Raw genomic sequence first — 58,639 nt, forward strand, 5'->3', positions numbered from 1 at the left:
AGGGAGACGCTGTACTAGGGCTGGGGAGGGCAGGGGGCAGCAGGGCAGGGAGGGGGCGGGGAGGGGCTGGGGTGCCCGCTGGCCTCCGCCTCCACCCCGCCCCCCGGAGCTGGAATGAGGGTCCGGCCCGAGGCCCGCGCAGGGGCGCTGAGGCCTGGGACCTGGCACCCACACCCAGGGACCCCATTTCTTCCAGCGGCTCCTCTCTTGCCGCCCCCTCCCCCGCCCTCCTCATCTCCCCCTTCTGGCCTCTTTCAAAGCCACATTGTCCCTCTCCCAGGCCCAAAGAGAGCCTTTAACGAGGAGACATTGGCGTTGGGTGGAAGAGTCTTATTTGCAGAGTAACGGAGGCTTGGAGAGCAGAGGTGAAAGGGCTGGGCTGGGGCTGGGCCCTGGGGAGGCTGGGACCCCAAGATGGGCACTGGGAGATGCCAGGCTGGCAGGAGGTCTATGTCCCCCCCCACACACACACACCTCTGGTCCAGCTCTGGAGCCAGTCAGCCCCAGGGGCAGTGGGCACCCAGGGACCCCACCTCTCCCTGGTGATTCCTGCAGACCTTGGATCTTGTTGCCTAATGGAGAGTCAAGGTCAGCCTGGCCTTGTGGCTGCTCTGCTCCACACTCCCCCTCCTCCTCCTCCTCCTCCTCCTCCTCCCCAAGGGGGCAGCCAGGCTCTGCAGGGACAATGCATGCCAGTCCTCCGTCCCGGCCTCCCGCCCCTGCCCAGTGGGCCCAGGACAGGACAGGGACATGCTCTCTCTCCAGCTGTGCAGGTGAGCCCCGCGGGCCAGTGCAGAGGTGGCGGGGAGCTGACGTTCTCTGGCAGCTGCAGGTGAGGGGGAAGAAGGTGCAGGGCCAGGCAGCCAGGCAGAGGCCCAGACGTCTGTCACTGCCAGCAGACGGCGGCCCCAGCCCCAGGCTCCTGGTACCCTGCACAGCCGGCACCTCCTAGGCCTGTAGGGGCCGGTCTCCAAACAGAACCAGACAGCCTGGCCCCGAGAAGGTCCCCAAGTCAGGGCCAGCGGGGCTCTGCGGGAGCGGTCCGATACCGGGCAGGGCCTCAAGGGGCAGGAAGGACCCAAAAAGCAGGAGGCCAGACTTTTATCGTCATTTCCCCCTAGGCAGGGGCCCATTTGCCCAGAGGGAGACAGGGAGACCGCCTGCGTAAGCAGCGCAGACTCAGGACCTCATCCCAGCCTGAGCTCCCGGCCTCAGTCTCCCCGCCCACAAACACGGCGAGCAGGACGCCAAAGTAGCCACGGTCGCTTCAGACCTGGCCCTCTTCTGTGCGTTGGTGGGCGACTCGAACCCCACAAAGTCCTCCTCTGAGCTACAGGCCCCTCCAGGAGCAGGGCCGGGGGGCGGGGGGGGGGGGTCAGGCCCACAAGCTGGTCCTGGGCCAAGGCTGGATGCCACTGTCCCCAAGGACGCAGCCTGGAATGGACAGAGAGGCGGTTCTCTGATGCAGGGCAGAGCGGACACATGGTGGGGACAGCCCGCCACCCCAGACCCTCCTGGACGCAGCCAGGGTGCGCCTGCTGCTGTCACCCCCAAACCCACGTGACTGTCCTCGTCTCTGTGGCCCTGTCTGCCCACTGATGTAGGTAGGGACGTGGCCAAGTGCCGTGTCCAGCTTCCTTATTCCACGTCAGCGTTGTCACAGTGTCCCTCGCGAAGCCAGCCCCACAGGTCCCCTGTGACGTGTCAGTAACCCTGTCATTTCACACTCCCACCACCACATACGGCCATCAAGAGGACCCCTGGGTCTCAATAAAGAAGACGGTGGACCCCGTGACCTGCTCCAGCGCCAAGAAGCCGGGGGCCTGCGTGTACCTGTCCGTTTGTCCCTTCAGCGCATAGTCACTGGCGTCCCCTGCGATGACACTTGCACCTTCAGAGCCGGGGTCACCTGCGCAGCTCAGCAGCTCTTCCTCTGAGCGGCAGGTGCCCCGGCCACAGTCAGCTGACATGACACGCAGCCAGCACCACGCGCAGAGCTCCACGCCCAGGCTGCCCTGTGCCCGGAGCCTGCACTGCGGTTTCCAGCCAGGCAGGTGACAGAGGTGGCATCCCGCGGCATCTCTCCGCCTGGCTGGACCGTGAGCTGCTCGCAAGGTGCCTCCCCGCTCCGTGCCTGCTGTCCACGTGCCTGCAGTCCATGTGCCCCTCCTGCTCCTGACTCTTCGGGGGGTGAGCTCAGCCTCCGGGCCGGGAAAGCCTTGGCCCTGGCAAGCGGAGTGGGAGCCAGGCTGAGGCTGGGGCCCGGCTGCAGGGGGCCCCCGACCCAGCGCCCCCGCCTGTCCAGCTTGATGTGTACACATTACCTGTCGAGATAAAACCTTTGTCTTTCATTGTAAAAGCGATTTCATTTTCTTGTGAAAATTTGAATAATACGGAACAGCGCGTGGTGCAGAGTGAGGTCTCCGCGGGTCCCACCCAGGGACAACCGCGCTGGCAGGTGGGCCTGCCGCTGCTGTGGGACAGACACAGCAGTTCCCGACTGCCGCGCACATACGCACACACACGCACAGAGACACACATGAATGCACAGGCACACACAAGCATACACACAGATCCTCCTGTATGCCTGCGTGTATGCACACATGCACAGAGACATGCACACACATGCAGGCGCCCACGTGTGTGCCATGCAGACCCATGCACACAGACACATGGCTGGGGCATGTCGGTGTGCACAATGTTTGTTCCCCTTTGTGTGCACACTTGCCAAGCCATCTATCTAGACACAGAATTAAATTTCTGACATTCATAAGCTTCCAGAACCAAACTGGCCCACCCTGTGCAGTCTCAAGGATCCCGTCCTCAGAGTGTCCAAGCGGAGGAGGGGCCAAGTCTCTGCAGGCCTCAGCTGTGCCCAAGGGAGCGCGGGGACAGGACGCCATGCAGGGCATGGAGCCTTCAGCTCAGCAAGGAGCAGAGTCCCCCCACCTGGAGCCTAGATCAGCCGGTGGCTGTAATCCGGGGAGACTGCTTGGAGGAAGGCGCCATGGGGCAGCCTTGGCCTTGCTCCCCGAGAGCCCCTGAGAGGGTGGACGTTCCCGTAGACAGAGTTACCTGAGCCTGAACAGTGCCAGACCCTGCTGTGCTAGGACTGCGGTGAGCAGGCTGGGGCCCTGGGGCTGTCATGGGGTGTGCGGGGACAAAGGGGGTCAGGAGAAAAGACACGGGTGTGAGGCAGTCAGGGTGAGAACAGAGGGAGCGGCGGGAGGTCACGCTTCCCTCGGCTGACAGCTGTGAGGCCAAAGCAGGACCGACTCGCGGGAGGCAGGTGGGCCTGCTGGACCTCAGCGCCTGGCAGGACGACGCGGCTCCTCTGGGGGCATGTGGGCAGGAAGCGGCATCTCAGGCCGCCGAGAGCCACCCCCACCCTGTCCAGGAGTCGGCCCAGCCCCGCGCACGGGACCCTGGCATCCGCAGAGCACTGGGCTCGTGGCCAGACTGCCAGCTGCCTGTCCACATCCATCACCGCCCCTGGGCCCCGCGTACCCGGAGCCACGTAATCGTTTCTCCGTCCCGGCAGTCGGGCTCCAGCAAGTGTCCCCATCGTCCATCTACATTAGAAAGTGACACTTCCAGTGGGGCCACCAAGCAGTGAGCTTCCTGACCACAGAGCATGGGAGAGGGGGACCTGTCCCATCTGACGGCATCGACCCCAGCCTACCAGAGGGGACCCCGGAGTTGGGCACCCCCTCCAGGTCCCTGGCACCAACGAGCTCTCCCCTACCCGGCCACAGTCCCCTGGGGCCTCCGCACCCGTCCCCTGGCTCACTCTGCCGGTCTGCGCTTGTCTGCCTCACTCAGCTCACTGAGTGAGCGCCTCCTGCGTGGACCAAGCCAGGAGGAAGCAGCACACGAGGGTCCGGTCCAGCCCCTCCCCTCAAACATCGGACCCCTATGTCCAGACCCCCGGAAGGGAGCCTGGGAGGCTGCATTTACCCAGTGGTTCTGGGGCCCTGAATGGACTGGTCCCACCAGGAGATGCCCCCCTGCCCCCCGTTGTCCTCAGTTTACAAATACGGGAGGGGCCCAGGCAGGCCAGTGTCCCCATGCTTGTATGGGAATCCAGTCTCAGTGGGGGCCAGTAGAAAATGAATTTTAAGGCTCAACTTCCCCCCTGGGGTCCTGACCCCCTTTGCATAGCCAGAGCGGCCTAAGCCTTGCCCACGCAGAGCACCAAGAAGCATGAGAGGCAGGTTCTTCCATGGCCAGGCAGCACCTGTCCCTCTGGGTCACCTCACAAGGGTGACCTCAATGGACCCTAGGTGTCCCATCCCTGCTGCTCCCCAAACCTGCCACAGTACCCTCCCCCGTCCCACCCCCTCGGAGTGGCACCCCCGATCGGCAGCCCCACTGTGCCCAACTTCCCCTTCCCTGCGCACTGGGGTTTAGCCCGCGGCCCCACGCACTGACCGCAGCGACGGCGGCCAAGAGCCGCATTTCGGGAGCACGCCCTCCCTGCTCACCGGCCTCCTGCAATCCCGTCCTGGGGCCGCACGAGAAGGGAGCTGTGCACACGGCCAGCTCACAGGGAACAAGGCCCCAGGGCGTCAGGCAGCCTGACCAGGACCTCCCTGCGCCCGGGGCCCACCCCTGAGTGCTCAGTGCCGGTGGACGCCTCGCTGCTGGCCCTGGACAGGGGGACAGACACTGGAAAAGGAATGAGTTGTCCCCGGCACAGAGAGAACGCGGCTCCCTCCCTTTGGCTTTAGCATCTACTTTAGCGAGCATGTAATTGCACAGATTCCCTCAAAGGAGAACAGTGTGTTCCCTGGAGAGGTGTATAAATCTTTTCAAAAGTTAAATAAGCTTCTTGGCAGCTTACAACCCCGACCGGCTCTCTCAAGGACTGGGCGCCGTCTGCGGGTGTCACCCTCAGGAAGGGGGGTGTCCTGTCCCGGCCCAACATCCCAGGGGACCTCGCCCCAAACTACCTCCTGCTTAACCTTTGGATAAAGTCGCTCAGCTGACACAGACGGTCCGCCCACGCGTGTGCGCCGAGGTGCCGGCCGGCCTCCCACGGGAGCAGGTGCTGTCGCCCGCCTGGGCGGCCGGTGCACACGGCTGTGTCTTCCTCCGCCTTTGGTGCTCTGTGGGGCGCCGGCGTGCCTGTCGCGTCCGGCCGAATGCTCACCCGACAATAACTCCTTCCTTTCTCCCCTGCCCTGCGGACAGCCTTTGCCGTTCTGCGTTACAGTTCCCCAGCACCCCAGCCTGGCCTTCTGTGGGGCCCACCGTGTGCTGGGTGCTCTGTCACCAGCTTGCTTTCCCGTCTGAAGCTGCTAAATCAACTGTTCGCGGCTTTCCCAGCGGCACCTGCTCAGAGGAGAGCCCACGCGCCGCTGAGGGAGGGCACACGCGCACCTGAGAGGCTGTCACTCCTGAAAAGGAAAGCAAACCCCGCTCCATCCCGCCGCCCCCGAGGGTGCTGGCAGGTGCCTATGTCCAGAACTCAGGGAGCAATGGCCAGGCTGAGCTCAGGGTGCTTGAAAGGCGCTCGCCCCTGGGGGCCTTTAAATGACTTTCCATTCATCACTTACCAGGCAGCCCAAAATAGCTTCCCAGTCTGCAAGGCTGTGTGGGTCCTGACGCTGGCTTGATTCCAAACCTTGTCTTTTCGTTTTCTGCGTTTTGAAAATGTATCATTTTCTAATATATGCAGTTTTCAAATAAGTGACACGTACAGATGGCCCAACACGAAGGACAGGTGGCGCTGATGCCGGAACGTCAGTCCCCCCCACCGCTCAGGTCCTCCCCGGAGGCAGCCCCGGGCGGCCGTCCTGTCCTGGGGAGGGGCAGACCACAAGCACAGGGACCAACGTGGATGGCAGGCCCCCCGCCGGCCCCAGCCCTCGGTCAGCCTCCAGCGGCAGCTCTGGGCCCTTCCGGTCAGACCCGCCGAGCTGCCTGCTCTCCGGGAGGCGGCTTGGGGTCTGTGGAGGCGATGTCCTTGCCCTGATCCCTGGGGCTTGGGGCCCGTGACTTGTTATGTGAAGGGCAAAGGGACAGTGGCCGTGTGACTAAGGCCACAAGCATTAAGGTAGGAAGGGTGTCCTGATTACCAGGTGGGCCCCACGAAGTCCCATGAGCAGTTAAAAGCAGAGAAATTTCTCCAGCATCTCCGGGGCTGCGGGTGGGGAGGAGCCAGAGAGACTCTGGTGTGAGAGGGACCGCACCTGCCCTCACGGGCCTGGAGGATGCAGGAGGGGCCATGCAGAGCGGGGAGGTGCGGGCAGGGCTTCTTCAGGGGCTCACAGACGACACCTCCATATCCAGGTGGGACTCCGAGCCCTCCCCTCCCCCCTCCTGATGCACAGTGACCCTGTAGGCGTCTGGGGTTTGAGATTGCTACCTTTGTGGCTATTCACGGGCGGCAGCGGGAAATCCCACTGTTGTTCTGAGACTCTCCTGCCCGCTGCCCCAGGCATGCAGACCCACCGGCTTCTCAGTCTTCTGTCATTAAGAAAGCTTTGCAAAATGACGACAAACTCACAACTATCAACAACTGAATCTAAAACAAACTAACTAAGCAAACCAGAACAGGAACAGAATCATAGGTGTGGGGATCATTGGGAGGGTTATCAGCTGGGAGGGGGGAGGGGGAGAAATGGGGAAATGGTGCAGGGACTGAGAAGCATAATCAGTTGGTACGAAATAGACGGGGAAGTTAAGGATAATACAGGAAAGGGTGAAGCCAGAGAACTTACATGCACGACCCATGGACATGAACTAAGGGGGTGGGATTGCTGTAGGAAAGGGGGTACTGGGCAGAGGGGAGCAAAGGGAAAAATGATTGGGACTATGTACTGTAACACCGTAATCAATAAAATATACTTAAAAAGAAACAAAAGCAAGCAAGCTTTGCGCTGCTCTCCCCGCATGTGTGTCTGTACATATGTGCAGAGAAGGACAAACCAGCTATGATCCCTGACTTCAGCCCCTTTCATGGCCCAGTGGCACTCGGTCCCCATCCACGAGATGGGGGGCTGGCTCAGCCAATGCCAGGAACACCCAGGCTCACCTGCAGGTGCCACTTGATGCCACCGTCGCCTGCTTCATCCCAAGAGGCTACATCCTGGCTCTGACGGGAGGCCGCCATGCAGCCTGCAGGGAGCCGGCAGCTCTGGGCTCCTGAGCCGCCCAGCCCTGCCCAGCGCGGGTCGTGTCAAAGTGCAGAGGAAGTAGTGGGGCCGATGCCCTGCTGGGGCCTGTGTGTCCCCCAGGCTGGAGGTCAGAGCCCCTCCCCACACCCAGTCAGGTCTCCTGGGCTCAGCGCCCACGGCCACTCTCAGTCCCCTGCCCTCAGCAGAGCCCCTGACCCCGCGGAGGCAGCGGCGGAGGTGGGACAGGGAAGGCTGTGGGGAAACCAGGTGGCAGTTCCTACAGGAAAGTTCTCAATGGCTGAGAGCGGGTGGTTGAGGAAACCGTGACGCACAGACGGAGGAGCATAGGCACCGTTCGCCGAGACGCTGTGGGGCGGGGAGCAGATGGGGTCGCCCAGGCAATACAGTTCTGCCGGAGAGGCAGCTCCCCGGCACGCAGAGGCGCGGGAGCAGCAGCAGACGCAGAAAGCCCGGTGAGTGCCTTGCGGCCCAGCTGTGCATGGTGGCTTCTGTGGACGGGCCCCACCCGCTCGGCCTGTCTGCTCTTGCTTTGTCCACTTGTCACTTGTGTCCCTCCCTCAAACAGGAACTACCGTGCTGTGTTCACCCCTTGGTGCCGGCACATGGGAGTGGGAGCCCAGCAAACATCTGTAGGCTGGAGAGATGGATGGAGGGGTGGGTGGGTGGAGGGAGGGAGGAAGGGAGGGATGGAGGGTGGGCAGTGAAGGAGACGCACGGTGCCCTGCGGAGGGCACAGAGGCTGGCCCAGGGGACGTGCAGGGCAGGACGAATTTCATTTCAGGGTGACGTCTCCTGCCTGCAGAGAGAATGACTGCCCTTTACAAAGACAGGACTCACTGTTCTCCACACCGATCCAAAGAACCACTTCCTTTTGTTGTAAGTGCACAAGAAAGCGGAGCTGGCCTTTAGAAGCTGAATTAATGGGGAAAGATTCCATCTTTTAAAAATAAATTCAGCCCTTGTTAGTCCCCTTGAAACTGACTTGAGAGCTGAAATGATTGGTAACCCAGCCATGGCCTCCTGCGCATTTTACAATGGTCACATCCCTGTCCTGTGGCATTTTGAAGTCGCAATTGTCCCAGGGAGATGCAAACACCGTAGGGAACTTGCGTGACACCCCGCTGCCCTGCCCCCGCCATCAGGGTGTGGAAAGCCCTCATCCTTTAAAAACAGGATGGATGGGGTACAGGGTGAGTGGGGGTGAGCATCTGTGGGCAGGGGCCTTGCTGGGGTTGGCTCTGAGTCATCTTGGGAGACGGGGGTGTCCAAAGCCAGTATCAACAAAACACCAGCCTCTGGAGACCGAGGGTCTTCTCCTTGCCCTTGGGGCCAGGCCACATAGAGCCAAGAAGCTGAGACTAAGTCCCAATCATTGTGACCACATGGCCTGCCTGCGTGGCCACACTGGAGAGCTGCGCTCCCACTGAGGACAGAGCCTCCTGCCTTCAGTGGGGCCCGCGCGTCAGGCAGTCTCCTGCACCTCAGCCCCAGTAGGGACACCCCTGCTGGAGGAAGGGCTCCCAGCAAACTGGCCCACAGGCTCCCTGGGGACCGCGGGAGGGAAGAGAGGAGGGGCTCGGTCAGTCAGAAAAATGAGTGGTTCCTGTGGGACCCCCCTCTCAGGGAAGGTGACAGAGCAGGGCAGTTACCTGGGTAGAGTGCAAAGCCTGGTGCCCCACAAGCACAGTGGACCAGAGACCTGCCAGCATTCCTGAGCCTCGGTTTCCCTAACACAAGGGGACATAGTAACGGCCGTTGGCACAGAACAACCAGGAGACCCTCCTCTCGGCTTGGTCCCTTCGGTCACAGGTGAGGCCATCAGCTCTCACAGTCACCTTTTGCCAGCTGGACAAAGGTCCTTCCAGCAGGGTCTGGCCCTAATTACAAAGGCCACACATCCCACAACAGGCTGGTCTCCCCCAAGAAACGGAAAATAAAAAGATGATAAAAAGCAGCTCAGCCTGGCCCCCCCCAGCCCACTGGGAGACAACCTGAGAACCACCTTGGAGGCGGCTGGGCAGCATCTCCCACTGTGCCCCACCCCCTGCCTGAAGAGGGACTCAGCACAGCAGGAGCTGCGTATGTGTGCTGACACACATGTGCACGTGCACATGTGCCCTAGCTGATGCTAGGCCTGCTGGTGAGGCTGGCTGCATGACCTCAGAGAAGCCCAGGCCTGCCAGAGCCTGCACCCCAACTCCTCTCGGCCTACCCCACACCCCTAGGACACGCGGTACGCATGCGGGCAGGATCCCAGCACAGCGTGGCTTCTCATGGCAGAAGTGCACAAGACTGTTCACTGAAGCACCAGAGGGGGAAGTCAATTCTTGTGCACCCTTGCCTGGGGGTCCTCTGCACCCACAGCATCAGCCCAGGAGAGCCAGGGTCTGAAACCTCCCCTTGGCTATCATGGCTGAGTCTCTCACTCCCTCCACAAGCCCCGAGTGCCCAGGCTGCCCTGTCCCTCACTCCAGCGAGAGGCAGGCGCGACGCTATGAACCTGGCAGCTCCTGTGTCTCAGGACAAACCTAGCTGCTGACCAAAAGATAATTCTGGCAAATTTAGGAGTAGGGTCGTCAGATACAAGACAGGGCGCCCAGTTAAATCTGAATCGTAAAGAATGAGTAATTTTTGTTATAAGCATACCCTATGATGTACTTGGGACACAACAGTGCAAAATTATTCACCGTTTATCTGAAATTCAGAGTTAACTGATGTGAAAGCTGGCAGCCCCAAAAGAAGCCAAGCCCCCACACCAGCCAGGAGTGACCAGCAGCTGAGCCCAGCATCTCGGGGCCCCCACCTCCCCTGGGCCCGCTGAGCCTTGCAGGTGCTGTGGTGACAGGGTGCTGTGAGGATCAATGGAGCGGACCGCAGAGCTGCACTCCCCCGCGGGACAGACGTCCGCAGGGTCATCACAGCGATTCCTCATATGTCCCTTCGGAAGAGCCGCACTTCCTTTTCAAGACGCCACCACTGGCAACCTCTGGGCGGGCCAGGTTGCCAGGGAACAAGCCTTCCTCTGGTTCTGCCTGCCTGGTTCTGAGCAGCCCCAGTTTGGGTCCAAACAGTGGGTGCGGGTCGCCCCCTGGAGGTGGGATGTGTGGACTGCAAGTCGCAGCTGGCGCCGGCGCGGAAATCTTGCCGCCCGGGCTGGGGTGCATGCAGGGTCCCCAGGCACCCGGGAGGGCAGGTTCTTCGTTGGAAAAAGGCAAGGACGGGGTGGAAGCGGCCGAGGAGCAGGGACCCCAAGGTGTCCAGGGCGCAGTAAGGAGATTAACAATGGAGAGGGCCGCCCTCTGCAGAGCACTGACTGCGTACCGAGCCTGCGTTCAGGCGCAGAGCTTCATTCCGGCCTTGCAGCCTCCGCGGAGCCAAGTCCCGCTCTGGGTCGGGGCAGAGCACAGGCCCATCAGGACGCGCAGCCACCTCGGGCTCAATGACAGCTGGTGGCTCTGGGCCACCTGTCCCCCTGGAATTGGGGGCTCTGGCATCACTGGCAGCCCCCCCCACAGATGGGAAGCCGAGATGCCGGCCCCAGCCGGCTGACCCCGCTTTGAGCGCACCGGGCCGTCCCAGCAGGAGAGGCTGACCGGAGCCTGCACTGGCCAGGGGCCAGCGCTCAGCAGGGTGGTTCCGGCTGGAGCGCCGCTGTGTTCGGGGCCCCGAGCAGGCGCTGGCAGGACTTCCCACCCTCACAATGCGCCCTGGGTGGGCTCGTGCACGGAGGCGGCAACCGAGGCCTACGGAGGCTCCGCGCCGTGCACGACTCACGCGGCTTTTGGGCCGCCGAGGAGGGGACCCGGAGCCCGACCCGAGAGCCTACACCCGGTGGCAGGCGGAGAACGTGCTGCCAGCCCGGCCCGGGACGGGGATCCGCGGGGGGCGTGGCCCTGCGGGAAGGGGGCGGGGACGCGCGGGACGGGGCGGAGCCCGAGGTCCGGGCGGCCTTGATTGGGTCCTGCTCTGAGCTCGTCGCTGGGCTGCCTCGCAGTCGCCTTGGCCCCGCCCTTGGGCGAGACTCCACCCGGGCTCCCGGCCGGGCTGCTGCCCTGGAGCCGAGCGGCGGAGCACCTCCTCGTGGCCCCCACGTGAGGAGGACCAGCAGTTAAACTGCTCCGGGCCCTGTGCCCGCCCCAGCCCGGCCTAACCTCCCGGGCTCAGGGCCCGCGGTCCCGGCGTCTGGGCCCGGGCCCCTCCCCGGCGCGCAGGGTCCTCGCTGTGCAGCGCTCAAGCCAGGTGTCAGCCAGAGGCCGACGAAGCGCTTTAAAGCCACACTCGCAGGACCGACTGCGGCTTGTTCTTCCTGCACCCGACCGCGTTATCGAAGTGTCATTTGCACTTCCGCCATTTACAGTCAACGGGCTTTACCCAGCGTCGTGCAGCGATCGCCGCAACCTAATTTAGGACGTTTCCACCCCCCTCCCCAAATCCGCTCCGTTTCCGGAGGTCCGCGGGGTCGGGCCGCGCTGCGCTGCGAAGCGGACCGCCAGGGGGCGCTGCGGGCGCGCGCCGGGACCGACCCCCAGCGCGCCTGCGCCGAAGCCGCGCGCAAACCCGAGAGCAAGCCCGCCGAGCGCGCGCCCCGCGAGTGCGCCTGCGCGGAGCCCGGGGCCCCGCCGCTCCCGCTGGGGGCTCGTCGCCGGGCGGTGGGCCATGGGGGAGGCCGAGGTGGGCGGCGGGGGCGCGGCGGGCGACAAGGGCCCGGGGGAGGCGGCCACCAGCCCAGCCGAGGAGACGGTGGTGTGGAGCCCCGAGGTGGAGGTGTGCCTGTTCCACGCCATGCTGGGCCACAAGCCCGTCGGTGAGCGGAGTGCCGCGGACCCGCGTGGGGGCGGGGCGGGGCGGGCGGGCAACGGCCGGGGGCGCGCGGCCGGGCGGGGCCTCCTGCAGCCACCCCGCCCCCCTGCACCCGCGCCTGCTGCACCCCCACCTCTGCCCCCTCTTTACCCCGGACGCACGGACACCTCCCATCTCCCCGCGCCCCTGGACCCCAGCTGAGCCCTTGCTCCCGCAGGTGTGAACCGGCACTTCCACATGATCTGTATCAGGGACAAGTTCAGCCAGAACATCGGCAGGCAGGTGCCCTCCAAAGTCATCTGGGACCACCTGAGCACCATGTACGACATGCAGGCGCTGGTGAGCAGGGCCCCGCCCTCCGCAGCCACCCCACCTCCCCGCCCGTGGGCGGGTCCTGGCCTCGGAGAGCCCGCCGGCCCCGTGGGGACCAGTCATTACGCGAGGCAGCGCCCGGGGCTGCAGAAAGCACAGACCCAGGGGTGGCGGCTGGTCCCCGGGGCCAAACCCGCGTTAGGCTGGTGGTCCGTGACGGTCTTTCCGGGGAGATGACCCGGGAGCGCAGCGGAGGGCAGTGCAGGGGAGGCCCCAGGATGCCGTGGGCAGGCGGGTGCCCGTCAGGTTAAAGTGAGGGTGATGGCTCCTGCTGGAACCGGGTGGGCAAGGCCCCAGGCCCCGCTGGCCTGCCAGCCACCCTGCCAGTGTCCTCGGCGGCTGGGCTGTCGCTGCTCTCTGAGTGCGTGATGGCCGCTGCGGCCGCTTCTGCGCCTGCAGGCACGTGCCACCGACCCAGTGTTCCTCCCCGGCGGGCACCGCAGTGGCGCCCTCCCTGGGTCTGTCTGCTGTTCGAGAAGGGGGACAAGCCACCCTCCCTGCTTTGCACCCAGCCAGGCAGCCGCCAGGATCGCTTAGTGCGCTCCTTTGGGTGCTCCTGAGTTGGCTCTTACAGTAGTTCGTTACTTGCTAAAATCATGGTGTCTTTTTTTGTTTCTTAAACCAATGAAACCCTCTATTTGCCATCAGCATGAGTCTGAGATTCTTCCGTTCCCGAACCCAGAAAGGAACTTCGTCCTTCCGGAAGAAATCATTCAAGAAGTCCGCGAAGGTGAGACTCGGGCGAGGCCCGGTTTGGGGGTTAGGAAAGGCAGAGGGTGTCCCGGGGAGGCCATGAGTGTTGGGGGGAGCGGTGAGGGGGCCTGTGACGCTTGGCCCACCTGGACGGGGGACACATGCTCAGTAGCAGCAGGCGGCTTGCATGGCCGGGTACCGCGCGTGCTGGCAACATGGGAGCAGCCCCTGCTGGAGCCACCCACCGGCGTGGGCCTCTGGTGAAGGGCCGCTGTGCTCCCCACAGGGAAAGTGGTCATTGAGGAGGAAATGAAGGAGGAGGTGAAGGAAGACACGGACCCCCACAACGGGGCCGACGACGGTAAGCGTGCAGCCCGCCCCGTCCCTCTGCTGGGGCCCCAGGGACACGGCACCCATCCCTGGCAGGGCCCCCACAGGGCGCAGCGCAGGGCCCGGCCTGTATCTAGTCCGGTGCAGCCACAGCTGCTCTGTCTGGTCCAGCAGCTGAGAGGCAGCTTCCCTCTGCTCGGGCAGGAGCCTCACCGGGCCTGGACGTCGTGCGCGCGGCCAACACCACGAACGAACCTCGGGGCGGCCTCGGGCGCCGGGCGGGCCCCGTCAGGTGGACTCGGTGTGCGGTGCCGGCGATCTCAGTCCAGCACAAACCCTGAGTAGCAAAGCCGGCTCTACCGTGCGGGACAGGCGTGAGTGGCGGCCGGGGCGGGTCCTGCAGCCGAGAGCGCGGCGCCCGACGCCCCGACGGCGGGCACCTGCTCAGGAGGACCCGGCGCCCTGCGGGCCGGGCGGGCGCCCCCAGCGCAGGAGAAGCTTGTGGGTTCAGAGCGTCCTACGTGTAGATACGGATTTTTAACTGAACAGGAAGATGAAATAAAATTCTGGGTATTCTGTTTTCAGCCCAATGATTTTGTCTCCCAGTTTTTTCATCTTCAGGAAGCTTGGGGAAAGCAACTGAAAAGTCCGGCAAAGACAGAGACAAGAGCTCCGCGGACTTGGGGGCCAAGGAAGGGGCGGACAAGCGCAAGCGCAGCCGGGTCGCCGACAAGGTGCTGACCGCCAACAGCAACCCCTCCAGCCCCAGTGCCGCCAAGCGGCGCCGCACGTAGATGCCCCAGGCAGGGGGCAGGCAGCCATGGTCACCGGGCTGCCCGGGGTCGGGTGCCCGGCCCCTGCGGTCTGCCGGGATCCCGGGGACTCTGCTGCGCCCACTCACCACCTGGAGCCTGGACAACCCAAAAAGCCGGGGTCGCCGGCCTGGCTTGACTCTCAGTGCGCTTTGCTGTCAGTTCAGCGGCACCCAAGCTGCCGCCCGCGTGGCAGAGACCTGGCGTAAGGAGCCATTAAGCCCATTGTCCCCCCTCTCCAAGGAGCACCTGTCTTCCCGTTGGTCCACCTGTCAGTCCACCACCGCTCCTTGCTCAAACGACTGTGATCTCGGGAGAGAGGCCATCGCACCGCACACGGGGGCCCCTCCGTCACCACCTGAAAAACTGAGAACTGGATATTTGGCCCCATTCATTTGTACTGTAACGATGTATATAATTTGGTTGATATTTCACTATTTAATTTCTAAGAAGCCTATTTTACTAGCGTTTTATATGAAAAAAGTACTGCAGAAGTTAAAAACCTGTGTTGTATTTTTTCCGAAATACTTTGTTTTAAGGTAATGACCACTGAGATACTTTCTGCTCAGCTTTTATATGCCAGACACAGAGTCTGTGGTTATTTTTGTATTGCCGAGGGACTGGCAGACAGACCAGACGCGTGTGTGGAGGGGCGGCCGGACGGGGCTGAGCCCCCCGCGAACATTAAAGCGCAGAAAAGCAACCTGGACTCGTGTGGTGTTCGTGCCAAAGTCAGTTACCTTTTGCTGCAGCGGGAAGTGTTTATTTTTCAAGATTGATAACTGAAGCCTACACTTGTAGGTGTACTTGACTTGATACAATGTGGGCACAAACTAACGGACCAGTGGTGACCTGTGAACACAACAGGCCCTTGGATACGTGTTGGGGAGCACGTGAGGCAGAGCTGGCACCTCCTTCCCACCGGACAGCCACGTGCGCCTGGGCCTGCGACGCAGCCAAGGTCCGCCCAGTGACAGAGGCAGGCACCCTCCCTCCTGGCCCGCCGCCACGCCCGACTTGCTCACCCCGACAAACACTAGGACACGGGATTCCTGCCCCCTGCCCAGCTTCCCGTCCAAGGCTGGCCTGCACCAGCCCAGTCCCTTCGAGGCCTCGAAGACGTCGCTGGCGGCCCGCTTCCCCAGCAGGCCGATGGCGCTTGGCACAGGGTGTCTTGTGCTGGGGTCTGCTGACCTCGAGCAGCGGGTCCCAGCATCCGCCCTACGTGGGAACCTGCAGCAGAAGCTTGCACTTGCAGGCTTTGGGGCCCCGCGGGGCGCGTCTCCCCCAGAAGACCCACAGCCCGGTCACAGCACCCTGCTACTTGGAGCAGGAATCTAGATAGCCGGGGTGGAGCCGGGGGCTGCCGCTCGGGGCACACATGCTGCTGACGTTTCCCGTGTGAGATGAGGTGCCTCCCGTGCGGCCTGCGTCCAAGCGCTGTACGCACCACACACACCCCAGCAGCCCAGGTGCATGGGCTCTGTCACCTTGCCTTGAAGCAGAGCAGCAGTGACTTCAAGGGAAGAGAGCAGAGGCCTGTCTTAGAGAGTTCTAGAACCAACTGGGGGAGGCCACGCCCCCACCCCCTTGCTGTGTCCACCGCCTGCACTCGGTGTTCACTCTGCCCGGCCCTGGCCCTGGGGGAGACTGTCCACATGCAGACAGCCCCGGGGTGGCACATGCAGCAGGAAACGCCCACCTGAAACACATCTTCAGGGACCTCGGAATGTGCTGGAAAAGCCTAGTCAATAAACCAAACCTGCCTCTTTGGATTACTTAGCATTTTACGGTACTTGGAGAAGTCCCCACACTGCCCAGCACCCCTGCCCTGGGCAGACCCAGCTGCCCCCGGCCCCCTGTGGTCCGTGCAGATCACACTCCCAGGCACCTGTGGCATTCGATGTCTCCCAGCCCAGGGGCCCGATCTGTGACACGGGGTCCAACAGATGCCCACTGTGTAACGGGGACCCTGCACCCGAACACGGAAGCAGAGCGAGTGTGGGGCTGACGTGAGGCGGGGGCCGCAGAGAAACGCCAACGCCTGAGCCCACGGAACGAACAAGGGAACACGGTCCACGTGCAGGGCGGCGCTGAGCTCAGACAAGGAACCGGCAGCGGGCAGCCCCGCGTGCAAGGACGCCGCGGGTGGGGACCAGGTGGGTGTGGCCTCGGCACTCCCGGCCCCGGTCCAGCTCCCCATGGGGGATCCGGAGGGACAGCAGGCCCCCCAGAATTGTCGAACACATACTGCGCGGCAGCAGGGTGCCTCCCCCCGTGGCTGGCTGAGTGGAGGTGGGCGGACTTGGCCCAAATAGCACGGCCACAGCTGTTTGTGCCCGAGGAAAGCGTCCGAGCAGGTCTAGCCCGAGCCTGGCTCCCTCAGCCCGGCCCCAGCAGGGCCCTGGCAGGAGCCTCGCCGCCTCTGGGCGCACGTGGCCTGCAGCCCTGAGCCCACAGCGGGCGTCCCCGGGGCCCCAGCCTGTGCCCGCAGCAGAATCTGGAGGCGGGATTACCAACCCCTGGCCACCCCAGGGCGAGCTCGGTGCAAACCACACAAACGCGCCTCAAGGGGCAACTGGCTGCGGCCGTTACTCCCAGAGCAGCAGCTGGGCAACGTCTTCAGAGCAAGCGTGGCCCCGGCTGCTGGTCCGGCAGCTGGTCTGTCCTCCCGCACGCTCTGGGCGGAGCAGGGGCAGAGCCTGCCGACCCAGGAGCTCCCAGACCGGCCCCGGCACCCCACAGCTCCCTCAGGGGCTCCCCGCCTGCCCAGGGTCTTTGAAGGCAGCGAGGTCAGGCCTTGGGCTGGGCGCCCCCTCCCCGCCCCAGAAAATCTGCCATGGCCATTTCTGGTGGACGACTTGCAGAAACGCCCAGAGCCCCATGCCTTTGGGGGCGTCCCCACTGTCCTTGTGGAGAGTGGGGGGGCTGTGCCCGGGCCCCAGCCAGGAGGGACAAGGCCCAGAGAGCCCCCGTCGGCACTGCACCGAGGCCGGCCGCCCACCGGGCTCCGTCCTGCTCCCGGCTGTCACCAGCTGCCAGTACAAGGAGTGTCCCCGTCCCCGGGCCCAGCAGCCTGGCCCCTGTCGCCGGCTCGCAGGGCAGGCGCCCGGATCTAAAGCCAGACTGGGGTTCCAGCTCCCGTTTGCAAGAACGCGGAGGAACAGCGGTCACAGCCGCACCCAGGGTTCATTTCGAAGGCTGAGTCGCCCCCTTTGCTGAAGCTCTGCCCCCCAGCAGAGGCCAGAGGCAGAGCTTAGGTGAGGGGCCAGCGTCCCTGGGGAACCCGGAGCTGCAGGTCACTTTCGGCCGTCGGAAAGCGGCCCCTCCCGGCCCCCAAGGGGGCGCGTCATGGCGCGGCCTGTGCTGAACATCCCCAGGGGACCCCCGGCCGCCTGTGCCCCGAGGTCGCGGCCGCGCGGACTCTCAGCTCCTGCAGACACTTCCGCGGCCCGAGGAGGCAGCGGCCGCTGGGAAGGGCGGTGGCGGGGCCGCGGCCGTGTCCGTCCTGCCGCCCCGAGATGAGTTCCGTCCGGCGTCGGAGGGGGCCGCAGCCTCTGATGGGCCAGGTGGCACCGGGGGGCCTCCTGAGGGGACCCTTCTAGGGGGGAGTCACCTCCGGGGGGATGTTCACGGGGGGGCAACCTGCAGGCGGCACCCTCCTGGGGCGCCCTCCGAGGACATCCTCTGGGGGACATTCTCGGAGGGGAGAGCCTGGGGGGCCCTCGGCGGGGGCCCTGGGGGCGGTCCCTGGGACCAGCTCCCCGCGAGGACTCCCGGGGCGGTGCCGGCGGTGGGGGACCGTCCCCCAGGGGGCCGTTCCGGGCGCGGGAAGACGGACGCCCGCGCGGGGGCGGCCGCGCGCACGTCCTTCCGGGGCGGGGCCCCGCCCCGCCCCGCCCCGCCCCGCCCCCGCGCTTCCTTCCGGGCTCCCTCCCGCTTCCGGCGGAGCGCGGGTCCCGCCGCCGCCGCCGCCGAGCATGGACGACTCCGACTGCGACTCGACCTGGGAGGACGACGAGGAGGGCGGCGAGGGCCCGAGCGCCGGGGGCGGCGACGACGGCGAGGCGGGGGCCCCGGGGGACGCGGAGGACGAGGACCCGGAGGACGAGGGGGAGGAAGAGGCGCGGCCCCGCGCGCTGCAGGTGCAGCCCCCGCCGCGAGCCCGCGGTCCGCACCCCGTCATCCCCGCACCCCGCGCCCGGGGGAGGCCTGCCCGGCCGCCGCGGACTGGGGCGAGGGCCCTGCTCCGGGGAAAACCGTCTCCTTCCCCGGAGCCGGGGGCGCAGGCCCCTCTGGGACACCCGGCTGGGTCCCTTTCCCGACCCCTGGCCCCCTGGAGCGCCCCTCATTCTCCGCTGGACACCCTGAGAGCGGCCCGTGCGGGGCGCCCCCACCCCGTGGGGATCCGGCGCCGCCCTAGGACCGGCGCCCCGGGACTGGATGTGCGCGGTGGGGACATCTCCTCGAAGGGAGGCCCCGCACATCCTAGACCCCCTGTCCGTGCTCTGGGGTCCCCTCCGTGCGGGCCCCCTCCAGGGTGCTGCCGGCCTCGCAGCCTCTTGGCGCCCCCCGGAGAGCTCCGCGCCCTGCTCCCCGAGCTCCAGGACTGCCCCTTCCTCCAGGCGGCCAGCCCTCCCGGTTGCCGCACCTCTGCTGCTCCCCACGGAAGGGGGCGGGGGCGGCCTTCCGCCCTGGGCTCGGAGGCCGGGTTCACGGGACCTGCCTGAGCCGGGGCCGCTGGCCCGCCCCTGCCTGCTTGTCCTTAGCGGACTGGCTCGCTAGGTCGCCCTCACTGGGCTGCGGTTGCCATTGTTCCGGCTGGGGTCCTGGGAGTTTCGGGGGGCGGGTGCTCCGAACGGTGGCCGTCACCCTGTGTCCCAGCCGTGTTTGGGTCCGGGCGCCTTGGCACTGTGTCTAGACTCCTGAACGCACCTGCGTGGTCTCTTGGGTGGGTTCTCCCAGAGCAGATGGCAGCGCTGGTTTCCAGGTTCCTCGCAGTGTCTTGAGGGGACAGGGAGAGGGACCTGGGCTGTCCCCAAGGCCAGGGGCCTCGGCACAGCCAGTGTTTCGCGACGGGTTCCTTGGGGAGGCAGGCGGGGCCGTGCTCAGGTCCCAGCGTGGAGTCGCAGCGGGAATCTGGTTCTGCCCCCCAGCAGGTGCCGGCAGGCGGGGCGAGGCTGAGGTGAGGGGACGCTTCCCGCCCACAGGCCCACGGGCACGTGCACCTGTCGTCCTGTGAGGTGCCCCTACCCTGGGACCCCTGCCTGGCTCTCCCTTCTCGGCCCCCAGGCCCGAGCTGCTCCCAGCTGCCCTGCCTGCCTCTGGCCCAGGGGCAGGAGAAACAGAAACCTACAGAGAACTTCGGCTGCGTTTCGGTTTTGTTCCCTGGGCCTTGGCCAGGAGAAGAGTCGCCTGCTGGCCCTGGTGCAGAAGTCGGGCAGAGAGGCAGCTCCAGACCCTGGCTGCAGTGCAGACATTGAGGGGTCTGGGAGGTTGGGGGCGGGGTCGAGCCAGGGCACACAGCGGTGGGCCTGGCTTCCTGACCCCTCCAGCAGTTTGCTCCTCTCAGCTGTCCCCTCCTGTCGCACCCAGGAGCTGTCTGTCCTGGCCCCCCACCCTCAGTCAGGCAGCTGGGTCAGCCCCACCCACCCTGCGCCCCCTGCCCTTGTAACAAAGGGTGTCGGCCTGTGTTTACCTGGCATCCTGCTCACCAATCACCTCCCATCTTCCCAGGACCCCAGAGTGCTTGGCCTGTCGAGACAGGGCTATGGGGGCTGAGAGGGCTGCGAGGGCAGCGAGGAGCCTCTGGCTTATGGCAGGGAAGCCCCCAGCCGCACCTCCAAAGGGGCTGGTGGCCCAGAGACATGGGGTCTGGTCACTGAGCAGTGGGCTTGGGCTGGATGGGACTGGCTCCCTGGACCTTGGACCGTCATTCCTTCATCAGACCTTGCGACAGGCATTGGGGGCCCCTATAAGTGGGGACCTAGCCTAGTGACAGCTTAGAGTACAGCACAAGGAGGAAGTGCTAAGAAAGACGGGTTTCCTAGGAGACGGGGCTGCGGCCGGCCAGAGGCCAGCGGGGTAGCCAGCTGGTTAGCAGGGCTGGAGCTCGGAGGGCGGCACCCCCAGGGTGTCCACGTGGGCTGGGGGGTCCAGAGGGCTGAGCAGGGGGCAAGCCGCCAGCTGCTGAGGGCCCCTCTGCTCCTGTTGACACGTGGCGCAGGTCTTGCTGTCCCCTCCAGGATGGGGACTCACGGGGTGGGTCCTGCTTGCGGGCCTCCAGGGGGTCTCATCCCCTCTCTTCTCTCCCCAGTCTAGGACGACAGGGTCCCGAAACTGGCGAGCCGTGCTGGACACACGCAGGTACCGCCACCACTACCCGGTACGTGGCTGCCCGGCACCCCTGCGCCCCTGCAGCCCGCCTGCCCGCCACCCCTGCGCCCCTGCAGCCCGCCTGCCCGCCACCCCTGCGCCCCTGCAGCCCGCCTGCCCGCCACCCCTGCGCCCCTGCAGCCCGCCTGCCCGCCACCCCTGCGCCCCTGCAGCCCGCCTGCCCGCCACCCCTGCGCCCCTGCAGCCCGCCTGCCCGCCACCCCTGCGCCCCTGCAGCCCGCCACCCCTGCGCCCCTGCAGCCAGCCTGCCCGCCACCCCTGCGCCCCTGCAGCCCGCCTGGGCCAGAGCCCTCTCGCCTTCCCCCAGACAAGGCCAGCGGGGCCGTGTCCCTGGGCGCCCTGCCACTCTGTGCTCAGCGTCCTCGCCTTCACAGGCGGTCCTAGTGCCAGCTCTCGGCACCCCCCCCCCCCCACAGGGGTCTCCTCTCGGGCTCAGCCCTGGCCCTCTGCCCCCCTGCCCCCATGAGTCTCAGGCAACCCTGGGGCTACCTCTGGGTGCAGAGGAGGGGACGCACTAGCACCAGCTCACACTGGTGAGGAGGGGAGCCGGGGTTAGAGGTGGGCGCTGCCCCCAGGGGTGAGGGGCTGGGCTTGGGCACATGGGGGCCTGGAGGTTTTCTGGCCGAGAGCAGACAAGGGGCCGTGAGGTCCCTGGCCCTCCGCCAGGAACACTGTAGTCGGGGGGGGTGGGGGGCGTAGGGAGGCAGCCCGTTTCTGCTGGTGTCCCGACCGCGGCTCTCTCTGGCTCTCCAGGACTTGACAGAACGGGACAGCAACGGTGACATGCCGAACCTGAGCTTCTACAGGAACGAGATCCCGTTCCAGCCCCATGGTGCGTGCCTGCTGCTCCGTTCTGCGGGGGCCTGGGCTGGGCCCGGGGCTCCCAGGTAGCCCCACAGCAACCCCTGGAGGCTGCTGCGGGGACACCAGCCCCCCACCCCCTACCACTTGGACCCACAGGCAAACTCTCTGTGATGGGCCAGGCAGGAAATACGTGGCTTTGCAGGCCCCATGGTCTCACGTCACAACTGCTTGGCTCTTCTGCGGTAGCGGGAAAGCCACACTGTCCACTCACAAGTGTCGTTTTTACATTTTTAAATGGTTGGAGAAAACTTAAGGGTATTTTATGACTTGAAAACGATAGAAACTTCAGATTTCAGTGTCCACGAGTGAGGTTTATTGGAGCCCACGGGCTGCGGCTGTTTCCCTGGGCGGGAGCCGCGGAGCCCACGCGTCCGCTCGGCCTCCAGTATTCATGCCTGGCCCTTGGCAGAAACGGGGTGCGTGGGGGAGACCAGGCGGCAGGGGGTGCTCCGCTGAAGGTTCTGTGTGAGGACAGCCCTGCTAACCAGCCACAGTTTAGGGGGCAGTGGGGACCCCTCCTGCAGAGACAGGGGCAAGACTGGGAACACTCGCCCCACCCCAGGCATAGCGTCCCTGGGGTCTGCCCTCGGCCGGCACTGAGCGCGTTCCCAGACCGCTAGGGGCTGAGGGTCCCGGTCAGGAGCGCACAGCTCCGCTGTGCAGTCCGGGGCCTCGGAAAGGGTGAGGGGACAGGGCTTCGGGTGGCTGCACACTGACTTGTGCCCACGGGGCCGCCAGGCTGCTTCATTGAGGACATTCTCCAGAACTGGAAGGACGACTATGAGCTCCTGGAGAACAATCACTCCTACATCCAGTGGTGAGCGGCGGGCGCGGCCTGAGGCCCGGGCTGGGGCGGCGACGGGTGCCCCCGCCGCAGGCACACGGGGTGCTTCCCAGAGCCGCACTGGGTGCTTGCCGTGGGCACTGCGGGCTCTGTGGCCGAGGGAAGAGCTGCCCGCCCCGCAGGCTTGGGTCCTTAGTCCTGACCAGCCTCTGGGGCGGGAGGGCGGTGGCCGCGGGTGTGCCCACAGGGCCGGGAGCCCGAGTCTGCCCCTGACGGGCCTGTGCCTACCCTCCCACAGGCTGTTCCCTCTGCGGGAGCCGGGGGTGAACTGGCACGCCAAGCCCCTCACGCAGCGGGAGATCAAGGTGAGCTGGGCCTCTGGGCGCCCCTGGGGAGCCTCCTGCAGCGCAGGAGCCAGAAGACCCCGCCCCCCAGTGATCGTCCCTCCAAAGGGGTCCTCACCTCTGCCCCAGGCGCTCCGCACAGGCTGCAGGGAGTCCAGGGCAGGAGCGGGACCCCGCTGGGGGGATCAGCAGCGGGGAGCTGGCGGCATCTCAGGAGTGAAGAGACGGGAACCCCTCTCAGGGCTAAAGCAGCACTTCGGGCCCTGGTGACTGTAGCAGCTCAGAGCAGAGACAGCTACGCCAGCGGGCCCCTTCGCCCTGAGATCCTGAGTCCGGTCGCAGGGAGGCCCTGGCCCGCCTGTCATCTGCGCCGGGGAAGCCCTGACTGCTCCCGGGGCTGCTTTCAGGAGTTCAGAGGCTCCGCCGAGGCCAGGGAGCGGCTCGTGCAGGCCTACGAGCTCATGCTGGGCTTCTACGGGATCGAGCTGGAGGACCGGCCCAGCGGCCGGGTGTGCCGAGCACCGAACTACCAGGAGCGCTTCCAGAACCTCAACTGGTGAGGGCCCCCCACCCCCAGCCGGCTGGCCGCAGTTAAGGAGGAAGGAGCTGTGCTGGGTTGCAGGCAGGGGTCCCAGGAGCACTTCTGGGGGACGGGGCAGAGGACTGAGGCTCTGTGCGCCTCTTCCTTGCTTGCAGGGTGGGGGTGGTCCCTACTGATAGGGTGAAGGCCTAAAGAGATTCTCACTGGTCAGTGGCCTCGGCTGTGCCCCACCCCCCACTGGGCGCGTCCGCTTCACAAGCACAGCCCCTCGCGCCCGCTGAGCAGCACGGGGTCGGGTGGGGGCGCAAGGGGTGAGCCTGCCCTTGGCACAAGTTAGAGGGGCCCCTTCAGACCCTCCTCTGGCCGTGCAGGGGGAGGGGGTGTTCCATGGGGCCGAGGGCCAGCCCCCTCCTCCAGGACAGAGGGCACGTCACAACCCCTGCCTGCCCCGGGCTCCTGGAGGTGGGCTGGGGAGAGGAGGGCGGGCCTCGGCTGAGAGCCACCCACCGGCGCCCTCTGCGCCCCCGCCCCGCAGGCGCAGCCACAACAACCTCCGCATCACCCGCATCCTCAAGTCGCTGGGCGAGCTGGGCCTGGAGCGCTTCCAGGCGCCGCTGGTGCGCTTCTTCCTGGAGGAGACGCTGGCGCGCGGGGAGCTGCCGGGCGTGCGGCAGAGCGCGCTGGACTACTTCGTGTTCACCGTGCGCTGCCCGCGCCAGCGGCGGGCGCTGCTGCGCTTCGCCTGGGAGCATTTCCGGCCGCGGCGCGAGTTCGTCTGGGCGCCCCACCACAAGCTGCGGAGGCTCAGGCTGCACTCTCCGCCCCGGCCGCCCCCGCCTGCCGCCCCCAGCGAGGCCGAGGGCAGGGAGAGCCCCGGGGACCCCGTCCTTGAGGCCGGTGCCTGCGGACCCGGGAGGGGCGAGGTCAGGGACAGTGTGGCCGCTGCCGGCCCCCAGCTGCCAAGCACTGAGCCCCAGGAGGAGGGAGTGCAGGAGAGGGACGGGGGAGAGGAGGCGCAGAGCCCAGGGGAGGAGGGGCCACAGCCGTGGAGCCCCACGGAGAGCAAGAAGAGGAAGCTGGAGGTAAACCGGCAGGAGCAGGCCGCGGGGGACGAGGCCCCGGGGGACCCGGGCCCCCAGAGTGCCTCAGAGGTGGAGAAGATTGCCCAGAACCTGCAGGGCTGCGCGCTCAGCCAGGGCAGCCTCGGGACGGAGACCCAGGAGACAGGCAGCCAGGAACCTGGGGAGACTGAGCAGCCCTGCCCCCCGCCCCCAGGGTCCAAGGAGGCTGACGAGGAGGTGAGGAAGCGGAGAAAGGTGGACCAGGCTCTGGCCCCCGCCCAGTCCCCTTCCCGGCCAGGGAGCCCCGAGGCCGGAGTGGGCGAGAGCGGGGTGGAGGACGGGTTGGAGGGCCAGGGGGAGCCGGAGGAGGGTGCCCCTGAGAGCTCTGCCACCCGAGTACCTGCCTCAGACCAGAAGGTGGGGTCTGTGCAGGCGGGGCTGCCTGCCCAGCCCCAGACGCCGTAGGCGAGGGGCTCTGGTGGGCGTGTCGGCCCGGTCCGCCCTGGGGAGCCACGTTGCCAGCTGTGCCCAGCGCCCAGCACCGGCCTCTCTCCCCGGCTGTCTCCGCAGCTGCGGGAAGCACAGAACTCCAGAATCCGGACCTCGACCTCACCGCTGCCTCCCTCCCCGGTGCCACTGACCCTGGCTTTGTTAATTGGTCCCTACGGGTCTGGGGGTGGGAGAGGGGCTCATTTTCTTAAGTCTGGTGCCGAGGCCTTTTCTGAATAAACTCATTTGACTTAGAGCGCCTGGCGTGGGCAGTGCCCTGTGGGTGACCGGGATGAGCTGGGGGCTGTTTTCACGAGCCCTCCGCCCTCAGGACTGGCCGACACCTCTGCCCACCATCACTCATGTGGGCACATGCACCCCACCTAACGCATCCCGACCACACACACCCCCAGGGCCCCTGGGCTGTCTTGTTGCCAGGTCAGGAGTAAGTTGGGGGGCTCAGCACCCTCCCTCTGAGTGGGTGAGGGGAAGGGCAGTGCTGGGGGTTCCCAGGGTCTGGACCACGGCCTTTGCCTACCCTGATTTGGGGTACATTTTTGTGCCTTGGGAGCAAACTCAGCAGTGTTCTCTGGCCCTGGCCCTACCAGCACCCCCCCCCCCCCCCCCAGTTGACCCTCCACACCAAGGCACAGCCTTCCAGTCTGCTATGGGCACAGCGCGTCCTGCAGCAGCTTTGCCCCCCTGGGCTGGGATCCTCCCCTCCCAGACCCTGGTGTGAGGGGACTTTGCAGAGGGCCACACACTGGCCTTCGCACCAATCAAGTGACGAAGTGAGGTGGGGGAAGGGGGCCTGTGATCTGGGTTCTCCCCATGAAAAGCACGGTTGATTTTGATTCAGTCCTGCTCTGGGAGGGGTCAGGCGGGGTGCAGGGTGTGCCTCGCAGAGGAAGCCATTTGGAGGGGAGAGACCCTGAGTTAAAGGCCACCCGTGTTGGGGTGGGGCAGGGGCTTGTCCTCGGTTCCTGCTGCGGAGAAACAGCAGCTCTGTGGGCGTGAGGCGCGGCTCGGGTTCGGGTGGAGAAGCTTGAAGCCAGAGGAGACCCCACTGGAGCCGCCCTAGGGACAGGCAGATGGCTCCAGTCCGGTGGCGCCGCGCCCGCAGCCTAGGCTGCTGCAGCGGTGGGGCTGGGGGGCCCGGGCAGCTCCCCTGCGGGGAGGGCCTTTCCCGGCAGCAGGGTGCGGGGGGCTGCTGGGGCTGCGGAGCAGGAGGCCAGGTGCCGGGCGGCTCCCCTGGCGGAGGTGAAGGCTTCCTCCGGGGCCGTGTGCCAGGAGGGAGGGGCTGAGAGCGTGGGCTGGGGTGCGGGTGGGGCTGCTCTCCTGCAGCCCCCTCCCCGCGCCCCGCTGTCTCAGGTCGTCCTAGGACGGCTCAGCCGCTGGAGCTCAGCGGCCGCCCAGCTTCTCGGGGCTCTTCCCCGTCACGCTCAGCCTCCGCCACTAGAGGGTGCAGTGGGGCCGGAGGGGCAGCCGCGCTCCCGCCGATGGTGAGACCGGGCTCGGAGCCAGGTGCTGCCCCGCGGCTCCCTTCCCCGGTTCTTCCACCGCCGCCTCCGTTTGAGTCACATCCCCTCACAAGTTGCGGGTTCCCACCTGTGGACACGAGGCCGACAGTGTGTGCCACCACCCCGGGGGCGGGCCCAAAGGTGACCCCAGATGCTGCCCCTTCCCCTCCCGGGGTGGGTCATCAGTTTGCCCAAAGGCAGGGACCCCCGAGCTGCCCAGGTGGTGGGACGGGAACCGCTGACGCCGGCCTCAGGGCGCCTGTTCCTCGCGGTTCCCGCTCAGGCCCCGTGGGGGCCCCCGCTTCGCTCTCTCCCGGGATGAGGAATGCCAGGCGCAGGCCGGCCTTTGCCATCGGGGCTCCTGCGAACAGACCACTGTGTATCGAGTGTGGGGCCGGGCCGTGGGGTCGAGAGAGCAGGCATGGCCCTAGACGTTTGCCCACGGCGGGGCCCAGGGCTGTGGGGGCCTGTCTGGGCCCTGGTATGGGGTGCGCACACTCTCTCTGGGGGTCTTCCTGAGCCTTGGGCAGCCGGGGTCCCAGTAGGGCCTGGGGAAGGGGGGCAGCTTCCGCATCCCGCTTCTGGAAGGAAAGCCGCCCCTTCCCCAAAGGAGCCCTTCAGTGCGAGGCCCCGCCACACCCTGGGGGCGGAGCAGGGCAGAAAAGAGCACCTTTCTGTCCCGCTAAAAGATGTGTGTGCAGCACACCAGTCCGGGATAATTTTAACTCAGAGGCTGGCCAAAAAAATGCCACTTGCTGCTCTTTCCCGCGGGCCCACTCGGCAGGGAGCGCGGGCAGCGGAAGCCCCCGCCCGCCCAGGTGGGCCCGGATGAATGGGGGGCTTGTGCGCAGCCTGAAGGGTGGGAGCTGGCGACCCGCCCACCGCCCGCCCCGCCCCCCGAGCCCCGAGCCCCAGCCCGGCCGCCGCCGCCAGCGCCGCTCAGAGCGCGCGCAGCCATGGCCGGAGCCCGGACCCTGCTCCCGCTCCTGCTCGGGCAGCTCCTGGCCGTGGCGCTGGTGACCGAGGCGCAGGTGAGCTCAGGGCTGCAGGAGAGCTGGGCCCCACCAGGAATGGCGGGCGGGGCGGGGGGCTCTGATGTCAGGCGTGGAGCAGCGCAGCCTGGGGAGACTCGCCGTCCCCGCCGCCCTGGCCCGGCCAGCGAGCGAGCCTGGGACGGACGCCGACGGTCAGCGCAGAGTGGTCGCAGCCCCCAGGCCGAGCCCCCACGGACGCCGGGGCTGCTCAGGACGAGCCCAGGGGGCTGCCCGGTCGTCTCCAGGCTGGAGTCCAGCCACGCCAGGGCTGCCGCCACCACAGAGACACACAACGTCGCCTTTGTTCCCCGAGGCGCCCCGCGGGGCCGGACGCAGCCCTTCCGCCCCCCGCACCCCCCCCCCCCCCGGGCTGCACAGATGAGGCAGCAGACACGGCCATGGGGGTCGTAGGCCCCAGCGCCGCTCAACGCGGGAAGAAGGGACGCCCCACGGGCTGAGCAGGGACCCACTTGAGGGTTGGGGTGAAAGGTCCCAGGTGGCTGACGACATTTCTCCATTTCAGAAAATGGGGCCTCGAGGCCCCCCTGGCCCCCCAGGGCCCCCTGGGAAGCCGGGCAAGGACGGCATCGATGTGAGTTGGGAGCGTGGGAAGGCCCCGGGACGGTTCTGTGGGGTTCTAGCTCTGGGCCCCCCCAAACCCTCCCCGAACCCCCAGGCCTGATGGAGAGAAAACTAAGTCCCACTTCCCAGGGTTGGGTGACGTGGGGGCGATGAGCCAGCACCCTCGTGGGATGTGAAATGGGGCAAAGGCAACCCTGTCCTGCCTGGGAAGGGGGTCACATCCCCAGAGCGGGGGCGGGGTGACTGGAAATGTGGGTCCCCTGGGACCCCCGCGCTCCTGTGTTCTGGGGTTGTGGGTGGGGGTGCAGGGCCTGTCCTCTGCCTGGGGCTGCGGGGGGGTGGGAGCCAGCCTTGCAGGGGGCCAGGCCTGTGCTGCGGCCCCCGTAGGTGCCCTGTGCCAACAATGGGGAGAGGCAGCTGACACCCCACAGCCTGCCCGCCCCCACCCAGCCACCTCCACGAAAGGCAGGGGCCCCTCACCAAGCCTCCCCCTCAACCTGGACCCCGTGCGTCTCCCACCGGGCACTGGCCTCCCATTGGCTGCGCAGTGGACTCCCAGGCCAGGCCGGCCAGGCAGTCTAGGCCGGCTGAGGACCTGCCATTTAAAGCCCTGCCCGGCGGGTGTGGGGGCGGGGCAGGGGCAGCCCCCCCTGACTAGGTGGAGCAGGAGGCCCATCAGCCGCCCGCAGCCCACTTCCTGAAGCTTCACAGGCCAGTGGGAGGCTAGGGCTTCAGGATGTGTCCCCCTGTTTCTGGAGATCATGTCCCTGAGCCTCAGAATGACCTCCCAAAGCTGTGTGGGCCACGCGGGTGCTGAGCCCAGCCTGTCCAGCCCGTCCCTCTACCAGTGCCCGCTTGTGCCTGGCCCCGGAGGGGAGGTGCCCCTAGGTGTGGACCAGTGGCTGAGAGGCTCCCATCTGGGGTGGCTGCTTCAGGGGACACTTGGTCACAGAGCGTGTCTCCCCTCTGCAGGGAGAAGCTGGTCCTCCGGGTCTGCCTGGGCCCCCGGTGAGTGCCCTGGCTGTACTGGGGCGGGGGCGGCCCCTTCCAGTCTGGCGGGAGGGCAGCCTAGGACAGAGGGGTCATTGATACCCCTTCCCACCGCACTGGGGCCTGGCAGCCCAGCAGAGGCCTCAGAGGGCTGAGCCAGGAAGAGGGTGAGGGGGTGTGTGTTTGGGATTCTGTGTGTCTGTGGGCAGGTTCTGGCTGTGAAGCTGTCTGAGGGCCAGGAATAGAGCCCTGCAGGGTAGCCGGTCAGCGGTCCTGCTAGTGAGCTCTCCCAGGGCTGTTGCGGCCAGGAATTGGGGGTCCCACAGAGGGACCACCAGCCCTTAGCTGGGGAGGCGGAAGTGTCCAGGTGGGTGTCCTATAGATGTGACCAGGTAAGGGGCCTGCTGGAGAGGGCAGTCCTCCTAGGGCCAGTGTGTGGTGGGCAGGCGACCCCAGCTGAGTAGGGCCCCCAGGACACAGACAACCCGCTTGGATTATGGGGTGGCGCCCTGGCTGGAAAACATCTGATTTCTTCCACCTGCCTCTGCCCTCCCCCACAGGGACTGAAAGGGGCTTCGGGGAAGCCAGGGAAGCCAGGAGAGGCCGGACTGCCAGGGCTGCCCGGCGTGGACGTGAGTGCACCACCTCCCCAGGGCCCCTCCCTGCCCCCCCCCCCCCAGCCACACTCCCCTCCAGGCCTGGAGGGCTTCCTCCCCAGCCCCTGGAGTCAGCGATGATTGCTCTCCTCCGGCTGGGCCTGCCCCCCGGCACCCCTGCAGGGCTGCCTTGGCCTTGATCCTGGAGCCCAGTCTGGCCTGGCTGGCAGGGGACAGAGCCTGCCCACAGCACAGGTGAAAGTGCCAGCACCTCCTGCTTATCTGGGGACAAACGCCCATTACCCAGGGCCCTCCGAGCTCCAGCTTTGTGTCCATCGGTCAGCAGGGGCTGGAGGCCCGGCCCAGGACGACTGAGCTCCATGAGGACTATACGGTCTGAGAGGGGGCCCTCCTGCCTGCCCCGGGCGTGGGCCTCCCGCTGGCTGCCTGGCGGCCAGGGCGATGGCCAGGAGGGAAGGTCCCAGGCCCAAGGTGTCCCCTGCAGCTCTGGCCTCGGCTTCGTTAGGGAAGGGCCTTGGCTTGTTCTTCCCCACACATGGGAGGGGGCGCGATCTTTCCACGTGACCCCTCGAGTCCTTCGCCTCCCTTCCCAGGGCCTGACCGGGAGAGAAGGACCGCCTGGACTCAAGGGCACTCCCGGAGAACGGGTGAGTGCCGGTCCCGTTCCCATCCTGGGGGAGGCCGGAGCCCGGTGGCCAGGCTGAGATTCCAGGAGGAAGCATGGGGCTGGCGGCTCTGAGGGCGGCTGCCGCAGCTGGGACTGTGAGGCCCCACCCTGCGGGGGCTGCAGGAGAACAGCCCCCCGCGGTGCCCTCCCTGTTCCACGCCCAACTCCAGTCCGAGCTGTCCCAGCATCCAGATCGTGCTTGGGAGGCTGGTGTGCTTGGGGGTGACTGACCCCATGTGCCCCCCTCCTCCCCGGCTCCGCCCCTCCCACCCTGTCTCTGTGCCCACCCGAGGGGCCCGCGGTCACTTAGACTGTGCCCCAGCCAGACCATCATTTCCCGAAGCCCAGTGCCTGACCCACCAGTGCCTCTCCGGGAAGTGTCCCCAAGCCCAACATGCTGCCCCCTTGCCCTTGGGCCGTGACCATCCCCCAGCCCTGGGACACAGGGCACAGTCATGCCTGCGGGATCTCAGCCATAGGAGCGCTGGGGACAAGGAGAGAGCGGCTGCTGCGGCCGTGGGACGTGGAGGGTGGGGGAGCCCCAGGCCTTCTGCAGGGAGCCTCCATTGGTGGGGGGGGGGGCACGCGAGGAGAGCGACCTGTAGTGCCAGGGCCACGGCTTCGGGGTGCTAGGCTACAGGAGGACCAGGCCTGGCGGGCAAGCAGGGCCCAAGGCTCTGGGGTCCCTCCCATCGGCCGAGGTCTCAGAGACCTCTGAGGCAGGCTATCTGGAGGGCTTCCTGGCGGAGTGGGTACAGGCCACTTGGGTGTCAGAGGTCCCCCCATGCCCAGGGCCTCAGTCCTCTGTACAATGGGGCCCACTCCTCAGAGGAGCTGCAGGAAGGGTTTGGGGGGAGAACAGGTTTACAAACGGGGGGGGTGGGGCTGTGCCTGACTCACCCTGACAGCCGGTTTCCTTCTGCAGGGAAGTCTGGGCCCCCCGGGGCCACCTGGGCTTGGGGTGAGTCCCGTTGCTCTGGGGGGGGGGCGTTGCTGAGGAGCTGGAGGGTCTGCCGTCCTTCTGGGATGGTCCTGGGTACTGTCTGGGCGGGTCCCCTCTCCCAGGGGGTGGGGGAGGCTCTCCTGCACCAAGGCCCCCCGAGGTACTCTCCCCCACACCCACCTGGTCACCCCGGGGAGGGGGGCTGGGAACACCCTCCCGTCCCCAGCAAGCTCTGACCTTGTTACTGGCTTTGCAGGGCAAAGGACTCCCCGGCCCCCCCGTGAGTACCCACAGCCCTCGTGGCCCCCACTGGGCATGCCCACCACACCCAGCTAGCCTGGCTGCCAGGTCCCAACCCAGGGCTGGGGCGGGGCTTCTGTGGCAGGCAGAGACCTGACTGGCCACCCAGGGTCTCTGTCCCTGCGTGGGGGTCCAGGAGCCCTTGGGTGCAGACCGCCACCCCTCACTTCTTCACTCGCAGGGAGAAGCAGGGGTCAGTGGGCTCCCAGGCGGACTCGGCCTCCGGGGTCCCCCGGTGAGTGGCTCCCCAGACCCTCCCCACTGCTGGGCGCAGGTGCCCTACTCGCCAGGACCCTGTCTCTGCCCCCCCTCTTTCCTTTCTCCATGGAAGCCCTGGTTGAGTCCGGGGACAAGGACAGGCCCAGCCTCCGGAGCAGACGCTAGAGCAAGGCTGGGCAGGGGAGGTGGGCAGAGCTGGGGGCCCCCAAAGACACAGTCTGGGCTGGTCCTGCTCCATCTAAGTCCCGCCCCGCCCCCCAGGGACCCTCTGGACTCCCGGGCCTGCCTGGCCCTCCCGGACCTCCTGGACCCCCTGTAAGTACTGGGCAGGGGGCTGCAGGCGTGATGGCTCCCCTGTCCCCAAGCGCCCCTCCTCCGTCCTCAGCCCGCACCCCCAGGGTCCACACCCACACCCAGCTGAGTCCAGGGTGGAAGCAGAGATTGGGGACAGTCAGGGCGTGCCCCAGTGGCCCCGTGCCCCAGGGCAAGTGATGTCCGTCACTGTCACGGGCCCTGCAGAAGGGCCAGCAGCAGGAAGCGCTGGTCACACAGGGGCTTGGGCCTAAGTTCCCTGGTGGCCCCTAGGGGTGGGGGTGGGCTGCGGCTCTATCACAGTCAGCCATCTCTGTTCCAGGGTCACCCAGGAGTCCTTCCCGAAGGCGCGGCTGACCTTCAGGTGGGCGTTGCTTGGGACAGCGAGGGCCCGTCTTGGTCTTGGTGGGAGGAGCTCTGGCCCGATCTCCTACCTCAGGACCTGTCTGGAAGTCACGTTGTTCAGTCCCTGTTCAGTGCCAGTAGGGACCAGTCCAGCACAACCTCTGCGAGGCCCTCCCCACCCCACCCTGGCCACCAGTCCCCCCACAAGGAGGGCCACACCCGGCACTGGAATTAGGCAGAAACCGGCTGCGAATGGTCCAGCTTCCCGCTCAGCCACGCCTCCAGGGCGCTGGGCGCACGTGGTCCATGGTGCAATGTGCCTGTCGCCGAAGGCTCTGAACTAGAGTCTGGGACTCTGTTATCTTGGCCTTTGAGCTTCATCACCGTGTGCCAGAGGGAGGGGGCGTCTTCCAGAATGAGGACAACGGCTGAGCCCAGACACTGGAGCCAAGGTCAATGGCCCCCATTATCTGCCAGATCAGCTGTGGAATGATCTAGAATCCTCAGTCCCCACCCCGCGCCCTTCCCCAGCGTGGAGCCTCCCACCTGTGCCGAGGGACACAGGCCCCTTCACGCCCCTTCCTAAAGCAGCCCCCCGCTGCCGGCTCGCTGCGGGGCGCTGGGGCCGGATGAAGGCCCCTTTGTGGGACTGAGCCGAGTCTGTGCTGAGGTGGAGAAACTGGAGCCCTGCCGCCACGAGGAGGGGCCAGGGGCCGGCGCCGTGGTCTGGCTGCTGCGGCCAACCGGAATGAGGCCCTGTCTGGGCTCCCAGGGGGGCTGTTGTCTGGGAGGGCCTGACCCCTCTGTTCTCCAACAGTGCCCGGCCATCTGTCCGCCAGGGCCCCCCGGCCCCCCAGGAATGCCGGGCTTCAAGGTGAGTGGGGTTCAGACCCCAGCCCACCTCCACGCCCCCCAGCAGGCAGCACAGCCCCTGAGTGGGCTGAGATGGGAGGTGGGGGCCCAGAAAGGGGGGCTGGCCTCCCACCCTGTCTGGGGGCCTGGCTCCATCCCCCCCTTCCCATCAGCCCTGCCTGGTCGCGGTCGGACCCCCTACCCTCCCCCAGCCCAGCCACACTCCTGTGCCGGGCCTGTCCCCCCGAGGGGCGCTGAGGGTTCAGGCTGTGACTCCCACTGCTTCCAGGGACCCACTGGCTACAAAGGGGAGCAAGGAGAGGTCGGCAAGGACGGCGAGAAGGTGCGGGCGCGGTGGGGGCCTCGGTGGCGGTGACGGGGCGGGGTGAGCGCGCGGTGCCCGCAGCACCGAGGGCCCCCGAGGGCGTGCCTCCCCGCAGACTTGGCCAGGGGTTTGGGACAGGGCCTCTGGAGAGACCTCCGCCCCGGCGGGCCCCCCTAGTGGCCAGAGAAGGCTGGCTGCCACTGGAAGTGTCCCCAGCAGCCCCCGCCACCCTCCTGCAGCTGCTGCCCGTGGAGGTCTTTCCTACCCCGCAGGCTGGGGCCAGGCTGGTGCCCTCCAGGGTGACGGGAGTGGCCAGTCCCCCACGTGTACGGCAGGGGGCCCCCAGCCAGGAGAGGCATCTGCTAAAACCAGGGCAGAGGCAGGGGCCACGGGTCCTCCTGGAGGATGACCCACACGGGGGCAGGGCCAGCAGGCAAGGGAAGCGGCTGGGAGAACTGGGGGCTGACCCCCCTCATCACCGCTTTCTCTGCCTCCCCTGCAGGGTGACCCCGGCCCGCCTGGGCCCCCCGGTCTCCCCGGCACCGTGGGGCTGCAGGTGAGTGGGGGATGGGCAGACGGGGGTGAGGATGCAGTACTGGGTGCCCCTTGGACAGCTTGGGGGTGGGGGATGGTCACCACATCCACAACAGGACCGTGGCCGGGGCCCTATGTCTCGGGCAGGGATGCCAGGGGTGTGTGGCCCGTCCCTCCAGGGCCTGAGCAGAGGCTGTGGGTTTCTGGGGAAGCCACTGGGGTCCTTGCATGGCTCTCAGGGCCCTGCAGCACCAGCTCTCTCCCCACAGGGCCCGCGGGGGCTGCGAGGACTGCCAGGGCCGCTTGGGCCTCCCGGGGATCGGGTGAGTCTGCCACCCCCCAGCCTGCCCCGGGGGCGGGGGCCACCTCTCCGATGGCCACAGACGGGCCGTGGGACTTGGCAAGGCTGTCTCTGGGCCTTCCTGCCCTCGGTCCTTCCCAAAGGGGGGCTGGGGACATGCCTGTGCTCAGGCCAGCGGTGGGGGCAGGGGGGCGGGAGAGGGCTTGGGGGCCCCTGGTGGCCAGCTAAGGAGGGGCCTGCTGGGGCTCGGGTGGGCAGTTCGAGGCGGGGCCTCTCCAGATGGAATGAGGGCTCTGGGGGCCCCTGGCCAGGCTTCAGAAGTGAGTCCCGGGTACTGCCCCTTCCCCACAGGGTCCCATCGGCTTCCGAGGACCCCTCGGGATCCCAGGAGCCCCCGGGAAAGCGGTACGTGGGAGCCGGGTGTGGGGGCAGCCTGCGCAGGCCCGGGCTCTCTGCTCCCGCCCCTCTCCCTCACCCAGACGCCCCCTCCAGCCCCACTGAGCTGCGCGGGCCCCTCCCGGGTGCACCTGGGGGGCACGGTTACCGAAGGGCCCGTCTGTCCTGCGTGGGAGGTGGGCGCTCTTCCTTTCTGGGCACAGCGAGCGTGGTTAGGGCCCCTCCGGCCTGAGACGCTCCACAGCGCCGGCCCTGCCGCCTCCGACCACGTCCGCGCTGACCCCGGCCACTCACGCCTCAGGCCAGCTGCCCCACCGGCGGGCGTTAGGAGCTCTGGACCTGTCCCTCCTTGTCATTCCAGGGTGACAGAGGCGAGAGGGGCCCAGACGGGTTCCGGGGCCCCAAGGGTGACCTGGTAAGTAAGAGACCCTTGCTTCTCTGGGCCCTTCCCCGAGGAGGCCTGACGCGTGGGGGGGGGGGGGGGCGCACGGACAGCGGGGGCTGGGGGCACGGAGCGGGGCTGAGCTGCTGCAGGCCTCCGCCCCCGCTCCCCAGCGGCGCCTTGAAGCGACCACCACGCAGCAGGGGCCCCCGGGCGGCCGGGCTGGGGCCGTCGGACCAGACCCCTGGGTGCCGGCTCTGGCCCTGACGCTCTGACGCCCACCCGTCGAGAGGCCCTGGGTAGTGGCGCTTGACCCTGGGCCAAGGTGGCCCCTGCGAAGTGAAATGACTCGGAGCCATGACTCGGGTTCAGCAAACCTCACGAAGCCGAGAGGCGACTAAGCCACCGTCCCAGACCAGCATTTGCCTGTGGACACCCCCAAGCAAACCGGCTCTGTCGCTGGATTGAGTCTGGTGGCCAGAGGCCGAGAGGTGCCCCCCACCCCCCCGCCAGTGTCCACAGGACCCTAGGATGGCCCCTGGCACTGGGGAGCGGCCAGCGCAGGTCTGTCCCCAACTCACCAGCTGGCCTGGCAGGTCAGCCCTCACAGTTCCAGCTGCAGTGGCTTGCATGTCTTTTAGGGCAAACCGGGTCCCAAAGGAGCCCCCGGAGTGGCCGGGCCACTTGGAGAGCCGGTGAGTCCCTGCAGTGCTGCCGGGTCTGCACCTGTGCCCCAGGGCCGTGGGGGCGGGCAGCGCGCTCTGCGCCGTCGTCCTCCGGAAACATGCCGTGGTGGTTGGATGGTCCCCACATTTCCATATCCCGGGGCTGCACTTCTGTGTCCATCCCGACCGGCCCCTGGAGGTCGGGGGTGTTTGGTTGAACTTGCCCGGAGCCCCGGGCACGTGCGACTTGGGGGGCCCAGCAGGACCAACGCACACGGGTGCCGGACCTCCGCTCTCCGCGCCCCCATCCCTGCTACGTGCCCACACTCAGCCCAGACCCTGGGCCCCTCCCCGCCCATCCTGGGGGACGGGCCCGTGACCCCTCTGGGTAGGACGCCTGGGTGCACACAGGGCTGAGGGCGGCGCTGAGGGGACGCTGCTGTCCCGCCACCTTCCCAGAATCGCTGGGTCCTCAGCTCCGAACAGTCAAGGGTGGGGTCAGACAGGCCCAGGCCAAAGCCTGGCTCCCAAGCCTGTTTCCCCATCTGTAAAACGGGACTCCCCTGGGGGCTATGAGGGGTCTGGGTGGAGGTGCAGGGTGGCCGGGGTCGCTCAGGACACCCCTCCCCCGGTGGCCTGAGGGAACATAGGGGCACCTGCAGCCGCTGAGCCGTGAGGCCGGTTTGGGGCCCGCTGGCTCAGGAGGCAGAGTCAGTGTCGGGGGACAGGAAGGGAAGGAGCCGCCCGAGCAGGCGGCCTGCAGGGCGGAGGGGTGTGGGGGGGCACACTGCCGGTCAGGCCTCACGCCCTCGCTGTCCGCAGGGCATGCCGGGCAAGGACGGCCGGGACGGCTTGCTAGGACTGGATGGTGAGAAGGTTGGTGCCCAGCTGGTGGCCTGCAGGGGAGGGGTCTATGGGGAGTCCCGCCCCTGGGCCTCAGCACCCCGTCATCTCTGAATCTCCCGCAGGGAGAGGCGGGTCGCACTGGCGCCCCAGGAGAGAAGGGTCCCAACGGGCTGCCGGTGAGTGTAGGGGCTCTGGCGGGGGCCCCGCGGCGGGTGCTCCCAGAACAGGGCTGCGTCCTGCTCTTGGGGATGCTCTGAGCCCTGGCCTCTGTCCTGCAGGGCCTGCCTGGACGAGCAGGGTCCAAGGGTGAGAAAGGAGAGCTGGTAGGTGGAGTCTTCTTCCTGGGGGAGGGGAGGGAGGCCGGCCCCGGGCCTGGACAGAGGGCTGCGGCCGCCGAACACTCAGGCACCCCCTCCTGTGCAGGGCAAAGCTGGAGAGCTGGGTGAGGCCGGCCCCTTGGGAGAGCCCGGGGTCCCAGTGAGTATCCACAGCCCCCGCCCCACCCCACCCACCCTGAGGGCACAGGCCCTGCTGACACCCCTCTCCCCCTCCCCGTGCAGGGGGACATGGGCGTGCCGGGCGAGCGCGGCGAGGCGGGCCACAGAGGCTCAGCGGTGAGTGGGGGACGAGTGAGGGCGGGGGCATGGCATGCAGCTGCCACCACGTGACCCAGTACCTGTGCGGGCTGGGTGGCATTTGGGACACATCAGGGGGCCGAGCTCGTGAAACCCAGAAGGTGGTGAGGGCCAGGCCGGAGCCGTCCTGCCTTTGAGAGCCCTGTGCGGAGGGCACAGAGCCACAGACCCGCCGGGTGTGCCCCACCAGTGGAGGTGACGGCCCACCAGCCAGTGCCAAGGCCCTGGGCTTCGGGTCCCGGCACCAAGCCTGGCTGATGCAGCAGATGCAGGCCGAGGGCTGGGGGCCAGCTCAGGGTCTGCCCAGCCCCCGGGGGCAGACAGAGGGGCTCACACCTTCCCTCTGACTTTCAGGGGGCGCTCGGTCCGCAAGGCCCTCCTGGGGCCCCTGGTATCCGAGGCTTCCAGGTGGGTGAGGTTTGGGGTCACGGTTTGGGCCCGGTGAGCCCAGGAGGACTAGCTGGGTGGGGGTGGGGGGTCACTGCAGCTCCCCGTGGGTGTGACCAGCGGGCCTTTGTCTGCAGGGCCCGAAGGGCAGCATCGGGGACACTGGCCTGCCAGGCCCCCAGGGCCTCCGAGGCGGCGGGGGCGACCGGGTGAGTGGCTATGCTGGCAGGTGTCCTGAGGACGCAGGGGCGCGGGGCCACCGTGCTTTGGGATTAGCATGAAAGCCATTCCTCTAAACCCCTGTGGGGTCCCTGTTGTCGGTGACAGTGGGGGCACAGCAGGTCCCCGGCTGGCTGGTGGTCACCAGGTCTGTGGGAGCCCTGGGGGTCTTCCTCGGCTGCCCACCCTGTGGCACCATGTGGGCCCCTCAGCTGCATCTGCGAGGCCACACCTGCCTCCAGACATCGAAGGCTCAGGACCCTCCATCGGAGACGCCCCCTCATCCCCGCAGTCCTGGGGGGAGAGCAGGCCCTTCACTGGCCCCCAGGGGGATGTTCCAGGGTCTCCCCTGGGGGCCTCCAAGGGGGCGGAGGCGGAGGTCAGCCAGCAGGTCTAGGCCTCGGCAGTCTTGCCCCCGGCCCCGCGGGCCATTCTCACGCTGCTGTTTCGGCGGGTGGACCATCTGTAGGTTACGTGGAGTGTCCGTCCCCGCAGTTCCTAGCCGTGTCCCTAAGCTCTTCCACTGGGGAGACGATAACCAGGCGCTCTTGACCCTTTGCCGCAGCCCAGGATCGCGGGTGCGAGGGGCCCCACGCTGTTCCTGGTAATAGAAACAAGACCAAACCAGAGACGCCTGTTAAACAGCCAGGCAACGCTGTGGTGGCCCAGAGACGGGCAGTCCCACGGGAGGGTCGAGACAGTGAGGGGACAGGCACACAGGCCCGGCTGTGGGACTCAGCCAGGGGGGGCGCACACACCTCCGGCCCCCTGCCGCCTCTAACACTGAGCCTCCTCTCTGCGCAGGGCCCGGAAGGAGCCACGGGTCCCAAGGGAGACCAGGTGAGCCGCGGGGTGGTCGGGCAGCCCCTCGCTCCCCACGTCCCTCCTCAACTTTTGTCCTTGGCTGTCACTTGCTCCTCGCTGACGGGAGTGCTAGGTCCTGGGTGCTGCCTCTGGGACCCTCTCGGGGAGGGTGTGCCCCCTGCTAACCTGGGACAGGGACAGGGGCAGACCCGGGTTCCGTCTGCTTCTCCAGACAGCCGGGGACCTAGAGCTCTCTGAGCCTGGCTGACGTTCTCCTGGGAAGAGAAGCCTGTTCGTGGGGATGGCCAATGCCAGCCTGGGCCTCGTGCCCCGGGCCCCGCCGAGGCCTGGGGACAGCGTGAACGGTTCCCTTAACCCCGGGATGTTGTTTCAGGGCATCGCCGGTTCCGATGGTCTTCCCGGGGACAAAGGCGAGCCGGTGAGTGTGAGCACGCCGGCCGCACTATTGTGACAAGTGGGCCCAGGCCGGCCAGGTTTGGGGACCTGCCCCATGTGGGGACGGTCCGCCTGCTGGTCCGGGAAGGAGACATGCGAAGCCAGGAGTAGCGTCCTGTTGGTCACGTCACGGGTTCACAGACGACTGACTTTCTCGCATCCCCACCTGGCCACGTGCTTGACTGGCTCCCCGGCACCTGCTTCCCACTGAGTAACAACACGTGTCATGACCACGCTCCACTTCTCTCCGCAGGGACCCCGCGGCCCCGTTGGACCCAAAGGAGAGGTGAGTGATGACAAACCACCAGGCAGCCCACTGGCCCCTCAGGCCACCACCGGGCCACGAGGCCTGCAGCATGTCGCCAACACGCGCTCCCTCCAGAAGCGGGGTGGCAGCGGTGGGGTCGCAGCGGCGGGGTGGCTGCCTGACCCACCTGTTCCTGCTCTCTCCCCCTAGCCTGGCAGTCGAGGGGAACTGGGCCCGAGAGGCATCCAGGGTCCCAACGGCACCAGCGGCGTGGAGGGCGTGCCAGGCCCCCCCGGGCCCGTGGGCTTACAGGGCGTGCAGGGCGTGCCTGGCATCACCGGAAAACCCGGGGTCCCGGTACGGTTCCTTCCTTTCAGAGCGTGAGAGTCGGGGGGAGGGGGTCTCCGCGAGGTATCACCTATGCACTGAGCTGCCCTGCGGTGAATTTCAGGGAAAAGAAGCCAGTGAGCAGCACATCAGGGAGCTGTGTGGGGGCATGATCAGCGGTAAGGGCTCCCATCTCCCACCACCACGTCCGCCCCACGGTCCTCCGTCACGTCTGTGGTCACGTCTGTGCTGCACGAGGGCCATGCACACAGCGTCACATCACACCCAGCACGTGGGGCGTGTCCTGAGCGTCCACTGAGCAGAACAGTTACAAGGGACACAAAATGGTGCCCTTTCAGCTTAGACAGACCAGGAGGCCATGTCTGGCCACTGTGGGGCCACTTCCAAGGAGCACTAAAGCAGCAGCCCCCGCCCCCCGCAGCCTGCGGTCCACCCCGTGGTGTCTGTGCGGCCCCCCGCGCTCAGCGCGAAACCCTCTCCTGATCCTCTTCCGATAACTGCTCGTGCCTTCGTGTCCACAGAACAAATCGCGCAGTTGGCTGCTCACCTGCGGAAGCCGTTAGCGCCGGGAGCCATCGGGCGGCCTGGCCCTGCTGGCCCCCCCGGGCGCCCCGGGCCCCCTGGTTCCATCGGTCACCCTGGCGCTCGGGGGCCCCCTGGCTTCCGCGGCCCCACCGGTGAGCTGGGAGACCCCGGACCCAGAGGTGAGTACGGGCAGCCCCGCCCGCCACAGCCACACGAGAAGCCTCACACATTCCGGTCCCCCAACCCAGAGCTGTCCCCTCTGCAGGGACAAAGGGGTAAGGGAAGCCGAGGGACCTGGCCTGGCCCGAGTCCCCCACACGCTCCTCCTCCTCCTCTGTCCCCACGGCTGCCTCGGGCCCTGCAGCGTCACCTCCTGATCCATCCTGCAGGCCGTACATTTTTAAAACGTGACGTTTTCCTCAGACACCATCAGAACCACATCCGGCGTGCGAGTAAGCCGGCCCCTTTGTGGGAACACAAACGCTGCCATCAGAAAAGGCAAAAACCCAAAAGTTGAAAAAGCCATCCATACAGGACCGGGGAAGTACCTGAGAAAGGAGCTATGGTCCCGGCCACGCCCGCTGTGACCCCGCGCGGCCGCTTGCCATGCAGAGGTTGTGGGGCGCCCGGTGCCCAGTCAGAAACGGGGCCCTCAGCACGTAGGTCCTTCTGGTGCCGGGCCGGCCAGCATGGTGGCCGGCAGCCCCGCCGGGTAACTTCGAGGCCCAAATGAAACATTTAAAGCTCACGGGTCCCACGCGTCCCAACCTGCTGATCACAGCACCTGGTTCTGAAAGAGCTTAGATGTGGGACAATTCAATGCCAGAGGGCAAACACCCCAAGTTCCCCTTCTCGCCCCAGAGGTGACCCTGGTCTGGAACCAAGTGGGTCCGTCAGCCCCAGGCCGGGGGCTCTGCTGTCTGCCCGAGTGTCCCCACGGCGACCAAAGGTCCCCCTTGCCGGGAGCGCGGTTCCAGAACGAGCTGCCGTGTAACTTCACACGCGGTGACACACGCCGTGAGGACCAAGGCCGGCGGGGGCGGGGGCACCGGGACGACACTATTAGGGGACATTTTAAAACCGTGGCATAACTCGTGGGCTCAAACCATGTTGAAAATAGGGACCCGTTCAGCTGGGTAAGAGGCCTTCGTGTTCCTGAACAAAACTGGAACTCCGTGACGGTGACCACTGACACGCCGGCTGTCCCACGGCTGGGTCCCCATGCGAGCTGTGTGGACCAGGCTCTGCAGGTCACAGCAGCACGGGCCGGGTCTGAACACGCGCTCCGTCTCATCCCTGACAGGAAACCCGGGGGACAGAGGAGACAAGGGCGCGGTCGGTGTGGGTCTGGACGGGCCTGACGGAGACCAGGGCCTGCAAGGTGCGCGGCCACTGCCGTTACCGCTTTTCTTTCTTGGCACCTTTTCCAAACCTGCAGCTTTAACTGGCGCAGCGTGGGGCCAGCGCGTCCCACTGCCTGGCAAAGCCTCAGAGGCCAGGCTCGCGCAGGCCTTTAGCCAATGCTGTCCCGCATTGGTGAAGCGCTCGGTTACCTTCTGTTTAACTAAATTCCAGCAGGATTTTCTCTTAACTGACCCACAACTATCCTGCATGTTTAATTTCAACGTCAGATGTAAGCGCCGTCCCCAGCGAAGGCCAGCCCCGCTGCGTACCCGCCCCAGCCTCTAGGGGACCGTTGAGGGTCACTGTCATCTGCCCTGCGTCCTGGGCGTCCACACCACGGGGGATGGGGCCTCGCCCCGCCTTCACACCCCAATCTCCTCCCCTGGCCCCGAAGGCGCACAGTTGCCCACCCAGGTGGGGGTGGCCTCATTGGCCCCCCGCCCCATCCGTCCCTCCCTCACCCCCACTGCTCACGCATGCATTTCCCCCCTCAAGTCTCAGCCGCCTTCCTGGGGACGAGCCCCAGCCCCTGCAGCCCCCTCGCCCGCTCTCTCAGCCTCCTCCAGGGTCAGACAAGCCAGGAACACAGAAGGGCGGGGGGGCTCGCGGGCCCACGGCCAGCCGTCACTGCGTCCACACTCACCTCCCTCATCTGTCTCAAGGACCGCAAGGCGTGCCTGGCGTTGGCAAAGATGGCCAAGACGGGGCCCACGGCGAGCCCGGGCCGCCCGGAGACGCGGGCCTTCCCGGAGCTGTTGGCGCGCAGGGGACCCCCGGCATCTGTGACACCGCGGCCTGCCAAGGAGCAGTGATGGGCGGGGGCGGGGAGAAGTCGGGTCCCAGAAGCTCCTAAGACACAACCCAGGCAGCAAGTGACGCTGGCTGAAGTGCTGGGCTCTGCAGCGCCCGTTGCTAAGGCCACGCCACGTCCACAGCCTTGCTGGCCTGCCCCCTCCCCCTGCGTCCTCAGTGGCAGCACCTGGTCACCTGTCCCCGCGCGTCCTCCACCAGCTGCTGAGAAGGTGGTCTCCTCGTGGGTTCCCAGCGGCCCATCTGGCAGTGACCGCGAACCTCGGAAATGGGCGCCGCGCGGGAACACCGGGCCGGCCAGGGGGCACACACAACTGGTACACGTCCCCGAGAGAAAACCGCAACCTGTTTACATGGCGTTTGTGTAAAAAGCAGTGACAACCCCAACAAAATGATCGATGAAGCCCTCAGATCCGTGACTGCCCACAGGGCCCAGCGCCCCCCGCACCAAGGTCTAGTCTGGCCCCCGGTTTCTGTACAAACTTGAAACTGTCTGAGCAACAGTATTTATTGACGGTGACTTTGCATTGCACTAAACCTGTTGGTGTTCTCTGTTGTAATAAATAAAGCCACTCGTTTGAAAACCTCGGTTCCAAACACTACAGTTTATTACACGGAGGTAACGGCTCGCAGCCCACCCGACAGCGCTGCGGCCGCGGCGGCGAGAGGAGCCTCGGAGGGTGTGGCCGGGGCCCTTCCAGCCGGGACACCCGAGCGGACCGCAGTCACAACGGTCTGTGCGACCGGAAGTCACGGGGGGAGGCGATAAACAAATGAAATAAATTCCCGAACTACTTCTAGTGAAGAACAGTTTGACTTGCTTCAATTGCTACGGGGGCGTGTTTAAATGTAAGTAAAATAAGTAAAAAGCAGTGTACCTTAGAAGACCACAGAAATTACGAAGGATGTTAATTTTTTTAAGTTATGTCCAGAAAACATGACGGAATCAGGTAATTGGAAAAGTACTTCCTAATTGTCAGGTGGCTTCCTCCCCTGCGGTCTAAGAGGACGTTAATGGACAAATACCGTTTGAGATAAATATTTTTACAAAACGTGCTTTCAGAGTCCCCATGGAGTCCCATGGGAGCCGTGTCCCTAGAGAGTTGGCGCTGGGCGCGAGCCCCAGGGCGTGGACATGCGGGTGGGCCGGGAGGGCCATGTGCTTCCCAGGAGCCAGCGCCTCCTCCGTCACTTCATCTCCATGGTGGGGCTGCTCTGTAGACTCTCCTGCGTGGGACCCGTCACCAGGGAGTCTGGTCTGGTCAACTTCAGCCTCCTGCCAGTTTTACCGCAAAACACACTCTCAAATTCCTAAAGACGAGAAAGGACGGTCAGCACACACCAGCTCCGACCCCAGAACCACTGCCTTCAGAACTAGGAGGCGGAATAAGAGCGGAACCGCTTCCAAATGCAGTTACGTCGGGGCGCCACCCGCAAGCTCATGCCACATCTCGTGGGGGGGCCTATGTGGTGAAAACAGGCCTTCAAACATTTTTCTCATGTAGTTACAGCGACATACATTTTTATTTATTTTCCAACAGCTTCTCAAAATTCCTGACAAGACTGTAAAGCCATCTTACATTTTATTGATACATATTTTTTTGTTTTTAGAGAAAGAGAAACATTGGTTATTCTACTTCTTATACACTCACTGATTCTTGCATGAGCCCTGACTGGGGATCAAACCCACAACCTTGGCATATTGGGATGACATTCTAACCAACTGAGCTACCTGGCCACGGCAGAATTTAGCTTTTAAAATAACTAAATAAAAGTCAGAAACAAAACAGCCATCTCTCAGAAGAAAGTCCGTGGAGTTTCCCACGCCATCTTCACACAGGAGGCTAGCCCCGGGCACCATCTTTATTTCCAGTATTTTGCCAGAGGGGGTTAAGCTGCAGCTGCATCTGGCCTCTCGGGTCCCAGGGACCAAGTCGCTGGGAGCTGGGGTGACTGTGACACTGTGAGACGGGACCTGCCCAACCCTCCTCAGCTGAGCTGATGGTCGGCTAGTCGTCCCCATTCAACTCTCTCCCTTAGCATCTGTGTTCGACAAAACACAGTGGAAAGCTGAGTTTTCAGGGATTTTCATAATCTGTCAAAACGCCTCCCAACACCTCGGCACAGCGTCTGGGAGCAGCGACGTTCCCGTGAGGTCCTAGCGCACGTGGGTGCCCAGGGCACACACCGTGCTTCGTGGTGAGACAGGCGGCCCCATGACGCACGGCGGGAAACGAGACTGGGGGCTCCGACGAGGCAGAGGGGGCGGCGGCGAGATGAAGGGCTCAGGCCGCTGCGAGGGCACTCGAGTGGACGTGGCAGCCACGCGCAGCGGACAGACTGCGGCCCTGACGCAGCTCTGAGCTGTGAGGCAAACACAGGGCGAGTGCGAGCGGATGATGGATCCGACTCCCAGAGGGGACAGGTTTGAGCCACAATCCACGGCCTTGACCTAAGGGACAGCAGCCAATAAAGAACGCAGTTCTCTGCACGAACACGGAACTGCACAAAACTGGCCACAGAAGAGGCCTCAACAAACTTCAAAAACGGCTTTTTCACACGGACCATCCTCACCCATCACGTTGTGGGAAAGAAGTCCCTCAGCTGGGGACAATGAAAAGCCGCCTCCAGGGGACGAGGTCACCTGGGAGGGCAGAGCGATTGGAGACGGGAAGCCTCAGAGGCAGACGGGGTCTTCCAAGGAGCCTGGAGGCAGCAGCAAGCCTTAGGCTCCCTGCCCAGGACACAAGAAGGGGACAGTAAATGACGTGAGCTTGCAACTCAAGACGCCACAGAAATTAACAACAAAGAGGAAAAAAAGGGAAAAGTTTAAAAATTAACCTAAAACCAAATCAGGATAGAAAACACACTCCTGCTGACTCCCTTGTCCCCAGTCCAGCGGGCCAGAGCAGGGGCAGAGCCGGGGCACTCGGGAGCAGGGACAGGCGCGCGGGACGACACGGGAGAGCGAGGGAGGGACACACTCGTCAGGACAAAGCTGCGAAGTGGCTGCGAGGGTCTCCACACAGTGTGCCCACCCACCAAGCCAGGGTCCCGTGGAGGGGGCGTGTGCGCCCACTGACCATGGGGACCGGTGGCCCCTGTGCGTGCCCGGTGAGACCCTGGCCGCCGAGCTCCTGGAGGTGGGCAAATGGGGGGCACCCGCACAGAAGGGAGGAGAAGGCACCTGAGGAGGAGCGCCAGGGGGCGCTGGCCTGGAGGTCAAGGTCAGCGGAGTCCCCTGTGACCCACGGTGGGTGCACAGGCGCGGGCGTCAGAGGCTGCTGGGCAAGGGGGCAGAAGGGGGGCAGGCACTGCCCCAGGGGTGTCAGGAGCAAGCAGGTGGGCAGGTGCTGGCAGGGGCCCTGGCCCCGTCCTCGCAGGAGTGACTACGGGATAAGTGACAGCTCCTCCGAGCCTCAGCCACCAGGCAGGTGCTGAGGAGTGGGCATCTGGGAGAGCACCCTGTGCCCCACATCAGGTGGAACTGGAGGGAGGGGGGCCTCAGAAACCTGCTGTCACCCCACAACAGCTCAGTGTGCCCAGGGCCCTGGAAGGGACCCTGGGGGGGAGGGAAGGACACTCCTGGGACCACAGGCCACATGTGAATGCTGCCGCCAAGCACGGTAACACTGTCGGCATCAGACGTCCTGTCTCGGACTCGCGTTCTAGTTAAAACACGCAGAGGCGGAGGCGCCCAGTGGTGTTGCGCCTGCCACTCGCTAGCAAATGTTCAGGAAAAGACACCACGCAGGACGGGGCCAACGGGGCAAAACCTCGGCGCCCAGTGGCTCTGGGTGAGGCCGGAGGGCGCACGAGGAGCTCCTCGTCCCAGTCTTGTATTAACATTGAAGGTTGAAATGACATCAAATGTAAAAACCCATAAATAAGTAGAGTCATCTAAATGCCGAACTGCTCAGACACCTGTCCTGACGCTGCCAAACCTCAACGCTCTAACCACCACTCGGGGGACGGGGACGGGGGACGGGGACGGGGGAGGGGCAGTTAGAGGCTGAGCAACACAATCATACAAAACCCACAGCTGCATGCTTGTTTAGGAAAATCTGCAGCTCTAAGTCATTTCAAAAGCATTTTGGGGCCCTGGTCAGTGTGGCTCGTTTAACTGGACGTTGTCCTGCAAACTGAAAGGTCTCAGGTTTGATTCCCAATCAGGGCACATGACTGGGTTGCAGGTTTGGTCCCTGGTCTGAAAAAAGGCAACCAATCGATGTTTTTCTCCTGCTCTTTCTCCCTCCCTTCCCCTCTCCCTAAAAATAATAAAATCTTTATTTGATAAGATTTTAAAAAATCACGCTGATATGACAGCTGTCACAAAACAAAATGGTTTCAAATGAAGTTAAAGACAACTCAATGCTGCTAGGGCCGTCGTACAGAACAAAACCAAACGACCTTTTTGGCCAACCCATTATGACCAAGCAGAAGCCTGGTGAGAGCAGGAAAGGTCTGTGGACTAAAATAACCCAGGATGATCACTTCTGTCTCACCTACTGTATTCGGAGAACAAGGGTATTCGTGCAAGAAGAGGGGGACGTGACCAGCAAGGAGCGGAGCCCGTGAGTGTTCCAGCCCTTTACTTCCTAAGCCCCCAAAGGGCTGCCGTCACCGCAGCGCACCTCTCGACGGGTCCTGGGATCCAACGCAGAAAGAACGTACAAGGTCAATGTTTCAGAAACACCCAGGAAGGGTAATACCCACAGGTTACTCCCCTATTTAGCCTTAGCGTGCATACATTGTACACGCGGGAACAAGGTTTGAGGGTATGCCTTCAGCACACCTGGATGAATCCTAGCAGTACTTTCCCAGTAGTTACAGAGCCAAACACAAACCCGTTTAGAAAACGCACAAGCTGTTTTATTAACGTGACCCAGCGGTCCACCTCTAACGCACAGCGTTGGAGTAACTCACCGCCCAATACGCAGCAACCCCGCTGGAGCAGACGCGAGGCACGTGCTGCCTGAAAACCCGCGAGACAGCGACCACTGGGGAGGTGATGAACGCGAAGCGCCGGTGACACAGGCAAGGGAACACGGCCGGGCCCACAGCCCGTCCAGCCTCAGCCCAGCCCTCGGGGCTCACCGCAGCCTGCACAGGGAGCACGAGCTCCCGTCACCGAAGCCTCACCACCAGCCTCCCTGACCGCCCGCTCTGCGGCCAGCACCCAAGCCGTGGTCCCTGAGCCGAGGACCCAGCAGAGCCCTCCGCTGTCTCCTCTGAGCCACGGAAGGGACAGACAGGGCCCTCACCGAGCACTTGGTGCAACAGGGGCCAAGCCCGCTCGCTCGCTGGCCACACGAAGGAACCGAGGTGCTCGGGCCCAGGCCCCCAAGTTGTCCACAGTCATGCAGCCCACGCAAGTCTCTCTCTTCTCTGCCTTCTGAAGTCTAGGTATTTGTTTGACATCTATCTGCCTTTGGGAGGGGGGCTGTTCTTGCTTCATCCCTTTGGGTTTTCTGAGGGCAAAGGCCAGATCACCTCTCCAGGTCTCTGAACCCCTCCTCGCCCAGCACCACCCACTGCACAGCAGGCGCTCCAAGTGTCACGTCCGTCGCCAAGCGACCAAGCTCAGGCTCTGGTCACCACGTCCAGCAATGACAGGTCATGTATCAGTGAGCAGGGCTCTGCGCACACCGGACTCTGTGACAGCAGATGCCAGGACACGAAGGGCAGCGTGGGACCCCCAGGAAGAAGGGACACGAAGGACACCGACGAGCTGACCTCCTGCTGAGAGGTGACCTGGCCGAGAACTCACCTTCTTCAGGGAGTCTCCGTGCCGCTCCTGAATGTACTTCAGGAACGCGGTGGTCCACTGCAGGGTGGTGGCCTTGTCTGTCTCGGCGTTGCAGAACGGGACCAAGAGGTTCAACTCGTCACAGCAAATGCGGATTCTGCGCCTACAGCAAAGCCCCAAGTGATCAGAGAGACACGGGAGCAAAGTGCGGAGCAAAGCCGGCGTCTGTGTCCCTGGGAGGGTCGGCGCTCGGGGCTGGCACACGTGCTGGGCAGAGCCCACGCCCTCTGGGGACCTAGTGCCCACGACTGTCCTCGGCGGGGGATCCTTCCCTGGAGGCCTCGCCTGCCTTGGGCGCCCCCGCAGGGCATTTCCCTATTTACTCCTCAGGGGCCAGGTTCATGTGTCTAGACCGGGATGGAGCCAAACACCTGAAACGGGAGAGAAGTGTCGTGTGGGGTTTTTCTGGGCAGGCCGTTCTCTCGCTCAAGCTCATCGCCTGACCCGTGCGGGCCTGGGGCGCGGACCCCCAGCTTCGCCTCTGCAGGGGACCTGGCTCGGAGAGGACCACAGACGCCAGCTGGTTACTATCCAGAAACCCAGGCAACTGCAGAGACGTTTAAATCACAGCTGGAGTCACGATGAGGCCACTTGTAACGTCCATCCACACGTGTAGGCTGAGCCGACACCAAGCTCAGATGACATGGCCCTGCCGCTCACGCCCCGCCGAGCACGCAGGGCTCCCACGGATAGCAGCCTGCACGCGCGCAACGCTCGCCACGCAGCTCGCTCAGTTCTCGTCTCCGTCTGCACGGTGGACACTCTACTCGACAGACAGAAACTCAAGACGAGGTGGAAAGACTCTGCGGTTTGTTAAACCAGGAAACAGCGGAGCTGAGAATAGGAACTTTCCCTGTGAGCATGTAAGGGCTGGCACACAGTAGGTGTTCAGTAACTGTTCAGAAGTCAGCGTTAGCAGGAGAAACGCCCTGTCACCCGGCGAGTGCACAGGAGCATGTGTGCGTCACACTGGAGGTGTCTGGCTGGTGGGCTGGCTTTACTGCATCCCTTTAGGAAGAGAGAGCCGGCCTCAGCTCAGCCCTGCGGCTTCCGAGTGCTGGCCCAGCCCAGGCTGCCCTGCCTTAGCCACAGTGGAAACCGGCACACGTGCTCAGTGTGTGACGAGGTTAATCAATTCTGTGTAAAAGCCCAGAATTCCATGCAAGAGAGAAAAATCAACCACCCTGAGATTGTACGCAGAATTGGGCAAATAAAACCTACAGATAAAATGACTTACATGTAAGTTTCAACCTTCTCCATCTCCAACATTCTTAAAAGAACCAGGACAAACCAGTGACAGAGCTTAGCCGGGCAGGGCTGGCAGGCTGGCCTGCCCGTCGGGAAGACCTGCCCATGAGGCTGGCCTGGGCATCTGGGAACGTAGATTGGGAGTCAAGAGGGAGAGCCCCGTGCCTAAGCAATCTGTACAAACCCTGCGCTTTGTGTGGAACACAGGCTTTCCTTCTGGGTCCGGCCCCAGCTGCATGCTGGGCAGGTGCGCCCTCAGGACCGACCCCGACACCGCCTCGGCCCCGGGCCGGCTGGCAGCAGCGGCCGTGTCGCTCGGGGCTGGGAGGGAAGAGCTACAAGTGGCTCCCTGGGTGGGGTCCTTGGGAGCTCCCGCCTGGGCCCCCGGCCTCCTCCGCTCGCACCTTTGCCAACTTTGCCCCATCTTTTCTCTGTAACGAATCAAAGCCAGGAGTCCTCTTACTCCATCAGGAGGGTGTGGGTGCTGAGGACCCCGATCCACCCAGCAGAGCCGAGCCCGCGTTTCCGTGTGCTGACGCTTCGGCCAGCACTTCCTCCCCTTGCACGTGGACACGGCTCTCTCGTCTGTACAGCAGGGTGGCCACGGTCACCAGCGCGCATCAAAGGTAAGAGTCCCGCACACGCGCCTCACCTTCTGTCCCGCTCCATGCGGTTGTGCCTCTCCCTGCGCTGCGACCTCCCGCCGGCGGCGCTCTGGCCCTGCTCCCCCGGGTGGGGCTGCAAGGACTCCGTGGACGGCCAGGAGCCCGGGGCCACAGCAGCGCCCTCGCCCACGTTCTGAATCTCTCCCAGGGCCCGTCGCTCCACGCTAGTGTCCAGCTGACGGATCCTACTCCGATTCCTCTTAGTCATGGCTTGTTTGCACAGCGCTTCTTCTTTGCAAAAGAAAAAACAGGTACTTTAATTGTTTATTTTTCTCAATTGAGCTCCACGAATGCTGACTACACTGCCGGCATCTTCAATCCAAGACACAAACCTGAGTGACTAAGGACCACAGAGACCCGAAGAGCAGGAGCTGGGCACGGCGGCCCGAAGCTCGAAGCTCCCAGTTCCAAACACCAAATTGGGCATAGACCCCAACCCAGCGTTAGCAGTATAACCTGATCAAAGCCCCCCACCTCCCCCCATTGATCAACCGGCGGTAACTGTCATCTATGAACAGAAAAACCAAAAAGTTGTGTGATTTTTCTAACACTCAGATGGGGAAACAAAACCTGGAATTACTCTCACATGACGACAAATACTCTCCCTGCAATTCTCAGAAGAGGACACAGCTAAGTGGCTCAGGATTCAGGACACATCGCCTGACAAGCGAGGCTCCCCACGAGAGGAGGAACCCGCGCTCTGGCGACGGAAACACATCAGCGTCCCAGCAAACCCAGAGCAGCAGACGTCTAACCGCTGCGCGCAAGGCCACACGACCTGAGAAGCCACCCAGAGCCACATCCCAGAGAATCACTCAGCACAGCTCTGAACGTCAGGTTTGCAAGGGGGACAGATGGACTCACAGGCTTTCGCAACCCTGCTCTCCTTAAGCAGCCCCGTCAGCACAGGGACTATTTAATGGTAACCTTCCTGCCTGACGAATGTCAGCATGCATTTCTGCAGAAGATGTCCCAAAAATAAGGACAAAAAAGAACCAGTGCCCTGGGAGAAAGCAGCCCTCCACCCCACGCTGAGTTCCTCAGCTCTCGGAAGAGCTCAGTGTAAGCATGTCAGCTCGGGGGGAGCGTGGCAATAATTTGTTTCCAGGGAGAAAGGGGCTGAGAGTGACCGTGCCTTTATTTCTAAAACTTTCTGCATCACCCTGTGGCCTCTCGCTCCCAACAGAGGCCTCGGTCCACCTGCAGGCCGTCTCCTAAAGCTTCCGGCAGATTTCAGGTGCCCCCCCCCCCCCACACCGAGTATACAAATAAGGGGAAAGGAAAAGACCTACATGCTTTGACGACTTGCAGGTAAGTGAAAATTCACCTAAGCCTCCTGTTTCTGCGTTAGGGTGTTGACTGCTAAGAAAAGGCAGCCCCGACTCAACGCCTCCACACCAAGTGCGCCTATCACATTTGCAACTCAGGATCAAGGTGGCGGGGAGCAGGGCTGGGAGGAGCACTGAGACCACAGGCACTGCCAAGGCCATTCCTGGTCATGGCCCCCACCCGCCCCCGCCCCAGGCCACAGGACAGGGGGGCAAAGGCCAGGTGGCCGCAGAAGAGCCGGCTCCATCCACTTGGTGGCTTACCTCCCACTTTAATCCAAACCTGCTCAGGCAAAGCTTTGTTCCTACTCCCTAGAGCCTGCTTGGTGGATTCCATTTCTTGCTGATAGCAGAAAGAAAACGCTCTGGGCAACCCGATGTCCTGGTGCTTAGCAGCCTCCAGCATGGAACAGGAGTTACTAGAAGTCTGGAAAAGACAGAGCGACGGAACTGGATCACAGTGTCCCGTCTCCTTCGGGCACAAGCACAAGGCAGGGCAGCGCAAGCGCCGTCAGAGCTGGCAGCACGCCGCGGGCAGAGCTCAGGGGGCTGAGGCCTCCTAAACGTCCCCAAACCCCAAGGTCCAGGAAAGCGGCACCCCCGTCCTGTGCGCACCTGGGTCTGCGGGAGCCCGGCCGCCCCGCCCGAGGAGCAGGCGCTGGCCGTGAACAGCGGGTAGGTGAGCTGCAGCGCAGTGGCCGCGGTGGCCGCCTTATTCTTCGCTAACGCCGTGCTTTTGGTCTGTTGCTGAGGAAGAGGAACGTTCACTAACTCCGACGGATGCCGAATAAGAGTCACCAAACTGCCAAGACAGAGAGAAGCCACAAAGGCGTGAGGACGGGGCAGGGAGGCCGCCCCACCATCGTCCGTCCCGCCCGGGCGAGCCACGTCCCGAACCCTCCGTCCGGCACCTGCCGGGCAGCGGGGACCGGCTCCCACCGCGCCCCGCCACCTCCCGGGGGCCAGGGCCTGCGCCACGGCTCTGCACGCCCCGCCCCGGCCTCCAGGCCCCGGCTCTGCATGCAATGGGGGGTGGGGGGCTGCAGGGCGGGGATGGGTGGAAGTGGGGGCCACGGAAGCGGCCGTGCTGGGGACGCCACACGCCCCCCCCGGCGCCTCACCAGGCCTCCCACCCCCGGGCCCCGCGGGGCCAGCCCCCCGCCCCGGCCCGGGCACCCACTTGTTGAGCGACACGCCGGGCTCGGGGGGCTCGGCGCCGCGCGGGGCGGGCGGGGGCTCGGCGGGGATGCTGTTGAAGCGGTCCTCCAGGCGGACCCGCACGGCCGACTTGGCCCGCGCCTCGGGGGCGCCCTCCGCGGCCGACGCGTTCTCCTTGCCGGCGCCGTCGGGCGCCTTAGGCCGCGCTGCGCCCGGGCCCGGGCCGTCGGCGCCCGGCGTCTTCTCGGCGGCGGGGGGCGCGCCCGCCTCGCTCAGCAGCATCATGCGCAGCTCCTGGAAGTCGATGTGGCCCAGGCACGGGTTGGCGCCCGCGAAGCCGCCGTCGGCCAGCGCGGGCGGGCACAGCAGCGGGTACACGGGCGCCGCGCCGCCGCCGCTCCCCGGCGCCGCCCCCGCGCCCCCCGCCGCCGCCGCCGCCGCGCCCCCCGCCGGCGCGCCGCCCGCCGCCAGGAAGGCGGGGTTGAGGCGCGTCTCGAGCTCGCCGTCGGCCGCCGCCGCCTCCATGTGCGAGTAGAGGATGTGCTGCAGCTGCGTGTACTCCACCTCCGTCATCTCCACCAGGCTCAGGTCGGTGGTCGTGAAGCTCAGCCCCGCCTCGCCCAGGGCCGCGTCCGCGCCCTCGGAGCCCGCCGGCCCGCCCGCCTGCGCCTGCGGCGCCTCCCGCGGCCCGGGGCCCGACATGCCGGCGCCAACGGCGGGGGGGCGCGCGCGGCGGGCGGGCCCACGACGGAGCCGCTCGGGCGGACGGCGCGACGGAAACCGCCGGGCCAGCGCGCCTGCGCGGCCCCGCCCCCAACGGCAGCCCCGCCCCACTGCGCGCCCCCGGCCCGCGGGCCCCGCCCCCCAACCGCCCTCCGCCCCGCCCCTCGCCGGCGGCGCCCGGGCCTGGACTGCGCGCGCACGCGGGGGTGAAGGGCGGGGTCGCCGGAGCGCCCGGGGCCGCAGGGCGCGGGGCGGGACCCAGGCTGGCGGGGAGCCGGGCAGCCCCCGCTGGGTCCGGGAGCCACGGGGCCGTGCGCGGCGCCCGCCGCCTCCGTGCGCCCCAACAGTAGGCAGGGAAACGGCGCCCCTAGTCCAGCTGTGCGGGTGCGAAGTCCGAGAACGGCACGCAGCCGGCGGTCCCCGGCCCCCCGCGGGGCGCGCCGCCACGCCCTCCACGGATGCTGGCGCCGAGCCGAGCTCTGGGCGGCGTTTCTGCGGTGCCGCCCCGTCCGCGCTGCTCGGCCACGCGAGGGGTGCGGTTCAGGGGCTGCGCGGTCTGCCCGCGAGAGAAGCCGGCGCCCGTGAGCGCTGGCTCGCCGAGCCCCCGGCCCCGCGCCCGGCCCCGGACAGGCGCTGCGCTCCTCTCCGCCCCTGAGGTTTGTCTGTGCCCGCGTCTCATGCCCTCCGTGGGGAACGTCACGCCCCGCGCGCCCTTTGAAACAATGACTTCTGTGGGCTCGGAATAATCCCCGTACCCCCCTCGCCGGCGTGGTCGGCTTCTGTCCGGGAGCCGGGGTTGCAGGGCTCCGGGCGGGCTCTGCGGCCCGCTCGTGTCCTTTGCAGTCACTTCCCTTCGAACAAATGCAAGATCGTTGTACGTAGTGTGTGATTTTGTAACTTGCTTTTCTTTATTTGCACTCAGTAGAGAAATGAAGGGCTGCCCGCTTGATAAGAGAGATCGGGGCAGCTGATTAATCGTTTAGGAAAAACTAACTTAGAGCCCTTTTTCACACCCAACGTAAAAATTAGTTTCAGTTGATTGAAATACCTAATTTAAAGAGCAAAATTATAAAACCACTCGGTACATAGAACGACATGGATTGGAAGCGTGGCCTCAGTATAGACCATGACACCCACAGAACGGCCCAGAGATCATGTCGCAAAGAAGGTGCTAAGCCAGCAGGCCCCGGGGGCTGGGGGTGTGGGGGGGCACCGTTTTCCTGAAATGCCCCCCGCCACTGACGCACTTGCTGCTCACCAGGGACCCCACTTAGAATAGCAAAATCAGAGTACGATGATATTTACAATGTTCAAAAGAGACAATAAAATCAAGATGATATCCAATTTGGCTTTTCCTTAAGCAGAAGCAGAGGCCATGTGCACCCACACTGTGTCTTGCTTCTTGTTCCAGGCGGAGTTCTCGCAGACAGCGGCATTGAGGCCTCTTGTATTCGGACACCAGACGAGAGGTGGTCTGGCTTTGCTGGGCTTGCCGTGTGAATGAATGATACGTGACGGGAACACCCAACAGGCTTTCCAGACCCCGAGACGGCTTCTGGTGGGTTCTGCCGAAACTCTCACCGATGAGGTCAGCAAGCCCAGGTGAGCAGGTTGGGGGTGGCAGAGATCCCATCATGCGGCTCCTTTGCACATAAATATCAGTTCCAGGCCCCAGATGTGCTAGAAAAAGAAAAGGTGAACAGCTTCCGTGGACCAAGGCCAAGTGGAAGGAAGGAAGCGGCTTTCCAAGGTGAAGGGCAGCAGTGCCAGGACATGCCCGGGGGAGGACCCACGCCCCCTTGGGTCACTTCAGGGCTCTGGACCACCCAGCAAACACAAGCACACTGTCCCTGTGAACTGTGAACCACCGTGGTGAGGGTGAGTGTCACGGAGATGCGCAGCCTGTCCAGAAAGTATCCATCCATGCCCTGTGAAAAATGGAGACATTCATGGAAGAAGAGACAAGAAACATGGTACACAGGACAATGACTGCCTCGGTCCCCTTTAAAGTGGGCACCCTGGGACCTCACACAGGTCTCCTAATTGCTCTCATCTGCCCCATCGTATTTTCCTGAATTTCATCAATGGTCTGAAATCTCTTCCCTTTTTAAAAGGGATTTTAATTTTGGGAAAGGCCGGAAGTTTCAGGGTGCCAGATCTGGGCTGTAATGGGGGCTGAGTCACCTGGGTGATCTGACATTTTGCCAAAAAACTTTGCACACGATATGATGCCTGAGTGGGCACATTGTCATGATGAAGCTGCCAATCACCAGTTGCCCATAGCTGTGGTCTTCTGAGTCATCCAAATAGTTTCCACGGAGAGATGTTCCAGCTTAACACAAAATCTGATGCAGATTTGTCGCTCTACTCGCTTAGTCGTTTTGAATGTAACAACCACACAGTACACATACTCACTCAATGGTGTCTACCACCCCCACCGACTAGTACAGTGCAGTCGTCATTGTTCACACACGCACATTCCAGTCCACTCTCCTTGGCTGCCAGGCTACATCAGTGTCACACAATCTGTTTTTGTTACATTAACAATGGCTGGACAGACCTCATATCTGCTTTCTGGGGAACCGCACGACCCCAGATCAAGACCAGATACAGACATTAAAGGCAAGTAAAGCTCCAGAGCCACATCCCCCATGAACAAGTACGCAAACATTGTTAACAAAATCTTATCCAACTGAACCTGACAAGATGAACAGAAAAGAATGGCGTGTTGTCCCTCGCCTGGCAGCTCCGTTGCTTAGAGTGTCGTCCCAGTACACCAAGGTTGCAGGACTAATCCCCAGTCCGGGCGCGTACAGGAAACCACCAATGAGCACAAATGAGTGGGACAACAAACGGATGTTTCTCTCTCTGTCCCTTACTCTCTCTCAAATCAATACGTTTAAAAAATTTCTTAAAGATGACATGTGTCCACGTGGCGTTTCTAGCACTGGGGCAAGTTTTGTGTACGTTTCAGTCAGCCAATAGAAATGACCCCATGAACAGACCAAAAAGAACAGCCATACAATTACCTCAAAAATGCAAAACAAACGAGCAAACAAACAAAAAAAATGTGTATGGACAAACTGACACCCCTCCCTGATAGAAACTTTGGCAGCCAAGGGCGCAGGGAAATACGAGGGACAGCTAATGCTGTCATATTTAGTGGTAACAACCAGATGTCCCTCAGGCGAGGGGAAAAGCCACGCTGCCCACCATCACCGCACCTGCCCAGCGTTGCCCCGAGGGGCCACTCGCCGCCACCCAGCGGGGGAGAGGCAGGCTTTCAGGTGCAGGAGAGGCGCACACCTGCCTTTACCTGAGAACCGCACGCCCACCTGTGCAGGGAATCCAACGGGGCCTATGAGAAGCTGGCACGTGAGCTGGGCAAGGTGGCAGGATACAAGGGCAATATGCCAATGTCCCCTCGGCTCCTACATGCCCGCGATCCACGTGTGTGTGCAGAAATTAAAATACAACACTTGCAATCACTCAAAAACATGCTTGGGTGTGAATTTAACAGGATTTTAACAGGTTCAGGACCCATGTGCTGGATGTCACACCAAGTAGCTTCACTGCCCTGAGGTCCTCTGTGCTCCCCCATTTGTGCCCCCAAGCCTGGCAGCCACTGGTCTTTCACTGTCCCCACAGTGTCGCCTTCTCCAGAACGTCACCGAGCTGGAAGCACAGTGAGTGGCCTTCAGGCTCCTCCACGTCTCTTCAGACGCCATCGCTCTTTTCAGCTCGGAGTCGTAGCCCGCTGTCCGGTCGGGCCCAGGTGAGTGACCCGCCCACCTGCCGAGGGGCGTCTGTGGCTTCCGGTGCTGCCAGTTATGAGCAAAGCCGCTGGGAACGTCCGCGTGCAGGTGTCTGTGTGGACGCAGCTCTCAGCTCCTTTGGTGAATACCGGGGGGCGTGGTGCTGGGCCGTGGGGGTCTGTTCAGTTCTGTAAGAAGCCGCCCAGCTGCCTTCCAAAGTGGCTGCAGCATCTGCATGCCCGCCCGCGGGGACCGAGCGTCCCGCGGCTCCACGTCCCCCAGCGCTTGGTGGTGTCCGCCTCTGGGTTCTGGCCGTGCTGACGGGGGTGCGGTGGCCTTCTGTAGACCCAGCTGCGTGCCAGCGGCAAGGTGCCACACTGTGCAGGGCCGGGCGGTGTCTTCAGGCTGCAGCCAGCATATGGCACTCTGGCTCCAAAGCCAGATTCAGGGAGCTGGGAAACGAGGAGGGGGCTTCAGGGTGGCCCTGTCACTGTCACCTCTGCTGACCCACTAGCAAAATCTGTGCTTTCTGTGCCTGCAAGTTTGGGTCGCAGGGGGCTCAGTCTGAGGGGAGTGGCACTTCCTTAATGGCAAAGACGAGGGACACTGCCCGCGTGGGGATGGGCCTGACTGGGGAGCAGTTCTGGTTGCAGAGAACCATGGCTCTGAGTCCCTGGCAGCCTGGGATCACCGTCGGTGGAGAATGACAATGATGTGATTCAGGCAGGACCCCTGACGGCGCCAACCCAGCAGGGACGCAGGAAGGCAGGCAGGGGTCCCCGCCAGGCTCCAGGACCGGAGCAGGGAGTGCAGACTGGGAAGGGGGGTGGGGTCATTGTCAACACGCACAGTGGCTACAGGACCAGCTGCAGAAACGGCCTGTCCCAGCCGCAAGGGCCGCTTCCACTTCGACGTGAACGTGCCTGTTTACTAAGAAGCTACGGTGGCTTCCTTTGCGTCATCTAAGGTGAGACGTGGCAAGAGCAGCTGGCCCTACTCCCCGTTTGCAGGACAGACAGAGGAGCGTCTCCGGAGATGGCTGCGGCAGAGGACCGCCTCCTGACCGCTGCGGGGTTTCTGGATGGTGTCACGAGGTGGGGACGTGACTTTGTGACTGTCTTTGTTTGGAAGTCATGGCTGAAAGGGCACTGGAGCCAGGTGGCTGGACAGGCTGGGTCACTGTTCCCAGAATCCTGCGTGCACACCCAGACCTTCTGCCTGATGTCTGGAGGCCAGGACAGCACAGAAGGTCACGCCCGCAGTGACTCACCTGGGTGGACTGGTCACTCAGCCCTGGACCCTGGGCCAGGTGCGTGTCTGCCCTCCCAACATCAAGCCAGCTTCTTGGTGAGGACGCAGGGCCTTCGAGGTTGGACGGAGCTTTGGCCTCATCTCACGTGCCCGTGGCAGGCCCGTGAGGCTGGCGGCTTTGGTGGGTGCCGCCCCCTCTCCCTGTGCGGCTCAGGCTCACCCTCTCCCCATGGCTTCCTTCCTGACGCTGGGCCATGGGAACCCTGCTCTCCACTGACTGAAGGCCCCTGGGTGGTTGGGACAACTCTGAATAAATCGCTATAAATATTTGCTCACGCCGTGTGAACGTGTCTTTGTTTGCTTAGGACGGAACCCCGCCCCCATGTGGCACACCGGTTCAGGGTCGCAG

The 58,639-nt window shown here is 64.8% G+C and overlaps 5 protein-coding genes and 2 long non-coding RNA genes across 12 annotated transcripts in view; 6 read left to right on the forward strand and 1 right to left on the reverse strand.

The window, feature by feature from the left end:
* NTSR1 (neurotensin receptor 1) overlaps nt 1-39 on the forward strand; it is a 17,017-nt gene extending 16,978 nt beyond the window's left edge. Inside the window, exon 4 of the mRNA XM_090285348.1 lies at nt 1-39. This exon is cut by the window's left edge and continues 232 nt beyond it. Within this exon, the coding sequence (XP_090141474.1) occupies nt 1-18 (18 nt within the window). The 3' untranslated portion in view covers nt 19-39.
* An 11,691-nt stretch (nt 40-11,730) lies between these two features.
* Nucleotides 11,731-14,151, forward strand: MRGBP (MRG domain binding protein). Of its 5 annotated transcripts, XM_090285351.1 has the most exons (6): nt 11,731-11,946; nt 12,160-12,281; nt 12,963-13,044; nt 13,294-13,368; nt 13,509-13,711; nt 13,944-14,009. In XM_090285351.1, exons 1-5 carry the CDS (start codon nt 11,799-11,801, stop codon nt 13,676-13,678), a joined length of 597 nt encoding a protein of 198 aa, XP_090141477.1. In that variant the 5' UTR covers nt 11,731-11,798; the 3' UTR covers nt 13,679-13,711; nt 13,944-14,009. The 5 variants fall into 5 exon arrangements, with proteins under 5 accessions (XP_090141477.1, XP_090141476.1, XP_090141478.1 ...); XM_090285350.1 differs by lacking the exon at nt 13,944-14,009 and having other exon boundaries at nt 13,509-13,927; XM_090285352.1 differs by lacking the exon at nt 13,944-14,009 and having other exon boundaries at nt 11,732-11,946; nt 13,512-13,927.
* Nucleotides 14,152-18,064: 3,913 nt separating this feature from the next.
* OGFR (opioid growth factor receptor) lies at nt 18,065-24,860 on the forward strand. The gene is made up of 7 exons (XM_090286640.1): nt 18,065-18,294; nt 20,466-20,534; nt 21,299-21,377; nt 22,148-22,226; nt 22,492-22,558; nt 22,945-23,093; nt 23,614-24,860. Exons 1-7 carry the CDS (start codon nt 18,130-18,132, stop codon nt 24,602-24,604), a joined length of 1,599 nt encoding a protein of 532 aa, XP_090142766.1. The 5' UTR covers nt 18,065-18,129; the 3' UTR covers nt 24,605-24,860.
* A 3,783-nt stretch (nt 24,861-28,643) lies between these two features.
* On the forward strand, nt 28,644-30,999 carry LOC150003797 (uncharacterized). Its single transcript, XR_016512687.1, has 4 exons — nt 28,644-28,772; nt 29,315-29,386; nt 29,965-30,018; nt 30,964-30,999. It is a non-coding gene; the product is annotated as an uncharacterized LOC150003797 (long non-coding RNA).
* A 468-nt stretch (nt 31,000-31,467) lies between these two features.
* Nucleotides 31,468-32,170, forward strand: LOC150003798 (uncharacterized). Its single transcript, XR_016512693.1, has 3 exons — nt 31,468-31,516; nt 31,762-31,815; nt 32,135-32,170. It is a non-coding gene; the product is annotated as an uncharacterized LOC150003798 (long non-coding RNA).
* Nucleotides 32,171-32,944: 774 nt separating this feature from the next.
* Nucleotides 32,945-43,078, forward strand: COL9A3 (collagen type IX alpha 3 chain). Its single transcript, XM_090285058.1, has 22 exons — nt 32,945-33,031; nt 33,299-33,352; nt 33,837-33,890; nt 34,138-34,191; nt 34,521-34,574; nt 34,927-34,980; nt 35,589-35,642; nt 36,411-36,488; nt 36,581-36,634; nt 36,737-36,781; nt 36,882-36,935; nt 37,019-37,072; nt 37,448-37,501; nt 37,618-37,689; nt 38,504-38,539; nt 38,898-38,942; nt 39,213-39,245; nt 39,417-39,563; nt 39,658-39,712; nt 40,076-40,258; nt 41,383-41,460; nt 42,146-43,078. The coding sequence occupies exons 1-22, from the start codon at nt 33,017-33,019 to the stop codon at nt 42,334-42,336; spliced, it is 1,518 nt and encodes a 505-aa protein (XP_090141184.1). The 5' UTR covers nt 32,945-33,016; the 3' UTR covers nt 42,337-43,078.
* TCFL5 (transcription factor like 5) lies at nt 42,880-53,203 on the reverse strand. 2 transcript variants are annotated; one of them, XM_090286644.1, is made up of 6 exons: nt 52,524-53,203; nt 51,959-52,145; nt 51,608-51,770; nt 50,003-50,243; nt 48,064-48,205; nt 42,880-43,604 (listed from the first exon to the last, which is right to left on the reverse strand). In XM_090286644.1, exons 1-6 carry the CDS (start codon nt 53,201-53,203, stop codon nt 43,482-43,484), a joined length of 1,536 nt encoding a protein of 511 aa, XP_090142770.1. In that variant the 3' UTR covers nt 42,880-43,481. The 2 variants fall into 2 exon arrangements, with proteins under 2 accessions (XP_090142770.1, XP_090142769.1); XM_090286643.1 differs by having other exon boundaries at nt 50,003-50,246.
* Between the last annotated feature and the right edge of the window lie 5,436 nt (nt 53,204-58,639).

Source organism: Furipterus horrens, unplaced genomic scaffold (genome assembly GCF_987537825.1).
Source record: "Furipterus horrens unplaced genomic scaffold, mFurHor1.1.pri manual_scaffold_8, whole genome shotgun sequence".
Lineage (NCBI taxonomy): Eukaryota > Metazoa > Chordata > Mammalia > Chiroptera > Furipteridae > Furipterus > Furipterus horrens.

Bases quoted from the DNA above. Each gene is read 5' to 3' on its own strand.
- OGFR (XM_090286640.1), top strand. From the start codon at position 18,130: ATGGACGACTCCGACTGCGACTCGACCTGGGAGGACGACGAGGAGGGC. The intron at 20,535-21,298 runs GTACGTGGCTGC...CTGGCTCTCCAG, and splicing joins GGTACCGCCACCACTACCCG to GACTTGACAGAACGGGACAG. The intron at 23,094-23,613 runs GTGAGGGCCCCC...CCCGCCCCGCAG, and splicing joins CGCTTCCAGAACCTCAACTG to GCGCAGCCACAACAACCTCC.
- MRGBP (XM_090285349.1), top strand. From the start codon at position 11,799: ATGGGGGAGGCCGAGGTGGGCGGCGGGGGCGCGGCGGGCGACAAGGGC. The intron at 11,947-12,159 runs GTGAGCGGAGTG...TTGCTCCCGCAG, and splicing joins GCTGGGCCACAAGCCCGTCG to GTGTGAACCGGCACTTCCAC. The intron at 13,045-13,293 runs GTGAGACTCGGG...TGCTCCCCACAG, and splicing joins CATTCAAGAAGTCCGCGAAG to GGAAAGTGGTCATTGAGGAG.
- TCFL5 (XM_090286643.1), bottom strand. From the start codon at position 53,203: ATGTCGGGCCCCGGGCCGCGGGAGGCGCCGCAGGCGCAGGCGGGCGGG. The intron at 51,771-51,958 runs GTGCGCACAGGA...TGTCTTTTCCAG, and splicing joins CCGGGCTCCCGCAGACCCAG to ACTTCTAGTAACTCCTGTTC. The intron at 50,247-51,607 runs GTAAGCCACCAA...TCTTTTGCAAAG, and splicing joins GGTTTGGATTAAAGTGGGAG to AAGAAGCGCTGTGCAAACAA.
- COL9A3 (XM_090285058.1), top strand. The intron at 39,246-39,416 runs GTGAGTGATGAC...CTCTCCCCCTAG, and splicing joins CCGTTGGACCCAAAGGAGAG to CCTGGCAGTCGAGGGGAACT. The intron at 39,564-39,657 runs GTACGGTTCCTT...GGTGAATTTCAG, and splicing joins CCGGAAAACCCGGGGTCCCG to GGAAAAGAAGCCAGTGAGCA.